This window comes from Podarcis gaigeae, assembly GCF_964106915.1.
Source record: "Podarcis gaigeae genome assembly, chromosome: 18".
Taxonomy (NCBI): Eukaryota; Metazoa; Chordata; class Lepidosauria; order Squamata; family Lacertidae; genus Podarcis; species Podarcis gaigeae.
The window spans coordinates 4,655,364-4,715,870 of NC_139696.1; the positions used below are offsets into that span (position 1 = coordinate 4,655,364).

General features: G+C 50.1%; 2 protein-coding genes across 3 annotated transcripts; both read left to right on the forward strand.

Annotated features, from left to right (window-relative positions):
• Nucleotides 1–7,489: 7,489 nt before the first annotated feature.
• Nucleotides 7,490–12,141, forward strand: SPMAP2 (sperm microtubule associated protein 2). Its single transcript, XM_083720814.1, has 4 exons — nucleotides 7,490–7,816; nucleotides 8,951–9,077; nucleotides 11,143–11,227; nucleotides 11,885–12,141. Exons 1-4 carry the CDS (start codon nucleotides 7,704–7,706, stop codon nucleotides 12,070–12,072), a joined length of 513 nt encoding a protein of 170 aa, XP_083576940.1. The 5' UTR covers nucleotides 7,490–7,703; the 3' UTR covers nucleotides 12,073–12,141.
• Nucleotides 12,142–18,653: 6,512 nt separating this feature from the next.
• On the forward strand, nucleotides 18,654–49,767 carry MIER2 (MIER family member 2). Of its 2 annotated transcripts, none has more exons than XM_083720485.1 (13): nucleotides 18,654–18,722; nucleotides 25,633–25,720; nucleotides 28,428–28,588; nucleotides 30,744–30,869; nucleotides 33,940–34,057; nucleotides 36,298–36,404; nucleotides 38,463–38,532; nucleotides 39,293–39,444; nucleotides 40,375–40,456; nucleotides 41,180–41,274; nucleotides 42,835–42,938; nucleotides 44,478–44,614; nucleotides 45,833–49,767. In XM_083720485.1, the coding sequence occupies exons 1-13, from the start codon at nucleotides 18,714–18,716 to the stop codon at nucleotides 46,291–46,293; spliced, it is 1,710 nt and encodes a 569-aa protein (XP_083576611.1). In that variant the 5' UTR covers nucleotides 18,654–18,713; the 3' UTR covers nucleotides 46,294–49,767. The 2 variants fall into 2 exon arrangements, with proteins under 2 accessions (XP_083576611.1, XP_083576610.1); XM_083720484.1 differs by having other exon boundaries at nucleotides 18,655–18,722; nucleotides 33,934–34,057; nucleotides 45,833–49,765.
• Nucleotides 49,768–60,507: the final 10,740 nt, after the last annotated feature.

Below are 60,507 nucleotides of genomic sequence, written 5' to 3' on the forward strand. Positions count from 1 at the left end.
CAGCACGTTTCCTGCCTTGCTGTGTTTGGCTTCTTGCTTCTCGACCCTCGGACCCTTGACTTTGTGACTCCTTGCTCCTCGACCCTCGGACCCTTGGCTTTGTGACTCCTTGCTTCTTGAACCTCGGACCCTTGACTTTGTGACTCCTTGCTTCTCAAACCTCGGACCCTTGGCTTTGTGACTCCTTGCTTCTTGAACCTCGGACCCTTGACTTTGTGACTCTTTGCTCCTCGACCCTTGGACCCTTGACTTAGTGACTCCTTGCTTCCTGATCCTTGGACCTCAGCTTCTTGACTCTTTGCTTCTTGAACCTCGAACCCTTGACTTCGTGACTCCTTGCTTCTTGAACCTCGGACCCTTGACTTCGTGACTCCTTGCTTCTCAACCCTCAGACCCTTGACTTCATGACTCCTTGCTTCTCAACCCTCGGACCCTTGACTTTGTGATTCCTTGCTTCTCAACCCTCGGACCCTTGACTTCGTGACTCCCTGCTTCCTGACCCTCGGACCCCTGGCTTCTGGACACTCGTTCCTGCTCCCACCCCGCCATCTTGTCCCTGGTTCCGACATCCTCAGCCGGGACTTTGATTGCCCCTAAACTGGACCATGGCAGTTAGGCTAAGAGATGGTGACTGGCCCAAAGTCACCCAGTGAGCTTTCACGGCTCACTTCTGCCCTTTTCAAACCACGCCTGGAGTACTGTATCTAAATCTGGGCACCACAATTTAAGGAGTTGACAAGCTGGCAAGTATGAAGAGGAAGGCGACCCTGGGTCTCCAGCTCTGGTTAGGTTGTGCCGGGCTGGGAGTCCCAGTCCTAAACATCATGAGGGCACCAGGTTGGGAAAGGCTGGGCCGGACAGACCGTTTTGTCTGATCCGGCAAGGCACCCTTCTAATGTTCCCGTTGCCAGCTAGGTATTTGGTCCAAAGGGGTTTCCCTGGCAACGGAAGACGCTGTCACCATCTCCATGGCAACAGATGCTAGCACTGATGCACTCTGTTGAGCCATGGATAGACTCGGGACAGGCTAGTATCTTGAAGGGGGGGGATATGTGGGGGGGGGGGAACCAAGGCTGGAAAGAAAAGGGGGGACTATATATTTAAACCACTTTAAGCTCCCACTGCTTCCCCCACAAATAATCCTGGGTAGTGCATCGTTTGTTGTGGGTGCTGAGAGACGTTCAGAGACCTCAGCCCCCACCCCCGAGCTGCAATTCCCATAGTTCCCAGATTTTTAACCACCCCCAACAACTCTCAACACCCTTAGTGGTCTCAGCTTCCCCCAGTGGCTTCTCCTATCCATCTCTACAGTTAACAACCAATCCCTCTTCGAAGGGAACTCTGGGAATTGTATTGAAGGAGGTGAGGACAGGTGCCCCACCTAGGCCCAAAGTCACCCTAGGTCTCAAAACCAAATTTCCCCTTTCTCTCTTCCCAAAATCCAAAGCAGTTTTTCTCTGCTCTTCTCTACTTTCTCACAAGATGCTGTTGCATATGCTTTGTCAATGCCAAGCATAAAGCAAGCCTGGGAACCGACTCTTATCTCACTCTAGTTGCAACACATCTTGCACACGCTGAACCGCAAGGCTCCTCTGCCCCCTTGGCTCCTCATCCCCCTTTCCTGGGAAAGGGCGCCAAGAGTCCCAAAGACAGGAGCTTTCTGTTCATGCTCAGGAAACTCATCATGGGGCAGGACTCCGGAGGAGGAGAAAGGGGAGGGTAACTGGAGGGAATATATGCTCTGTGCAAATGACTGTGAACTTGTGCTTGTTTGTGAGTCTATCACACTTGCTCCTTCTACCAGCCCGGATGGTAGAAATAAAGCTTTTTCTCTGAAAATTACCCCTTGAGTGTCTGTTTGACTCCCACTCCCTTTCCCTGGTGCAACACTCTTCCCACCCGAGGGCAAAGCCTAAAAAAGGCTACAGTATGAGGGGAACCAGGGTCTCTCAGCAACTCTCTGCCTCCTTAACAAATGTTGCCCCCCCCCAAGGCATCTCCAGGTGGGGCTGGAAATGTCCCCTTGCCTGAAGCCCTGGAGAGCTGCTGCCAGCCAGTGCAGACAGTACAGGGCTTGATAATAATACCAAATATTTACTGGAAAAAAGGCAGATTCCTATGTCCCTAAGCAGAGTGAAGAAAGTTGTGACTCTTATTTCTCAAGGCGGCTGAATCTATTTCACTTTAATCTGGGGAGTGGCACATGAAAATTCTATTTGTTTTCTCTCCAAATGTACGGAATGAAAATTTGGTTTTAAACTTTTTCTCTCTCCCCCCCTCCTCTTTCTTTCTTTCTTTCTTTAGTTAAGGACTGTGTCGGATGACTATTTCAGAAGTGTGAGATCTGGTAGATAAGAGATACCTTCTGATCGGCACATTTGCCCAGGAGGTGGGTATCAAGTCAGTTCACCTCCCGTTGCACAAATAATTCCTATCTATAGATTAGGCCTAATTCCCGCACTGTGGTCATGGCAGAACAGAGTCAGCTTTGCAAATAAAACACAGTGTGCATATTTTGGCCAGGGCTGCCCCCTAGTGGTGATGGTCAGTATCAATATTTTCAAATAATACACAGTACTGTACAGTATATAGTTTCAAATATATATGATTAATATAAGGTTTATACCTATGACAGTTTCTAGGTAGACATAAAATGACATTGGTGGGCTTGCTGGGTTTGTGATTCACCTCCTGCCTCCCCAGAATTGCTGAAGCTGTAAAACACCCTGTAAAACCTGCACAATTTGGGGGAATTTGCTCTAAAACGTTGGTGATTTTTAGGAGTTCTTTTATTATCAAATTGCAAATTGCTACAGAAATGTCGAAGTGAAGTTTGGGGAAATGAGAAACCAAAATTGACAGATGCGCTCATTCTTACTCATCAATGCCGCCACCCCTCCACTCCCGTCCCTGATAACAAATGTAACACTTGGTCGCTAGCTTAAACCATTATAAATTGTTTCCTTTGGCCTTCCACACTGCTGTCTCTGACATCACAAAGTAGTATTGGGACTAAACTCACATTCAAGATTTGCTCTGTAGGTTTGTTTGCTACTACGTAATTTTTGGTTGTCTGCAGAAATCAATCAACATACATACATACATACATACATACATACATACATACATACAATGGTACCTCGGTTTAAGTACTTAATTCATTCTGGAGGTCTGTTCTTAACCTGAAACTGTTCTTAACCTGAAGCACCACTTTAGCTAATGGGGCCTCCTGCTGCCGCTGTACTGCCAGAGCCCGATTTCTGTTCTTATCCTGAAGCAAAGTTCTAAACCTGAAGCACTATTTCTGGGTTAGCAGACTGTGTAACCTGAAGTGTATGTAACCTGAAGCATATGTAACCCGAGGTACCACTGTATCTCAAAAAAATTATCTCTTGTTTTCGTTGGCACTCTAAACCACATGCTTAGTCTGCCTGTTGGGTGATCTGGAGGTCTCCAGATTCAGGTTCCCTGTCAACTCATGCCTCCGGAATGGATTCAGAAGCAAGACCGCACCAGCATCCTTGCCCAGCCGAAAATTATCCACCAAACCGTCTTCTGCAGGTAAGAACCTGGTTGCTAGACCTTTCAACCCCAGCAGGAGCAACTGCCATTAAAGTTTTAACATAGAATTTCCAAGGTTGCATCCAGCTAAATTGCGCTGTGGCCTTTTTTGCAATGTGCATTTAGAGAATGTTAAGAGTCCTGCTGGATCGGCACATACAAAAGCACTCTCGCTTCCTGAAAGGTAAAGGGACCCCTGACCGTTAGGTCCAGTCGTGACCGACTCTGGGGTTGCGGCGCTCATCTTGCTTTATTGGCCGAGGGAGCTGGCGTACAGCTTCCGGGTCATGTGGCCAGCATGACTAAGCCACTTCTGGCAAACCAGAGCAGCACATGGAAATGCCGTTTACCTTCCCGCCGGAGCAGTACCTATTTATCTACTTGCACTTTGACGTGCTTTCGAACTGCTAGGTTGGCAGGAGCTGGGACCGAGCAACAGGAGCTCACCCTGTCATTGCAGGGATTCGAACCGCTGACCTTCTGATCGGCAAGTCCTAGGCTCTGTAGTTTAACCCACAGTGCCACCTGCATTCCCCAAAATATGGTAAAGTAAGGTTAAGGGGTCCCTGACCATTAGGTCCAGTTGTGGCCGACTCTGGGGTTGTGACGCTCATCTTGCTTTATTGGCCGAGGGAGCTGGCGTACAGCTTCCGGGTCATGTGGCCAGCAGGACTAAGCCGCTTCTGGCGAACCAGAGCAGCGCACGGAAATGCCGTTTACCTTCCTGCCAGAGTGGTACCTATTGATCTACTTGCACTTTGAGGTGCTTTTGAACTGCTAGGTGGGCAGGAGCAGGGACCGAGCAACGGGAGCTCACCCTGTCATTGCGGGGATTCGAACTGCCGACCCTCTGATCGGCAAGTCCTAGGCTCTGTGGTTTAACCCACAGCGCCACCCGCGTCCCTCTCGCCTCCTGTAGCTTCTGGCAAATGGTGTTCTGAAGCATCTGTGCCTCTGACTTGTGGAGTCAGAGCAGAGCCGTTGTGGCGAGGATACACTGACAGACTTATCCCCCTTTGATTTGGTCCAATCCTCTTTCAAAGCCATCCAAGTTGGTGGCTGCCATCCCTGCCATTTGTGGAAGTGAGGTCCATAGTTGAACTATGTGTTGCATGAAGATCTTCCACTCTGGAGAATCATGGCTCCCTTTCAGCGAATCCTGGGAGCTGTATAGTTTCTTACGAGTGCTGAAAGTTGTTGGGATATCCAAATTGTACAGCTGCCATTCCCAGTGTTCCCTGGGAAGAGAGATTGAAGGTTAGACTACTCTGAGGATCAAGGACTTTGTCATGCAAACTTCCCTTGCCAAGACAGAATCAGGGCAGGGCCGGATTTAGGTTTGATGAGGCCCTAAGCTACTGAAGGTAATGGGGCCCTTTGTATGTCCAGCTGTTCTTTGTGAACAACAAATTGTTGCTTTTTGTGTGTGTTGAATATATGGTATATGGTCATTGATGGACCTCATAGGTATCTCAAGCCATTTGCCCATGTGGCCATGCAACCAGTCCATGCAGAATGTAAAGGTAAAGGGACCCCTGACCATTAGGTCCAGTCGTGACCGACACTGGGGTTGTGGCGCTCATCTCGCTTTATTGGCCGAGGGAGCCAGCGTTTGTCCGCAGACAACTTCCGGGTCATGTGGCCAGCAGGACTAAGCCACTTCTGGCGAACCAGAGCAGCACACAGAAACACCGTTTACCTTCCCGCCGGAGCGGTACCTATTGATCTACTTGCACTTTGACGTGCTTTTGAACGGCTAGGTTGGCAGGAGCAGGGACCGAGCAACAGGAGCTCACCCCGTCGCGGGGATTCGAACCGCCAACCTTCTGATTGGCAAGTCCTAGGCTCTGTGGTTTAACCCACAGTGCCACCCGCATCCCTTATGCAGAATGTAGCCACCCTCTATATAGAAATGAGCAAACCAGTGATATTTTAGGGAGCAGGCTAGCAGGCGGGGCCCATGACTTACATCCTAGGAGCCTACACAACACAAAATGCTGTTGCTGTATGTAGGTTTTATTTTATTTGTTTTTTATCTTATATTTTGAAAATGTACATCCAGGGTTTTTTTCCCCTTTACATGGGCGGTGGGCAAGAGAGTGGGGCCCTCAACTATAGCTTGTGTAACCTATAGGTAAATCTGGCACTGATATGGGGCACACCATAAGGTTCTTGATCATTCACTGGCTGCTTAACCTCTAACTGCCCAGCACCTGACGTTGTGGATGATGGGAGGTACCCACAGTTTTGGTGAAATGGCATTGCCAGGCGAGGTCTATGGGCTGGAGGGAGGAGATCTGCCCACCCCTCCTTTACCGGCACTTTTCATCAGAGCAGTTTACAACAATTGCACATTAGACAGCAAAAACCACACAGAAATGTAAAAATCAGATGGAACGATGCGTTCTTCACTCATAGCTGTCAACTTACAGATTTGAAAATAAGGGACCAGCAGCCTCGAAAATAAGGGACCAGCAGCCAAAATAAGGGATTTTCCAAGCACAGCTATGTTCAACTTCTGAGCCCCTCCCAGCCAAAGGCAGAAAGCCCAGCCAGCAGCCAAACGAAGCCTCAAGCGGTGGTTCCCACAGCGCAGCAACCCAGCAAAGGGGATGCAGCAAGGAAAACCACTGTCACCTCTCCGCTGGGAAGCGCTGAGCAAAGGCGAGTCCCCAGGCAACACAGTTGATTTGATCAGCACAAGGCATGCAAGCTCCACCCCCCAGTCGTTCTTAGACTCCTTATTGGGAGCCAAGCAACACAGTTGGAGCCTCCCTCCTCCCTGGCCGGCCGGCAGGGAGGGAGGGAGAGGAGCTGCTTCCTTTGAAACCCGGGAAATTTAAGAGACATCATCAATAAGGGACAGCAGCGGGACACGGCGCTGGGATAAGGGACTTTCCCGCCAAATAAGGGACGGTTGACAGCTATGTCTTCACTGTCTGCACAAGCCTGGCAGAACAGGAAAGTTTCCAGCAGGCGTTTAAAAGGTTGAAAAGGAAGTTCCACAGGACTGGGTTGCTTGTTGTTGTTGAACGAGCCCTGCCAATTCAGGAAATGACCGTCGATGCTGCCGCAGGTGATTTCAGTGATCTCCCCACCGGACCCACCCTCCTCGCACAATTTGCAGGAGGAGGAGGAGGAGTTTGAATATGTGAAAAGAAAAAGAATGCTCGTTTTTCTAGGGATGGGTGGCAACCCTACCCTGAGGTGCCCCCGGGCCTAAGTTGATCAGGGCTTTGTAAATTAATATTCATTAATACTAAAAGGGTGAGGGCAGATAAACACCAGAACAGAGGCTGAGCGGAAGTGGACTGGCCTGTTCTTGACACGAAGGGAGCAGCAGGATAGGTGTCACAATTGCAGGAGAGGGAGATATTCTGCCAACTCATCTCTAACCATCTCTCCCTCCTTTCTCTTTCTGCAGGCCTTCTGTATACTGGGTAGATAAGATACCTAAGGCGCAGCCTAGAATAACAGTTCCAGGCAAGTTAAGAAAATAAAAGAATTGAACTGTTTTCTTTAACATGTGGTCTTGCGCATGCTTTATCCTAGCACATGAATTTTTCTTTTCTTTTTTTCTTTCCAAAAATTTTATTGGTTTTCACAATGTTATAAACAAACAAACACACAAGACAAACATAAAAAACATAAATCATAGCCTTATTGAAAATTACAGTTATTAACTTTGTTAAGTGACTTCCTCGCTTCCCCTTGGTTGAATTTCATTGCATGTCCTTTTAACGGTTTTCCAAATCCCAATTTTTATGAAATTTAACTTAAACATTAACATCCTTAAATCTTCACCTTATATAATTAAACGTATTAATTCATCACTTGACATAAATAAAATCCTAAGCCCATTAAGTATCTGCAAGCTATTTCCGGTTCTAGCACATGAATTTTTCTGTATGCTTTTCTTGGTTGGAGAACTGCATTGCAAAATTCGCAAAAGTGCAAATTTTGGAAGGAGGGCTGTGTTTGCGTGTTGTTTTGGAAAAGGGGTCAATTAATAAGAGAGGCTTGCCCTTAAATGAAAAAGGAATCAAAATTCTCTCCCACCCCCCTAATGTCAAGCTAGGGGAGAAGATGATGTTCTTGGCGCAGATGGGCTAATCTGATCGCATTCTGGCAAGGCTATATCAATGTTCACATCTATTTACCTTTCTTCCTCCACCTGTTCTTTTGCAGTCTTAACTCCCCGGCAGGAAGTCCTGTCTCGATACAAAAAGGTCAATTCAGACTACAGCGGGGACAGGTAGGGAGAGAATGTAACCAGACCAAAAAATCACCCGAACAAAACACATACTGGGTGGGCGGGGTTTTTATTTGGGGTGGGGAGAGAGAATAACAGCTGTAAACAGAAAATACATAGATGTGTTTTGGCTGAAACCTTTTTTTTTTTTTTTTGCCCATTGCATCTCATTTACCTCTGGGTGATTTACAGGCCTGTTAAAATTCATGCCAATGTTTTGGACAATGAAATCAATTATAAGTAATAAAAAGGATAAACGATAATACTGTACAGGTAAGTAACCCTCAAACCCAGCATAGACACAGCAGCTAAAATGCATTTGTAGAGCTTGGTGGAAGAATCAAGGAGCAACAGAAAAATATTCCCACTGTAAGAGATTATGGAGTGGACATCAGGCAAGCCTTTATGGGAAGGTTATTGCATAATCAGGGGGCCACCACGAAGAAACACCTGCAGGTCACCAAGTTTTGGTTGTGAAGACTTTGTTCTGTTCAGGGGACAAATTTAAACCTGGTTTCTACGTAACAGAATCAGAGTCGGACAGTTAGGTTTTTCGCCTTAGTTCCCTCTGTAACAACAGCCACATTGAGGGGGAAAATCCTCTTCATAAAGTTAAGGTAAAGGGACCCCTGACCATTAGGTCCAGTCGTGGGCGACTCTGGGGTTGTGGCGCTCATCTCACTTTATTGGCCGAGGGAGCTGGCGTACAGCTTCTAGGTCATGTGGCCAGCAGGACTAAAGCTGCTTCTGGCGAACCAGAGCAGCACATGAAAACACCGTTTACCTTCCCGCCGGAGCAGTACCTATTGATCTACTTGCACTTTGATGTGCTTTCGAACTGCTAGGTTGGCAGGAGCTGGGACTGAGCAATGGGAGCTCAGCCCGTCACGGGGATTCGAACCGCCGACCTTCTGATCGGCAAGTCCTAGGCTCTGTGGTTTAACCCACAGCGCCACCCGTGTCCCTCTGAATACATAGGGCAAGGTAAACTAGTTCCTAGTTGGGGATTTGCCACAAAGTGCCACAAAGACTGCTTTAACTTGCCTTATGCTTCTTGACTTTTGCAGGTGTGGACGGGCTTTTCTTCTTCTTCTTACTAGATTGCTAAACTCCTAATATATTCTCCCCCTAATCCAGACCCACTGCTGCGTGGCCGGTAAAAGCTGCAGCCCTAAAGGTGAAGGCATCGTCAAGGCTGATAGAACTGGCACAGCCCCGGCCTTACCGGTCTGCCTGGGAAATAAACCGTCCCCTATATCCGTTGGTATGTATACCCCTGGCCGGCCTGCTACCTTAACTGTGATTCTAGCATTGCAAGGGGGGGGGGGGTTGGACTAGATACTCCTTTGGGTCCCTTTCCAACTCTACAATTCTATTATTCCTGGCCATGGGGCTCCTGCTTCTGGCATACTTGCTCATGCTTTGGTTCAGTGGTACCGAAGCATTTATTTAGACGAACCACTTGAAAATTGGGGAGGCCTCCAAGGAGACAATTTAATAAAGCCCCTACCAACCTGGTCTTGGCGCTGTTGTATAATGAATTCTCCTTTCCTCCATATGGTATAAAAGTAAAGGTAAAGGGACCCCTGACCATTAGGTCCAGTCGTGACCTATTCTGGGGTTGTGGTGCTCATCTCACTTTATTGGCCGAGGGAGCCGGCATACAGCTTCCAGGTCATGTGGCCAGCAGGACTAAGCCGCTTCTGGCGAACCAGAGCAGAGCACGGAAACACCGTTTACCTTCCCACCGGAGTGGTACCTATTTATCTACTTGCACTTTGACGTGCTTTCGAACTGCTAGGTTGGCAGGAGCTGGGACCGAGCAACGGGAGCTCACCCCGTCATTGCGGGGATTCGAACCGCCAACCTTCTGATCGGCAAGCCCTAGGCTCTGTGGTTTAACCCACAGCGCCACCCGCGTCCCCCATATGGTATAACTTATACTATAAATTGTCATCTGAAGACCTTCATGTGCCCTCACCATGGAAGGTGGCATCAAGAGAGCAGTCCTTTTAAGTGGCGGCTCCCCACTTCTTTCATTTAAAAACCCCTCAAGAGTGGTTTACAAAAAGAATAAAAATTTTGGTAAATAATTCTTGGTATAGGGTGAATTCCCAAAAATTTGGGGTGGTCTCATGCGCAGTCAGGGGTTGCTATGTTCCTGTGGCTGCCATGAAGAAGCTGCCAGAATCTCCAATCCACTTATCAACCAGAGCACAGAGTTCTGCCAGACATTACAGGGTGACCACTGCTCATGCTTTAATATATTATTGGGGGTGCAGGATGTTAGAGCCCCTGGGCAATCTCAAAAAAAGAGCTCAACAACTTGGGGCAGGCATAGGCAAACTCAGCCCTCCAGATGTTTTGGGACTACAACTCCCATCATCCCTAGCTACCAGGACCAGTCGTCAGGGATGATGGGAGTTGTAGTTCCAAAACATCTGGAGGGCAGGGTTTACCTATGCCTGACTTGGGGCAATCTTGGGGGGTTGCTATATCAAAGCCGTTCTGTTTGAGGTCTAAAAGGTTGGGTTCTTTATTTTGGGTTCAAAACAAATAGGGCTGTCTTGTACATGGAGGGCGTCTTATACACAGAAAAATATGGTAAAGGTAAAGGGACCCCTGACCATTAGGTCCAGTCGTGAACGACTCTGGGGTTGCAGTGCTCATCCTGCTTTATTGGCCGAGGGAGCCGGCGTACAGCTTCCAGGTCATGTGGCCAGCAGGACTAAGCCGCTTCTGGCAAACCAGAGCAGCGCACGGAAACACCGTTTACCTTCCTGCCGGAGTGGTACCTATTTATCTACTTGCACTTTGTGCTTTCAAACTGCTAGGTGGGCAGGAGCAGGGACCAAGCAATGAGAGCTCACCCCGTCGCGGGGATTTGAACCACTGACCTTCTGATTGGCAAGCCCTAGGCTCTGTGGTTTAACCCACAGCATCACCCGCATCCCCCAAAATACGGTAAAGGTAAAGGGGCCCGACCATTAGGTCCAGTCGCGGCCGACTCTGGGGTTGCGGCGCTCATCTCGCTTTATTGGCCGAGGGAGCTGGCGTACAGCTTCTGGGTCATGTGGCCAGCATGACTAAGCCGCTTCTGGCAAACCAGAGCAGTGCACGGAAACGCTGTTTACCTTCCCGCCGGAGCGGTACCTATTTATGGTAGGTGGCTTTAAATGGGGATTTGGCAAGTTTATGGAGCTGAGTTGGCTCTGCCTCCACAGTTGGAATACCTCAGGCTGGACACAGTGATAACGGGACGCTGGAATTGATGGGTTATTGGCCTGATCCAGTCAGCTCTTCCTCTGTCCTTTGTCTCTCGTCTTCAGGTGAGCAAAGGAGCACTGGCCGCTGTTCCCACGCAAAGGATAATTGCTCTAGCCATACCACGGACTCTGCCCTCCGTCCCAAAGAGTAAGAGATACATTTCCACCTTCCTGCTAATGACGACGATAAGTTAGTCTCCAGACAAGTCTAGCTGCGGCTCCTCTGGGATACGTAAGCGGGTGGGGAGGCTGTGCCACCCTGACGCTCACTTAAACAATAAACCTTCCCATTTTTAGAAGATGAGGAACATGGGAATATTGCTGTACAAACACAGGTGCCTAAGTGCATTGGTAGCAGGGCTCCCACCGGCTTCCGAGATCCCCCTTCTGACAGCCGAGCGGTGCGGGAACGGCTACCTGCACACCCCCTGCCCTGAGAGAAAAGCCGTCGGCAGTCGGATTGCAGATGCCAACTTGGAAGACTTTTGTTTCTGCTTGGGGGGGGGGGACCTCCCACCTAACTTTTCAAACTACTTGCCTTGCATCTCATCCTCAGCTGTAAGGCACACACCTGAGTACAGTAGTACCTCGGGTTAAGTACTTAATTCGTTCCGGAGGTCCATTCTTAACCTGAAACTGTTCTTAACCTGAAGCACCACCTTAGCTAATGGGGCCTCCTGCTGCTGCTGTGCTGCCGAAGCACAATTTCTGTTCTCATCCTGAAGCAAAGTTCTTAACCTGAAGCACTATTTCTGGGTTAGCAGAATTTAGCCATTGTTGCTTCTGTTTTGGTTCACTCCTACAGAGCCACATAGAAAACTAATCCACCATCCTGCTGGTGCGGCAAAGTATGATGAGCTCTCCAAACCCAAAATCTACACCTTTGACAAACGTGATCCACTCCAGGTTTCCAAGGCGGCTCTCCAATACGTTCCTTCTCCTCGCATTCTCGAAATTAGCCGCCCGGTGAGGATAAGAGGCAAAGTGGCTTGAGTTATGTAAACGCTACTCTTCCTCGATTTCAAATTAAAGGATCCCAGACCTCTCGGACCTGGAAAAGAAGCCATGATGCATTTCGTTTATTTGGTTGTGGGACTTTTCGTTTATTTGGTTGTGGCCTGCTGCATCTCTGGCCTGCAGGGAACAGGTTTCATCAAAGGATGGGCTGCCGTGGCTCCGAGTTAATGCATCTTGTGACAGCAGCGCTGCCCCACTTGCCCTCCAATACCAGCTGTGAGATTTTATAGTAGCATATAATTTTGCCTCGTCTGCCCCAGGTACTACTCTTGTCATTTCGCACTTCTGTTGGTGTCTGGCCACGTCTCTTGGGACCAGGCAGTGGGATTCAGGACAAAGCCCTCCTCGTCTGCACATGTGTACACCTTGTGGTCAAGGTCATTGGGGAGCAAGCAGCAGTACAGCCCTTCTAGGCTCCACCACAGTTCCATCATTTAAGTACACTGAGCCTCTTGGGCTTGCTGATCAGGTCAGCGGTTTGAATCCCCGCGACGGGGTGAGCTCCCGTTGCTCTGTCCCAGCTCCTGCCAACCTAGCAGTTCGAAAGCACGCCAGCGCAAGTAGATAAATAGGTACTGCTACAGAGGGAAGCTAAATGGCATTTCCATGCACTCTGGTTTTCTTCACGGTGTCCTGTTATGCCAGAAGTGGTTTAGTCCTGCTGCCAACATGACCCAGAAAGCCGTCTGTGGACAAACACCAGCTCCCTTGGCCTGAAAGCGAAGAGTGCCGCAACCCCATATTTGCCTTTCACTGGATTTAACTGTCCAGGGTCCATTACCTTTTCCTTATATAATGACCCCGTCAGGTCAGATCCTGGCTTTGATCTGTGCATCTCCCTAGATCTGCCTCCATGTCATAAGAACATGGGCAAGTATACGTGGGCAACTAAGAAAAATCTGAAGTCTGGCCCAGAACCTGTTCAAAAGTGGCCACTGGACCTTGGAATCTAAATCCTTGCATGTTGCATTACCGATCGATTCTCGTCCTGCCCAAAGTGAATCAAGCAAACAGTTTCCACCCCATCCCCGTCCTATAATATGCATTTTTCAGAATTTGGAAATCTGATTCACCCATTTCTCCTTGAGCCTCGTTTTCTCTAGGCTAAATGTATCTGGTTCTTTAAGGAACTCCCCTTGCTATGGTTTACTTCATACAGATGTTTTACTGCTGTCCTCTTGCTTGAATCACAGCCCAATAGATTCCACTGCTAAGCACCGTGCTCAAGGTGTTGAGAAGCGATACACATCTATGTTTACTTATTATTTATTCTGTTTGCTTTGAGTTGTATCCAACTAAGTTATGCGCGGGGTAAACTCACTGAAAATAATGCAATCTTTTAGCGGGAGATAATACTAACTTGTGGGACATGGGTGGCACTGTGGGTTAAACCACAGAGCCTAAGACTTGCCGATCAGAAGGTCGGCGGTTCAAATCCCTGTGGCGGGGTGAGCTCCTGTTGCTTGGTCCCTGCTCCTGCCAACCTAGCAGTTCGAAAGCATATCAAAGTGCAAGTAGATAAATAGGTACTGCTCTGGCGGGAAGGTAAACGGCTTTTCCATGCGCTGCTCTGGTTCGCCAGAAGCAGCTTAGTCCTGCTGGCCACATGACCCGGAAGCTGTATGCCGGCTCCCTTGGCCAGTAAAGCGAGATGAGTGCCGCAACCCCAGAGTCGGCCACGACTGGACCTAATGGTCAGGGGTCCCTTTACCTCTACCTTAATACTAACTTACAGTTCAAACCTCTAACAATTTCTCTTTTAGTAGTGGCCAGGCTCATAATAACCAAAGGTAGTGGATGAATTTGGAAGGTGTTTTTCTTTGGCAAACCAGTACGAGAAAATTATGTTCACAAAATAGCACTTGTGGGGGGGAAATTGAATTAACAAAATAAAATCAGCAAAACGTTTGAAGCATAAAGACGCTTTTGCAATTGTCTGGTACAGCTTTGTTATGGGCATGGCTAAAAGTGAAGAGAGGGCTACCCACACAGTATAAAGCTTTTTGGTTAATACAAACTGCACAAACTTCTCGTTGTCTGGGATAGGAACTTTCTGTGGTTTGGGGATGTTATTCTGGATGTGTTGTCTAAACTCCTATCTTCTGGGTTAGGGTGGGATACTTTATGTGTGTAGGATGTTGATAGATGTTGTGATCTAATTTTAAAAAGAAATTAACGGACCTAGGTTAGTGATGCTTATTATTTCTAATGGGTCTACTCAGAATGGGGCCGACACATGCTATAACCTTGTGTCTCCAGCATCTGGTTTTTGATGGCTCACATTTGACGTACAAAAGTCGTCACTGGATTTTACATGCGTGTTTCTTTCCAAGGGGATGCGGGTGGCGCTGTGGGTTAAACCAAAGAGTCTAGGACTTGCCGATCAGAAGGTTGGCGGTTCGAATCCCTGCGACGGAGTGAGCTCCCTGCTCCTGCCAACCTAGCAGTTCGAAAGCACGTCAAAGTGCAAGTAGATAAATAGGTACCGCTCTGGCGGGATGGTAAACAGTGTTTCCATGTGCTGCTCTGGTTCGCCAGAAGTGGCTTAGTCCTGCTGGCCACATAACCTGGAAGCTGTACGCCGGCTCCCTCGGCCAGTAAAGCGAGATGAGCGCCGCAACCCCAGAGTCGGCCACAACTGGACCTAATGGTCAGGGGTCCATTTACCTTTTTTTCTTTCCAAGCTGTCAATATGCTTCCTGAATGATGGGGCTCAATGCCAAACACAAGGGTATCCTGCAGACAAGGCACATATATTAAGTGCTTCTGAGCATGTGTAAAGTACCATCTTCTCACTCACAAAAACAACCACATCGGTTTCCAAATGACTTGGATTAGACAGAAGAGGTCTGAACTCCCGTCTTTTGTTTTAATGAAATGAGAACTGCCTATCACTGCCTCAGACACCTCTCTTATTTCTATTTCCACATTATTTGGCTTCGCCTCTCACCTTTTACTTTCCCCTCATCTCTTAGAACTCTAGCTCTTCATCATAATGGGTTCTATTCCAAGTTATCCATCCATTTCAAAAGGTCTACTCTGCACAGGACTAGCATTTGATAAAACCCGATGTTTCAGGACATAGTCTGAAGTCACCGGAGGAAATTTTCCTGAAGCTAAACAGGACTGGAGTCTAGCAAGTCCACACAAGAGACCGATTACGTGCCCTCAGTTCCACGATGGAAGAATCTTGCCATTTTTCTCTGGTAGGAACTTTATCTTCTTTCCATCTCTGGGCCAGTAACATCCACGCAGCTGTGGTCGCATCCATAGTCATTTCTGCTCCCTTGGGATTTCGGCACCTGAGTTCTGTATCATGTAAAGAAGTATTTTTTATCTCTTGACCCCTTCGAAAAGCCACGCCTGTGGTCCAATCCAGTCTTTATTACGGTCCAGAGACCCAACAAATTGTTACAAAATTCATACAGCCTACTTCCAGGTTAAATAAGCATTTTGTTCGAAAGATAGGGATCATTGGTTCTTGCAACCACTGATAAAAACTTTGCCATTGAAAGAGCCAGCTGTGTTTAAAAGGCCGCCACGGCATCATGTGGCAGAGAGTCCCACAGGTGTATCAGTAAGAGCTGCACCTGTCGGCTTTTCTCAGTTTAATGGGTTAATCAGTAAGAGTCCAAATTGGAGGGATTAGTTGCCAGTTTGAAACCAGAAAGCTAATACTACTACTACTACTACTAATAATAATAATAATAGATTATTTATACCCTGACCACCTGGCTGGGTTTCCCCAGCCACTCTGGGCGGCTTCCAACAAACCACTAAAATACAATAACCTATTAAACATTAAAAGCTTCCCTAAACAGAGCTGCCTTCAGATGTCTTCTAAAAGTTTGGTAGTTGTTTTTTTCTTTGACATCTGGAGGGAGGGTGTTCCACAGGGAGGGCACCACCACCGAGAAGGCCCTCTGCCTGGTTCCCTGTAACCTCACTTCTCACAGGGAGGGAACCGCCAGAAGGCCCTCGGAGCTGGACCTCAGTGTGTGGGCAAAACAATGGGGGTGGAGACGCTCCTTCCGGGATACTGGGCCGTTTAGGGCTTGGAAGGTCAGCACCAACACTTTGAATTGTGCTTGGAAACGTCCTGGGAGCCAATGTAGGTCTTTCATATGGTCCCGGCGGCCACTCCCAGTCACCAGTCTAGCTGCCGCATTCTGGATTAGTTGCAGTTTCCGGGTCACCTTCAAAGGGAGCCCCACGTAGAGCGCATTGCAGTAGTCCAAGCGGGAGATAACCAGAGCATGCACCACTTTGGCCAGACAGTCTGCAGGCAGATAGGGTCTCATCCTGCGTACCAGAGGGAGCTGGCCTGGACACAGAATTGACCTGTGCCTCCATGGACAACTGAGAGTCCGGAATGACTCCCAGGCTGCACACCTGGTCCTTCAGGGGCACAGTCACCCCATTCAGGACAGGGGAGTCCACCACACCCGCCCGCCCTTCTGTCTTGTCAGGATTCAACCTCAATCTGTTAGCCGCCATCCATCCTCCAACCGCCTTCTTGTGCAGAGATTTGGCCTGGACACAGAATTGACCTGCAGCTCCATGGACAGCTGAGAGTCCGGAATGACTCCCAGGCTGCGCACCTGGGGCACAGTCACCCCATTCAGGACCAGGGAGTCCTCCCCACCTGCCCGCTTAGTCCTGCTTAGAGTCTGTTCATTTTTTAGTCTGCTTTGGAGTGAGCAAGAGGCTGTCTCTGCCCTAGACATTTAAAGCAGCAACATTTCCCCTTTTGCCCCACCTCACATTTTACCTCTGCCTCCCCACTTTTCTCACATTCTCACTTTCCCCCTCCCACCCCACGTTTTACCTCAGTTCTCCCCATATTTGCCCCTTCATTTCCCCTTCCACCCTCCCTCGCATTTTACTTCAGTCTCCCCACTTTCCCCCCTCTCCCCCCCACGTTTTACCTCAGTCCCCCCCCACACCCACCTCTCCGCTTCCCCTTTCACCCCACCTTGCATTTCACTTGTCTCCCCACTTTTCCCTCTCATCCCCCCATTTACCTTCAGTTCTCCCCATATTTACCCCTTCATTTCCCCTTTCCCCCCACCTCGCATTTTACCTTAGTCTCCCCACTTTTCCCTCACATCCCCACTTTCCCCCCACGTTTTACCTCAGTTCTCCCCACCCCCACCCCCTTCGCTTCCCCTTTCACCCTACCTCACATTTCACTTCAGTCTCCCCACTTTTCCCTCACATTCCCCCTGCTCCCCCATTTTACCTCAGTTCTCCCCATAGTTACCCCTTCATTTCCCCTTCTGCCCTCCTTCGCGTTTTACCTCAGACTCCCCACTTTTCCCTCACATCCCCACTTTCCCCCCTCCCCCCCAACGTTTTACCTCCGTTCTCCCCATATTTACCCCTTTGCTTTCCCTTTCACCCCATCTCGCATTTCAGCCTCCCCACTTTCCCCTTTCATCCCCACTCCCCCCCCCCCGACGTTTCATCTCAGTCCTCCCCACTTTTCCCTCTCATCCCCACTTTTTACCTCCGTTCTCCCCATAGTTACCCCTTCATTTCCCTTTTCACCCCACCTCGCATTTCACCCACTTGTCTCTCATCCCCACTCCCCCCCATTTTACCTCAACCCCCCCCACCCCCTTGGCTTCCCCTTTCCCCTCAGCCTCCCCACTTTCCCCTCACATTCCCATTTCCCCCCATCCCCAATTTTACCTCAGTTCTCCCCATATTTCCCCTTCCACCCCACCTCGCATTTCACCTCAGCCTCCCCACTTTCCCCTCACATTCCCATTTCCCCCCATCCCCTATTTTACCTCAGTTCTCCCCATATTTCCCCTTCCACCCCACCTCGCATTTCCCCTCAGCCTACCCACTTTCCCCTCACATTCCCATTTCCCGCCTACCCCCCCCCCATTTTACCTCAACCCCCTTGGCTTCCCCTTTCCCCTCAGCCTCCCCACTTTCCCCTCACATTCCCATTTCCCCCCATCCCCTATTTTACCTCAGTTCTCCCCATATTTCCCCTTCCACCCCACCTCGCATTTCACCTCAGCCTCCCCACTTTCCCCTCACATTCCCATTTCCCCCCATCCCCTATTTTACCTCAGTTCTCCCCATATTTCCCCTTCCACCCCACCTCGCATTTCCCCTCAGCCTACCCACTTTCCCCTCACATTCCCATTTCCCGCCTACCCCCCCCCCCATTTTACCTCAACCCCCTTGGCTTCCCCTTTCCCCTCAGCCTCCCCACTTTCCCCTCACATTCCCATTTCCCCCCATCCCCTATTTTACCTCAGTTCTCCCCATATTTAACCCTTCGCTTCCCTTTTCACCCCACCTCGCATTTCACCTCAGCCTCCCCACTTTCCCCTCACATCCCCACTTCCCCCCCCCACGTCCACCCCCTTCACCCCTTTTCACCCCCCCTCCTTCCCCCTCCTCCGCTCCTACCTGCCTCCTCCCTCACCTGCCTCGCGCCTTCCCCTCCCTCCTCCCCCCCCAGAATCTACCCCCCTCCTCCCTTCCCTCTTGCCTCCTCCCCCCTCCCCCTTCCATCTCCTGCGCGTAGGAGCCAATCAGCGGGCGGCTCCACATCCGGGGTTCTCCCCCCCCCTCGGCCGTTCGCACTCTCGGCTATGGCGGAGGTGAGTGTGTGTTTGAGTGTCAAGCGCGGGGGGGGGGCGAGGGAAAAGTCGGGTCTCTCCTCCATCCCCCTCCCCACCCCAAAAAGGGAGAGGGGGCACCGAGGTGGGGGGTGGGGTGGGCATTGCATTTGTTTGGGGGGGGGGCTGCTTGTGGGGTGTGTGTGTGTGTGTGTGTTTTGGGGGGGTCTTCCAGGTAGGCAGGTGAAGCCGTGCCTCTTATTTTTTTGGGGGGGTTGACTTTTGAGGGGGGGTCAGCACTGGGTTTAATGGGGTGCAGGGGCGAGGATGGAGCAGTTGTGACTTTTCTGGGGCTGGATTTGGCAGCTGGAGTTTTTTTTTTGGGGGGTGGGGGGTCGGGTGGGGGTCCAACCCACACTTTTAGGGGCCCCAACCCACACTTAGGGGGCCCAGGAGGGTCGACGTGACAAGTTTGGGGCTCCCAGGGGGTCTTTCTGGGGCGCTGCAACGATTTGGGGGTGCAGCCCCCAGCTATGAGAAATCAGGAATGTGGTTTTTTGGGGGGGGAGGTCTCAGTAAAAACTTTGGGGTGCAGGAATAGGGGGTAGGCTTTTCTTGGGGGCAACAAAAACTTTGGGGTTCTGCTAGTTGTGAAGTGGCTGGACTTTTTGTGGGGGTTCGGTTTTGGGGTGCTGTTGGGCCGGGGATACGTTTATGGGGGCAGCGATGGCTTAGGGGGCAGCTGACGGCTACGGAGACAATTCGGGTTTTGGGGAGAAGCCTAGCAAATATTTAGGGGTTCAGAGAAGTGTGTTTTTATGAGTGGTGCCTGCGGAACTTTGCATTGGATTTTTTTGGGGGGGTTAAGCAGTGGCTGTGTAGCAGCAGCTGGAATTTTGTGGGGTGCATGCAGCTTATACCTGTAAGGACTTGGGTTTGCAGAGGGGTCTTTTGGGGGGGCAGTCTGCTAGGCCACAGGGGAGGTTGCTGGTGGAGACGGTGCAATTTTGGGGGTTGCGTAGAGCCAGCTTTTGGGGTTGCACAGGAGAGCAACGAAAACAGCTGGAGTTCTGGAGGGAACAAATTTGGGGTCTTTCGGGGCCAGCTGAGACTTCGAGGGTCGCACTGCAGCACTTGTGGGGTCAAGTTCTTGCGACTTGAGAGGAGTTTCAAGGGGTGTGGCTGGACCGAGGTTGTGAGTTCGAATTGCCATGCTTTTTTTGGGGGGGGGATGAGGAACTAACGGGAACAACCCTGAAAAAAGCCATACAGGGGAGGGGTGCAATTAAGAGTATCTGGCAGTGGATTCTGCAAGAGGCATGATTGACTTTTTATAGAAAAGGGCAAATTTGGGAGTGTTGATGGTGGAGAATATTTTGCTGCTTTGGGGGCTAGGGGGTGGTGCAACAGAGGCTGGAATTGGGGGGCAGAAAGCGATCGGTGTGGGAAGTGGTAGAGGCATACCTGAGGCTAAGGAGGCAGCAGGCAACATCCCATGAGTGATATAAAAGGTAAAGGGACCCCTGACCATTAGGTGCAGTCGTGACCCACTCTGGGGTTGCGGCGCTCATCTCACTTTACTGGTCGAGGGAGCCGGGGTACAGCTTCCGGGTCATGTGGCCAGCAGGACTAAGCCGCTTCTGGCGAACCAGAGCAGCGCACGGAAATGCCGTTTACCTTCCCGCCGGAGTGGTACCTATTTATCTACTTGCACTTTGCTGTGCTTTCGAACTGCTAGGTTGGCAGGAGCAGGGACCGAGCAACGGGAGCTCACCCCGTCGTGGGGATTCGAACCGCCGACCTTCTGATGGGCAAGCCCTAAGCTCTGTGGTTTAACCCAGAGCGCCACCCTCAAGAGTGATTTAAGGCCCGTTAAATGTGCATATATATCACATCCCACCCCAAAACCCCCAAAACACCCCAAAGTGACTTATCGAGCAAGGTGCAATGAAACAAATGTTGTGATGGCTGGTGACACTTGGGGTCTGAACCCTAATGCAACTAGGTCTACGAAGAATTAAGGGTGGTGTTAAACTGTAGGTGCTTTCGAAGGGTCTAGCCAAATTGTTTGGGACCCCTTGCTGGAAGCTGCTGCTGGTGGGTCATGTTTTGGGGGGCCTGCCTTGATGGTTGCAGGGGTTTGTGGGGGGGGGGGTACAGTTGGAGGCCGAGATCGTATGGGAATATGACTGAGAAGCGATGATTAGAAAATGGTAGAGGAATTTCTTTTTTTGTTTGGTAAGGGTCTCACCAGAAACAGAAAATAGGTGATAATGGAGGAAGTCAGATGGGCGGCATGTAAAGATTATTAAGTCGTACAATCACGTTGGATTGTGAGCGTTTGCCGACGTTGGCTTCTGTGCCCTGTACATTCACTCTCCCCTAAGTTTTTTTGGGGTGTGCAGAACGCAGATGTAAACACAGGGGTCGCGTTGGTTCTTGAAAATGGACTCTGCCCATGCTTCGGATTTGGGTGCCAAATTGCACCATTGGTGTCATGTGCTTCCCCTGGAAAACACAGACATACACGTGTTTGGTCCTCTAAGGCAGGGGCAGCCAATACAATACCTTCCAGAAGTTGTGGGGACTACAGATCTAATCGTCCTCTGTTAGTGCGGCAGTGGACCAGGATGATGGGAGCTGTAAAAGGTAAAGGTGACCCCTGACCATTAGGTCCAGTCGCGGACGACTCTGGGGTTGCGGTGCTCATCTCGCTTTACTGGCCGAGGGAGCCGGCGTACAGCTGCCGGGTCATGTGGCCAGCATGACGAAGCTGCTTCTGGCGAACCAGAGCAGCGCACAGAAACGCCATTTACCTTCCTGCCAGAGTGGTACCTATTTATCTACTTGCACTTTGACGTGCTTTCGAACTGCTAGGTTGGCAGGAGCAGGGACCGAGCGACGGGAGCTCACCCCGTTGCGAGGATTCGAACCGATGACCTTCTGATCGGCAAGTCCTAGGCTTTGTGGTTTAACCCACAGCGCCACCCGTGTCCTGATGGGAGTTGTAGTCCGTCGCCCGTCCCCCAAATGTGGAAGGCACCACACTGACACCCCTGCTGTAAGGTCTCCCGAAATGGGACACTGATTTCCAGTGAGAGGGTGTTGCGGCTGAGGTTGGGCCAACTTTGTAGGTTTTAGAAATCATCTCTGGTGGAACCTCAATGTCCATGAGAATGCTGACATTGTGTGGCATTAAGGGCCCATCATCACCCTCTTTGTCCCGTGCTGGTTGTAGCTGTGAAAGTGCTTCAAGAGGTTTGCGGGAATAGGAATGAAACTATGGTGGAAATGAATAAACACGTTCTTTGAGCGAGAGCTGCTCCTCGCCTGCCCAAGAACAGATTGGAGCCTTAAGATCAGATTTAAAGCTCAGGGCTCGATCGCTTACTGGGATTTCGCTGGGATATAACTGGGTTCATTCTTTCCAGATGTTGCTGGACTGCAACTCCCATTATCCCTGACCGTTAGCCACCCTGACCAGGGCTGATGGGAATTGGAGTCCCACAGCATCTGGAGGTTCCCTACCACATCAGTAGCGGAAATCGCTTTCTTGTTTTCAAATGAAGACAAAAGCACAGGGGCTGCATTCAGGTGATCCAATGGCTTGGAACATGGAAGCAAGCAAATGCTAGAGTGAGGAGATGGTTTAATACTCTCCGCTTGCCTTGTGCTCTCGTAAGAACATAAGAAGAGCTTACTGGATCAAGCCAGTGGTCCATTTGCTCCAGCACCTTTTTCCTCACAAGGGCCAAGCCGATGTCTACAGGACCCAAATGCAACTCTCCTCCCTTCTGTGGTTTTGCACCTGGAGGTCCGGGTGGCGCTATGGGTTAAACCACAGAGCCTAGCGCTTGCTGATCAGAAGGTCGGCGGTTCGAATCCCCGCAATGACGGGGTGAGCTCCCGTTGCTCGGTCCCTGCTCCTGCCAACCTAGCAGTTCAAAAGCACGTCAAAGTGCAAGTAGATAAATAGGTACCACTCCGGCAGGAAGGTAAACGGCGTTTCCGTGCGCTGCTCTGGTTCTCCAGAAGCGGCTTAGTCCTGCTGGCTACATGACCCGGAAGCTGTACGCCGGCTCCCTCGGCCAGTAAAGCGAGATGAGCGCCGCAACCCCAGAGTCGGCCACGAGTGGACCTAATGTTCAGGGGTCCCTTTACCTTTAACTCAGGTTTAAGGAGCCATTTGGCGCCTAGCTTATATATGAGTTTCTAACACTGCTTTTAACCGTGAAGTTCGGCTCACTCGGGAAGGGAGCCTCAGCTCAGGGTATCTGACCCAAGATTCTTCTGAAATCTGCCACCACTGCTGACAAGCACTGAATGATCACCAAGTTAAGAGTTTGTCCCCAGAACCTTCTCATCGTTTTGGTTGTCTGAATCATGGTTCGTTATTTTTAATCACAATTTAAAATCATAAGTTCCCAGGGTGGGTTACAGCCATTTAAACACAATATTAGTTTTGAAAGCACAATATTAAGAACTGCTCCAGCAACTCAGAAGTTACAGAAATAAGATGTGCCCTAAAAAAATGTGCATGCAAAGTGTCCAAAGCCAGGGTATTATTAGTCGCTTTCCCTCCACCATAAATTTACGAAGAAGGGGAGATGGGCTGTAACTGGTAGCATTTTGGTGGGATTTCCCCCCTCGGTGGTGATTCTGCAATGGAACGCCTGGAATCTCAACTTCTGTTGAAAAAAGAAAGCAGGGATATATTAGTAACGGATCATTGGAAAATATCATACGTTAGCTTGCAGATACTTAATGGGCTTATGATTTTATTTATGTTAAGTGATGAATTACCGTATTTTTTGCTCTATAAGACTGAACCTTTTCCCTCCTAAAAAGTAAGGGGAAATGTGTGTGCGTCTTATGGAGCGAATGCAGGCTGTGCAGCTATCCCAGAAGCCAGAACAGCAAGAGGGATTGCTGCTTTCACTGCGCAGTGATCCCTCTTGCTGTTCTGGCTTCTGAGATTCAGAATTTTTTTTTTCTTGTTCTCCTCCTCCAAAAACTAGGTGCATCTTGTGGTCTGGTGCGTCTTACAGAGCAAAAAAAATACGGTAATATGTTTAATTCCATAAGGTGAAGATCTAAGGATATTAATGTTGAAGTTAAATTTCATAAAAATTGGGATTTGGAAAACCGTTAAAAGGACATGCAATGAAATTCAACCAAGGGGAAGCAAGGAAGTCACTTAACAAAGTTAATAACTGTCATTTTCAACAAGGCTATGATTTATGTTTGTCTGTTTTATGTGTTTGTTTATAATATTGTGAAAACTAATAAAAAAAAATGGGGGGGAAAGAGGAAAATATCGCACGTTGGAGGAAATATTCTGCGAGGAAGAGTTTTTACAGGATTTCCAGTATTCAGATTTGGTGCATGTCTAGTTTGGAGCCGCCACCCAGCACTTTCCAAATAAAGGGCGGGGGGGATAACGTCAATAAATAAATAAAATAGCTGCAAAGAAACCCCAGCCCCTGCTCTGAGAAGAGGACAGCCTCTCATGGAAACTCTCAGGTCGAAACTCTTGTTCCGACTCCCATTCTTGGCATCCATTGGATTCTTTCCAGAAGCAGGCAGGGTGGTCTCTGATGAGAATACACCGCCAGCCACTAATGAGACACTAGGGACTAGTGCATTGCAGCACACATTGAGTGCCTTCCTTTAAGTTGGGAGGCAGCCTCCTTTGCAAAGTTTTCCTGGTAGGCAGGGAGCTCTTATTCCCATGGTTGCCTTGTAAAATCCGGCGCTCCGTCTCTACAGAAGCTATCTCTCCTTCAGAGGGCAAGGTGCACCCTTCGACATGCTCACTGTGGGCTGGGCAGCTTTCGACATCGGTGCCCTTTTGCAGCAAGGTGACTGTTTCCTTCGTGCGCTTCTTAAAACCTCTCGGGCCCATTGACTACAGTAGTACCGCGGGTTACATACGCTTCAGGTTACAGACTCCGCTAACCCAGAAATAGTACCTCGGGTTAAGGACTTTGCTTCAGGATGAGAACAGAAATTGTGCTTTGGCGGCACAGCAGCAGCAGGAGGCCCCATTAGCTAAAGTGGAACTTCAGGTTAAGAACAGTTTCGGGTTAAGAACGGACCTCCGGAACGAATTAAGTACTTAACCCGAGGTACCACTGTATTGTGAAGGAACGGTGGAGGATTAAGACTGGGGCAGGGAAGGTGGCTGCCAACTGCTGCCAACCTAGCAGTTCGAAAGCACGCCAGAGTGCAAGTAGATAAATAGGGAGATTCTGGTGGGAAGGTAAACGGTGTTTCCGTGCGCTGCTCTGGTTCGCCAGAAGCGGCTTAGTCATGCTGGCCACATGACCCGGAAGCTGTCTGCAGACAAACGCCGGCTCCCTCGGCCTATAGAGCGAGATGAGCGCGCAACCCCAGAGTCGGTCACGACTGGACCTAATGATCAGGGGTCCCTTTACCTTTACTAGGGAAGATGGCAGAGAACCGGATGGTTGGTTGAAGGGAGGGGGGCAAAAGGAAGGAGAAAATGAGGAAGGGTTACAACCCCGACGGCTGTTTTCTTATGGCACGGCCGGACGCAGCGAGCGCCTCTCAGTGTCAGCCACTGGGAATCGAAAGTTGCCATTCCACCTTTGTGCGTTCTCCTGTTTGCCTTCCTTACCACGGAAGGCTGATATTCTTTGGGCATGTGGTGTTAAAGGGGCTTTAATTTCATCCCGTCAATTTAATTTATTTATATACAGCTTTTTCTCCCAGTATGGGACCCCGGGGCAGTTCATGGCATAAATTGAAACAGCTGAAAACACAGCAGTTGATAGGAGCACGACACACATACAAAGTTTGTGAGGAGGGAAAGCAGTTCCATGAACTTAGAATAGTTTCCTACTCCTGGTTTCATAGAAAATGCAGGGTTTTGAATTCTAGAAAGGCATAGATAAATACTAACCCTGTGTCCTGCTTTTCTTTTTTTAAGGCCTCAGTTGGGAGGCAGAGTCCACGGATTGTGTCCTACCCTGCGCGGAACTTATGTCCTGGGAGACCCAGCCTTCATACCACGGCAGGTACGGAGATCTTGAATCTACCTAGCGCCCCAGGTGCTGCAGGGCTTCTGCCTTTCCCCCCTCCTCCATCACCTGGCTTTCACCTCTGCGGGAAGGTGGGTTGCTGAGCATCCGCCCTGTATTCATCCACCTGGTCCCTAGTTTCCATTGGCTCTGAACCAGGGTGAGGACCTTGTCGGGCTACCAACTCCCTGTCTGTTCAGAAAAGGCTTTCCCCTTTCCTGAAATGGAGGAATGCAAGAGATGGAAGAATGTCTCTTATTATAATAATAATAATAATAATAATAATAATAATAATAATAATAATTTATTATTTATACCCTGCCCATCTGGCTGGGTTTCCCCAGCCACTCTGGGCAGCTTCCAACAAAACATTAAAATACAATAACCTATTAAACATTAAAAGCTTCCCTAAACAGGGCTGCCTTCAGATGTCTTCTAAAAGTTTGGTAGTTGTTTTTCTCTTTGACATCTGATGGGAGGGCGTTCCACAGGGCGGGCGCCACTACCGAGAAGGCCCTCTGCCTGGTTCCCTGTAACTTGGTTTCTCGCAGAACGATGTCCGGGCAGAACGATGGAGGTGGAGACACTCCTTCAGGTATACTGGACCGAGGCCGTTTAGGGCTTTCAAGGTCAGCACCAACATTTTGAATTGTGCTCAGAAACGTACTGGGAGCCAATGCAGGTCTTTCAGGACCGGTGTTATGTGGTCTCGGCAGCCACTCCCAGTCACCAGTCTAGCTGCCACATTCTGGATTAGTTGTAGTTTCCGGGTCACCTTCAAAGGTAGCCCGTTTACAATTCCCCCCGAGACAGGGGGAATTCCTCCTCTTAGATTAGGGACTGTGTTAGACATGCGACAGGTGCGTTCTGCGGCTGACACGGGTCCAACTGAAAACATGTGGAGATCTCTGGTTGCTGGGTTAGCAGCTGACGTCTCCGTCTGGCTGGCCCCTCCAGCGTTTTTTAGCAGATCACCAGAAGAACCTTTTTATTGCATTTATCTCCCACCCTTTTCTCCAAGGAGTAGATGGCTCACTCCCCCTTCCTCAGTTAATCCGACCCTGTGAGGTAGGTTAGGAGGCTGTGAACTGACTCCAGGGTCACCCAGTGAGCTCCATGATGGAGGGCAGATTTGAACCCTGATCTTTCAGGTACTAGTCTGACACTCTAACCACCATACTCCACAGGCTTCCTAGAGTCCTTCTGCTAGGGTGCACTTCTATAAATTACCATATTTTTCGCTCTATAGGACGCACCGGACCATAGGACACACCTTGTTTTAGAGGGGGAGAACAAGAAAAAAAAAAATCTCCCCCTCTCTGCTCAGTGTCCCTTCAGCGAAGCAGCAGGAGATACAGAGCCCCTTCCATTTCTCCTCCCGCTTGGCTGAAGGGGCGCTGCGCAGCTCTCCCTCTCCTGAAGCCGGGAGAGTCTTGCTCTCCTGGCTTCAGCGAAAGGAACCTGAAGCCTGTGGAGCGCAGCGGGAACTCGTGGCGGCTATCCCTGAAGCTTGGAGAGCGAGAGGGGTCGATGCGCATCGACCCCTCTCGCTCTCCAGGCCTCAGCGATAGCAAAGCGAAGCCTCCGGAGCACGGAGGGAGCGCTCCCTCTGCGCTTCGGAGGCTTCGTGTTGCTATCGCTGAAGCCAAGGGGCCTGCATTCGCTCCATAGGACGCACACACATTTCCCCTTCATTTTTGGAGGGGGGGGAATGCGTCCTATAGAGCGAAAAATACGGTAAGTTGGTTAACAAGTATAAGGAAAGCAAAATGTCACTTAGAGAAGGATCTGAAATATCTTCCTTGAAGATTGAATTTGTTTTATTTTGGGTTTTATTTAAAGTTGTGTTGCAAGCTGCTTTAAGGATTCCCCCCCTCTCTAAATAAAAAAGCCTTCATTTCATATAAATGAAGTGAAGAAGAAGAGATTTCATTTTCGGGGGGAGACGCCTAGACATTCCATTGTGGCAAACATAAAAGTTCAAGGTGGCATTTGACAATTAGCTTATATTATCTGAGTTTCTAACACAGCCCTTTGGTAAGAGATGGATTGGTACCCTAGTGGTGGTGTTGGTATCGGAGCTTTTTCTGTGGTGGCTCCACGCCTTGCAGAATCACCTCCCCTAAGAAAGGTGCCCAACATCAGACTGTGGTTTTGATCTATGTTTAGATTGACTCGACTAACTCCCTCCTTTTAAGATTTTTTTTCAACCTTTGCTATATTTTGCTGCATATTTCAACCATTGCTATACAGTCGTACCTTGGAAGTCGAACGGAATCCATTCCGGAAGTCCGTCCTACTACTAAAACGTTCGGAAACCAAAGCGCGGCTTGTGATTGGCTGCAGGAAGCTCCTACAGCCAATTTGAAGCCGCGCCGGACATTCGGCTTCCAAAAACCGGAACACTTACTTCCGGGTTTCGTTCGTTGGGGAGCCGATTTGTTTAGGAGCCAAGGCGTTTGAGATCCAAGGCACGACTGTATATGCACGGCTGCAAATTTGCTGCTGTATTTTGCTGCAAATTTTCCTTGCCATGGCGGCTACGCCGAAGGGCCGTTTTGCAAAAGCAACACCCGCTTTTTTAAATCAATAAAACAGCCAGGCAGGAGATTTACCTCCCAGCCCTGGTGCTATGTCGCCGCTCGTGTGAGGAGCGTTCTTCGAAATGAACCTGCTTAATTGTTCCAACCGTTGCTCCATGCAGTGGTGTCTATGGGCTCAGGTGACCACCGCTTCAACCTGGCTGAGATCCTTTCCCAGAACTACGGGGTACGGGAAGAGACTGAGGAAGATCAGCGGCAGGAACACACACAGGGGAAAGCCAGGCCTTTGGAGGAGCTAGAGAAGAGCTTCAATGCCTCCCAGGTAAGGCGCTTTGTTGTTTTTTTCCTCCTCTCTCTTTTGAATAGATTTTATTAAAGTTTGGAAAAAGAAATACAGTGGTACCTCTGGTTGCGAACGGGATCCGTTCCGGAGCCCCGTTCGCAACCTGAGCAGAACGCAACCCACGTCTGTGCGGGTCGCAATTCGGCGCTTCTGTGCATGCGCGTGACGTCATTTTGAGCATCTGCGCATGCACAAGCGGCGAAGCCCGGAAGTAACCCATTCCATTACTTCCGGCGAAGGATGTATCCTGAAAGAACATAACCTGAACCGAACGTAACAAGAGGTATGACTGTACAAAGGTTATCGTCAAATATACCGTATTTTTCGCTCTATAAGACTCACTTTTTCCCTCCTAAAAAGTAAGGGGAAATGTGTGTGCGTCTTATGGAGCGAATGTAGGCTGCGCAGCTATCCCAGAAGCCAGAACAGCAAGAGGGATTGCTGCTTTCGCTGCGCAGCGATCCCTCTTGCTGTTCTGGCTTCTGAGATTCAGAATATTTTTTTTCTCTTGTCTTCCTCCTCCAAAAACTAGGTGCGTCTTGTGGTCTGGTTGCGTCTTATAGAGCGAAAAATACGGTGTTTTTATCGAAAGGCTAATCTAAATAAAAACACAAGCCAAAAACAAAAGAGAGTGATAGAGGTGGAATCTAGACGCGTACAAAAAACATGATGAAGATGCTTTTAAAAAAAACGCTTAGAAAAATACAGTATATTGAATTTGCCATTAAGCTCGCAATTGCGTCTCCCATTTGTGTAATGCACATAAAGCATGCTTAAAACATTCTCTTTGCAGCTGAGTCCAGAGAGAGATAGAATAAAAAAAGGATGAAGGAAAAGGGGGGAAGAGAAAGAAAGAGGAAAGGTGGGGAGGGAAGCAGAAGAAAAATAACTTCCAATTCCGATCTGCTTCCGGGGCAAGACCGGTGTTATGTGGTGTTATTCCAAAAAAAGGTTATTTATGTATGCTACTACTGTGGCCCGTGTTTCGCTAGCCCAGAAACAGAAAACGAGCGAGGTCCGGACTAAAGAAGAATGGCAACTTAAGTTGATGGAATATGCACAACTTGCAGACTTAACATATAGACTAAGAGAACAAGAAGGACATACATTTAGAGAAGATTGGGGAATGTTTATTGAATACATGGGATATAGCTGTGTACAGCTGGAAATGCCTGCAGCATTAAGATAAATTGAACAGTGTAGACAGGTTTTGATGGATGCAGTAATGGAATACAGAATGGTGTAGTTTTTCTAAATATGCAGGGATTTATGACATGTAATTGTGGGACGTGGGTGGCGCTGTGGGTTAAACCACAGAGCCTAGGACTTGCCGATCAGAAGGTTGGCAGTTTGAATCCCCGCCAGGGGGTGAGCTCCCGTTGCTCGGTCCCTGCTCCTGCCAACCTAGCAGTTCGAAAGCACCTCAAAGTGCAAGTAGATAAATAGGTACCGCTCCGGCGGGAAGGTAAACGGAGTTTCCGTGCACTGCTCTGGTTCACCAGAAGCGGCTTAGTCCTGCTGGCCACATGACCCGGAAGCTGTACGCCGGCTCCCTCGGCCAATAAAGCGAGATGAGCGCCGCAACCCCAGAGTCGGCCACGAGTGGACCTAATTGTCAGGGGTCCCTTTACCATTTATGATATGTAAAATGAACCATGGAAAGAGAAGAAGGGAAGTCATTGATATCTTAAGGAAGTAAATTTAAGAAAAAAATTTACAGTGGTACCTCGGGTTACATACGCTTCATGTTACATACGCTTCAGGTTACACACTCCGCTAACCCAGAAATAGTGCTTCGGGTTAAGAACTTAGCTTCAGGATAAGTACAGAAATTGGTGGCAGCGGGAGGCCCCATTAGCTAAAGTGGTGCTTCAGGTTAAGAACAGTTTCAGGTTAAGAACAGACCTCCGGAACGAATTAAGTACTTAACCCGAGGTACCACTGTATATGACACAGCTGGTGGCTCCAGTGGCCTGACTGCTTCAAGACAGCTTCCTATCTCCCTATAGTTTACCATGACATGCAGGCTGTTTCAGCTGCCAAGTCTGCCCCCTTGATGCTCTGCCCGGCCGGCGTAGCTTGGGGGGAGGTAGGGAGCCCCTTCCCTTCCTGACGAAGTTCTCCTGCCGTTCAGAACTCTGAAATGCCTTTTGAGGAATTGCTTGCACTCTATGGCTACGAGGCCTCTGACCCCATCTCCGAGCAGGACAGCGAGAGCAACGATGCCTCGCCCAACCTTCCAGACATGACCCTGGATAAGGTAAGTCCCGTTTCCCCTGCCAGCCGCCTTTCCCTGCTCCTAGTCCTCATGAGGGTCCCCTTTAAGGGGAGAAGCACAGCGACAGAAACCGAGATATGATAATGGCACCTTAAACCTAGGTTGTGGGCGCAAAAAGAATTTGTTGTTGCTGCTGCTTAGTCGCTTAGTCGTGTCCGCCTCTTCGTGACCCCCTGGACCAGAGCACGCCAGGCACTCCTGTCTTCCACTGCCTCCCGCAGTTTGGTCAAACTCATGCTGGTAGCTTTGAGAACACTGTCCCACCATCTCGTCCTCTGTCGTTCCCTTCTCCTTGCACCCTCCATCTTTCCCAACATCAGGGTCTTTTCCGGGGAGTCTTCTCTTCTCTTATGAGGTGCCCAAAGTCTTGGAGTCTCAGCTTCAGGATCTGTCCTTCTTGCAGTCCATGGGATTCTCAAGAGTCTCCTCCAGCACCAGAATTCAAAAGCATCCATTCTTCGGTGATCAGCCTTCTTCATGGTCCAGCTCTCACTTCCATACATCACTGCTGGGAAAACCATAGCTTTAACTATACGGACCTTTGTCAACAAGGATTGTCCTAATGCATATACTTTTGTTGTTGTTTAGTCGTGTCCGCCTCTTCGTGACCCCCTGGACCAGAGCACGCCAGGCACTCCTGTCTTCCACTGCCTCCTGCAGTTTGGTCAAACTCATGCTGGTAGCTTTGAGAACACTGTCCCACCATCTCGTCCTCCATCATCCCCTTCTCCTTGTGCCCTCCATCTTTCCCAGCATCAGGGTCTTTTCCAGGGAGTCTTCTCGTCTCATACAAAGCTGAAAATGAACGAACTGCAGCTAAAATATTGTGTTCGTTTTTTTCACACTGTCTAGTCCTTCCCCTGCCCACCCCCCTAATATTCTTAAGAGGGTCTCTCCTCCAGTAGCCAGAAGTGGGGAGGCAGAAAAAGCTCCTCCTTTCCTTCCACTCTGCAGTTTTAATCTAATATTTTAGGCCCAGAGCTCGGAAACGGATCGCACTAATGAAATTCCCTGTTGCATAATGTGCCTAGAACAGTGGGAGTTTTGAACGCTGGAGAAGCACAAGGACCGATAAGCCCTTTGAGGTGCCCCCTCCCCTTTATAGAAAGGGTGTGGGGTGACTCCCCAATGAGGAAAGTGTGTGGCGTTTTGGACTTTTTTAGCTTTTGGAAAAGGCAAGTTAAGAGGTGGCACGGTATTTATTACAGTGGACCCCCAAAGGTAACATAACTTTTGGGTTGCGAATGCAGCAAGCCCGGTAGTGTATACTTCCAGGTTTCGCTGCACGCGCAGAAGCATGCTTCACACGCGTGCAGAAGTGGCGCCTCATGTTGCAGGCTTTTCGGGGTACGTAAGGGACGCGGTGGTGCTGTGGGTTAAACCACAGAGCCTAGGACTTGCCGATCAGAAGGTCGGCGGTTCGAATCCCCGCAATGACGGGGTGAGCTCCCGTTGCTCCGTCCCTGCTCCCGCCAACCTAGCAGTTCGAAAGCATGCCAAAGTGCAAGTAGATAAATAGGTACCATTCCGGCGGGAAGGTAAACGGCGTTTCCGTGCGCTGCTCTGTTTCGCCAGAAGCGGCTTAGTCCTGCTGGCCACATATCCGGAAGCTGTATGCCTGCTCCCTCGGCCAGTAAAGCGAGACGAGTGCCGCAAAGGGTCAGGGGTCCCTTTACCTTTAAGGACCCCCGGAACGAATTAAGTTCGTATCCAGAGGGTCCACTGTAGCATCATCACCATCATCATTGATCTGTACTGCCCTTCCTCCGAAGATCGCAGGACAGTTTGCAATATATATATATGTATATATAAAATACAATTTATAGAATCAAGGGGAGAACAGTTTTTCTCAGGAAGCTGTGGACGTCCAGCGCAGCTGAGTGTTGGAAGGCAGATAAAAGGAAGCCCTTTTTCACGCAGCACACTGTTAAACTATGGAACTCCCTGCCACAAGACGCAGCCATCTTGGATGGCTTTAAAAGAAGATTAGACAGATTCATGGAGGAGGAGAATCCAATGGCCGTGTTCTCTCTCTAAAAGGTCCATGCCAGCTGGGACTAGTGGGAAGTTGTTGCATAAGCCACCGAGTTGGGGAATTCTGATTTCTAAAGCCATTTAGGGGCTAGAAGGCGAATATTAAAGCAAGGCTTCCATCATATAATAATGGTGTGTTTGTGTGTGCGTTTAAAAAAAACCTGGGTTAAAGCTGACCGAAAGTCCAGAGGTAGCATTCTTATCAATTTACGACGGGGTGGAAGGTTCGCAGGCTAGGAAAGACTCGCTCACAAATTTTCTTAACAGCTGCACAAATTATGATAGCTAGGAAGAGGAAGGGGCAAGCAGGATATAAAATGGAAAAATGGTATGAAGAGGTGTGGGTTATAGCTCTTAATGATAAATTAACATGTTCCATTGGGACGCGGGTGGCGCAGTGGGTTAAACCACAGAGCCTAGGGCTTGATGATCAGAAGGTCAGCGGTTCGAATCCCCACCAAGGGGTGAGCTCCCGTTGCTCGGTCCCTGCTCCTGCCAACCTGGCAGTTCGAAAGCACGTCAAAGTGCAAGTAGATAAATAGGTAGAAGTGCAAGTAGATAAATCTGGCGGTAAGGTAAACGGCGTTTCCGTGCGCTGCTCTGGTTGGCCAGAAGTGGCTTAGTCCTGCTGGCCACATGACCCGGAAGCTGTACGCCGGCTCCCTCGGCCAATAAAGCGAGATGAGCACCGCAACCCCAGAGTCGGCCACGACTGGACCTAATGGTCAGGGGTCCCTTTACCTTAAGATGGGCCATTAAGGTAAGGCAGGGAATACGCAGGAGAAATGATTTGGAGGAGATGTGGAAGGTGTATGTAGAATTTGTACTTTTAAAACGGAAAGGGGTCAAACCATCGGAAGAGGTGTTGACATTTTGGGAGGTTGGATAGGTACAATGGAATGGCCTTGGTGGTGGGGTGCACATTTTTATTCTTATTTTTTAATGAATATTACTTTGTCAAAATAAAATAATTTAAAAACAACAACACCCTTCATTCCTTCCTTCTGGCCAGGAGCAGATAGCGAAGGACCTGCTTTCTGGGGAAGAGGAAGAGGAAACGCAGTCTTCGGCCGACGACCTGACCCCTTCCGTCACCTCCCACGACGCCTCAGACCTTTCCCCCAACCAGATGGGATGTAAGTTTTCTCTGTGTAGATGCCTCGAGAAAAAGGGAGCAAAGGCACAGTCGTATTTAACACACACGCAAAGGAAAGGCCAGCTTCCCCTGCTTTTGCGTCTCTCGGCTGGATGCTGAGATCCAGCGCCGAGGGCCTTCTGGCGGTTCCCTCATTGCGAGAAGTGAGGTTACAGGGAACCAGGCAGAGGGCCTTCTCGGTGGTGGCACCCGCCCTGTGGAACGCCCTCCCACCAGATGTCAAAGAGAACAACAACTACCAAACTTTTAGAAGACATCTGAAGGCAGCCCTGTTGAGGGAAGCTTTTAATGTTTAATAGGTTATTGTATTTTAGTGTTTTGTTGGAAGCCGCCCAGAGTGGCTGGGGAAACCCAGCCAGATGGGCGGGGTATAAATAATATATTATTATTATTATTATTATTATTATTATTATTATTATTATTTGCAGACCCAGAAACTCCAGCGGGTGCAGAATGCCGCGGCAAGGCTCCTTATGGGGTCCTTGCCGTGGGATCACACTCATCCAGTGCTTTACCAGCTGCACTGGCTCCCAGTGGAGTACAGGGTCAGGTTTAAGGTGCTGGTTTTGACCTTTAAAGCCCTATGCGGCCTAGAACCGCATGTGAGGCTATCTTTGAAGGTGACCCGGAAACTACAACTAATCCAGAACACGGCAGCTAGACTGGGGACTGGGAGCAGCCGCCGAGATCACATAACACCGGTCCTGAGACATCTGCATTGGCTCCCAGTACGTTTCTGAGCACAATTCAAAGTGTTGGTGCTCACCTTGAAAGCCTTAAACGGCCTCGGTCCTGTATACCTGAAGGAGCGTCTCCACCCCCATTGTTTTGCCCGGACACTGAGTTCCAGCGCTGAGGGCCTTCTGGCGGTTCCCTCCCTGTGAGAAGTGAGGTTACAGGGAACCAGACAGAGGGCCTTCTCGGTGGTGGCACCCACCCTGTGGAACGCCCTCCCTTCAGATGTGAAGGAAATAAACAACTATTTTACTTTTAAAAGATAACTGAAGGCGGCCCTGTTTAAGGAAGGTTTTAATGTTTGATGCTGTATTGTTTTTAATATTCAGTTGGAAGCCACCTTAGAGTCGCTTGGGAAACCCAGCCAGATGGGCAGGGTATAAATAAATTATTATTATTATTATTATTATTATTATTATTATTATTATTATTATTTATTATTTTAATTGCTGGCTCCTTCCTAACAGGTTTTGTTTCTATTTCTTTGTATTTTACAACAACGCTTTGAAACTCTGGGGAAGCCGCCTCAAATCCTAACTTGGGAGAAAGGCAGGATATAAACACGAGAAGTAATAGTAATAATAATAATAATAATAATAATAATAGGGAAAAGGCAGCATATAAACACATGAAATGACAGCAGCAGCAACAAGACTGGCAGCTAGCCATCAAGCTGAGTGGAAATGCCACATTCAGGGGCAGTCTGCACCCAAATTCCTTCCTCCGTTATAGTTACCGTATTTTTCTCTGTATAAGACGCACCAGACCACAAGACGCACCTAGTTTTTGGAGGAGGAAAACAAGAAAAAAAATATTCTGAATCTCAGAAGCCAGAACAGCAAGAGGGAGCCCTGCGCAGTGAAAGCAGCAATCCCTCTTGCTGTTCTGGCTTCTGGGATAGCTGCGCAGCCTGCATTTGCTCCATAAGACGCACACACATTCGCCCTTACTTTTTAGGAGGGGAAAAGTGAGTCTTACAGAGCAAAAAATACGGTATACCCCACCTTTTTACCTCCCAAGGAATTCAAGGGGGCAGACGTGGTTCTCCCCCCCCCCCCACTTAATCCCCACAACAGCCCTGTGAGATAGGCTTAGTCGGAGAGGCAGGGACCAGCCCATCATTGCTAACCCAGTGAGCTTCATGTGGCTAGGAGGGGATTTGAGCTCCTGTCTCTCCCAGGTACTCCTCTCTGTTTAATCTCCACGATGACTCTGCAAGGAGGACTAGGCTGAGAGCCCCCCTGGGTCCCCCAGTGAGCTTCATGTGTCCGAGTGCGGTGTATTCGAACCCTAGTCTCTCTCAGGCCCAGTTCACCTCGCCAGCTCTCTGCCTGCGGGCTTCTAGTAAACCCCTATGGCAAAGAGGACAGCGGAATTGAAGGGCCTCTGGCCTGCTCCGGACACAGGGCCCCTCTCGCGCGCTCCTTAATCTTTCCAGGCACTGAGCTTGTCTCTTCACCTTCCTCCCTTTCCGGAAAAAAAAAGCAAACTTCCTGGCTGATGGAGGCAAAGGCCGCTGCTCCTCCCCGTGTGCCTCCTTCTCGGCCGAGGACTCGGAAGAAGACGCCATCCCCGCCAACGAATGCAAGAAGGTAGGCCTTCGCGTCTGGTGGCGGGTGCTCGCCATTCCCCGCCGGGACAGGTGGGAAACAGGGAGGGGGCCCTGGTTAAGAGGAAATCTAAGAGAAGCTTCTTTCACCTATTACAGTATTTGGCCAGTATTGAAACATTCAGGAGTGCTGTTAGCCTATTGCCCATTGTTGTTGTTGTTTAGTCGCTTAGTCGTGTCCGCCTCTTCGTGACCCCCTGGACCACTGTCCAACCATCTCGTCCTCCGTCGTCCCCTTCTCCTTGTGCCCTCCATCTTTCCCAGCATCAGGGTCTTTTCCAGGAAATCTTCTCTTCTCATGAGGTGGCCAAAGTCTTGGAGCCTCAGCTTCAGGATCTGTCCTTCCAGTGAGCACTCAGGGCTGATTTCCTTCCGAATCGAGAGGTTGGATCTTTTTGCAGTCCATGGGACTCTCAAGAGTCTCCTCCAGCACCAGAATTCAAAAGCATCCATTCTTCGGCCATCAGCCTTCTTGATGGTCCAGCTCTCACTTCCATACATCACTACTGGGAAAACCAGAGCTTTGACTATACGGACCTTTCTTGGCAAGGTGATGTCTCTGCTTTTTAAGATGCTGTCTAGGTTTGTCGTTGCTTTTCTCCCAAGAAAATGCCCATTAGGCTCTGTCTGTTTTTTGGGCAGACATTTTCACAGCTAGGTTAGGTTTTGCAGATCTGCTGAATCTTAATCGATATGGGGACTGCCCCTCTTCCCATCTTCAGCCGACGTTTCCACCAGGCAGCTTGGAGGCCGAAAGGATCTGGTTGATCTCAGTAGGACTAGGTTTTTCAGGGCAGGTCTTTGGCTTACCATCGTACTTAAAACACTCACTGGAAACCTTGCCCATCTTGGTTTTCGCAAGGTTTGTGGTGGGACCTCTCTCGCGGCATTCACCGTTTTCTTCCGTTCCTTCAGTAAGGGATAAATAAGCAGTCAGGAAAATGGTTGGAGAAACGAAAGAGTTGTGTCGCCTATTGTCTTCTCCGTGGGGCTACCTTTAAAGGTGACCCAGAAACTACAACTAATCCAGAATGCTGCAGGTAGACTGGGGACTGGGAGCTGCCGCCGAGACCATATAACACCGGTCCTGAAAGACCTACACTGGCTCCCAGTACATTTCCGAACACAATTCAAAGTGTTGGTGCTGACCTTGAAAGCCCTAAACGGCTCAGTATCCCTGAAGGAGCGTCTCCACCCCCATTGTCCAGCCCAGACACTGAGGTCCAGCTCCGAGGGCCTTATGGCGGTTCCCTTGCTGCGTGAAGTGAGGTTACAGGGAACCATGCAGAGGGCCTTCTCGGCGGTTGCGCCCTCCCATCAGATGTCAAGGAAAGAAACAACTACTGTATCTGACTTTTAGAAGACATCTGAAAGGCAGCCCTGTTTAGGGGAGTTTTTAATGTTTCATATTTTATCATGTTTTTAATATTCTGTTGGGAGACACCCAGGGTGGCTGGGGAAACCCAGCCAGATGGGCAGGCTATAAATAATAAAATGTTGTTGTTGTTGTTATCTATATCTAGATAGATAGATATGGGACGCGAGTGGCGCTATGGGTTAAACCACAGAGCCTAGGACTTGCCGATTGGAAGGTCGGCAGTTTGAATCCCTGCGACAGGGTGAGCTCCCGTTGCTCGGTCCCTGCTCCTGCCAACCTAGCAGTACGAAAGCACATCAAAGTGCAAGTAGATAAATAGGTACCACTCCGGCGGGAAGGTAAACGGCATTACTGTGTGCTGCTCTGGTTCGCCAGAAGCGGCTTAGTCCTGCTGGCCACATGACCTGGAAGCTGTAAAGCGAGATGAACGCCGCAACCCCAGAGTCGGCCGTGACTGGACCTATCCGTCAGGGGTCCCTTTACCTTTAGATAGATAGATAGATAGATAGATAGATAGATAGATAGATAGATAGATAGATATGGAAGAGGTTCTCCCCTCCCAGCTTACCTCCCAGAAACAGGAGAGGCGAGGAAAGATTGGCACACAACTACTGACCAATTGAATGATCCTGCTGTTGTTATTTGTTATTATCTTGCTCACAGGAGATCATGGTTGGTCCTCAATACCAGGCGGCTGTTCCCCTCCTCCACCTGAACAGGCATGGCGAAAAAGGTAGGCAAACTTCATCCATTGGGCCCTGACATGCTCCGGACTTTATCTTCATCCCAACCAGCATTTTGTGTGTGTGTGTGTGTGTGTGCGTGCGTGTGTTCCAAGAGCACCAGGGGAGAGTAGAATTTGGCTCCTTGGGAAATGCCAGAGAAGGAACCTTTATATATATAAAAACATCCTTCGCATTTGATTCCTCGCCTGGTCGCCACAGGTGAGCAGGGATTCCGTGTGGGCGAGCGGGCTCGGGCTTGGTTTTGGGGTGGCTTTGGAGGGGAGGGTGTCCACCCCACAGTCTGTGTCACTTGGCCGCCAGCCGGTTTAGGTAAAGGTAAAGGGACCGCTGACCATTAGGTCCAGTTGTGGTCGACTCTGGGGTTGTGGCGCTCATCTTGCTTTACTGGCCGAGGGAGCCGGCGTACAGCTTCCAGGTCATGTGGCCAGCATGACTAAGCCGCTTCTGGCGAACCAGAGCAGCGCACGGAAACGCTGTTTACCTTCCCGCCAGAGCAGTACCTATTTATCTACTTGCACTTTGACGTGCTTTCGAACTGCTAGGTGGGCAGGAACAGGGACTGAGCAACGGGAACTCACCCCGTCGCGGGGGTTCGAACTGCCGACCTTCTGATCGGCAAGCCCTGGGCTCTGTGGTTTAACCCACAGCACCACCCACATCCCACGCCTGCCGGATTAGTGGAAGGTAAAAGTATTTGCTCAGGGTTGTCGATCTCAGACCCGCCCTCCGATGTTTCCTCTCTCCCAGTCTACGAAAACGACGACCAGCTTCTTTGGGACCCAAACATCCTCCCCGAGAGGGAAGTGGAAGAGTTTCTTTACCGAGCCATAAAGAGAAGGTGGGACGAAGTCTCGAACGCCAGCCTTGCAGAGGGGGACACAGTCAAGGACAATGAGCAAGTGAGTTCAGTGTTCATTCCCAAACAGCACGTGAGATGGCAGTGTGCCGTGAGATACAAATCCATCTTGAAAGCTCCTATGAGCCCCAGCCCTTGCCATCGCAGAAGAGTCTGCCTGCCGCCTCTCTGCCTGAGTCTGCTCCGTTCTTTCCTCTTCTTAGGCCCCATCTGCGCTCTATATTTTTAAAGCCGTTTCATGCCACTTTCAACAGTCACGTCTTTCCGCAAGTATCCTGTAAAGCAGTGTTTCTCGAACTTGGGCCCCCAGCTGTTGTTGGACAATTAATTAACATCAATAATGGTTTTATTATTTATAGCAATTAAAGGTAAAGGGACCCCTGACCATTAGGTCCAGTTGTGACCGACTCTGAGGTTGCGGCGCTCATCTCGCTTTACTGGCCGAGGGAGCTGGCGTACAGCTTCCGGGTCATGTGGCCAGCAGGACTAAGCCGCTTCTGGCAAACCAGAGCAGCTCACGGAAACGCCGTTTACCTTCCTGCCGGAGCGGTACCTATTTATCTACTTGCACTTTGACATGCTTTCAAACTGCTAGGTTGGCAGGAGCAGGGACTGAGCAAGGGGAGCTCACCCCGTCGCAGGGATTCGAACCGCCGACCTTCTGATCGGCAAGTCTTAGGCTCTGTGGTTTAACCCACAGCGCCACCTGTGTCCCTTTTATAGCAATTACAGCAATACAGACACAAAACCATACCATAAAACCATTAACAAGTTAGCAACAGGTTATCTATTAACTGTTTGGAAGGATGTGATCTTAATCTCCTGCATAGGCCTGGTGGAACAGAAACGTTTTCGGCAAGCATTTTAAAAATTGTCACAGAAGGTTCCTGCTGGAACTCTAGTGGCAGGGTGTTCCACAGGACTGGGCTGAAGTTCCCCGCTTCTCTTAGACATGCTTCTCTTTGGTCCATAGGCGCTGTACGAACTGGTGAAGTGCAACTTCAACGCCGAAGAGGCGCTGCGGAGACTCCGGTTCAACGTGAAGGTCATTCGAGGTGAGAGATTCCGGGGGGTAGGGAATAATACCCCTCCCCAGCCCTGTTGACTTTTCCAAGTGAGACAGTATCAACACACACTCTCCAAGGAGCTTAGTGGAGGTGGGGGCGGGGAGAACTCCATAGCTGTCAACTTACAGATTTGAAAATAAGGGACCAGCAGCCTCGAAAATAAGGGATCAGCAGCCAAAATAAGGGATTTTCCAAGCACAGGTATGTTCAACTTCTGAGCCCCTCCGAGCCAAAGGCAGAAAGCCCAGCCAGCAGCCAAACGAAGCCCCAAGCGGTGGTTCCCACAGCGCAGCAACCCGGCAAAGGGGATGCAGCAAGGAAAACCACCGTCACCTCTCCGCTGGGAAGCACTGAGCAAAGGCGATTTGATTGGCACAAGGCATGCAAGCTCCACCCCCCAGTCGTTCTCAGACTCCTTATTGGGTGAGCAACGCAGCCAAGCAACCCAGTTGGAGCCTCCCTCCTCCCTGGCCAGCAGGGAGGGAGGGAGGGAGAGGAGCTACTTCCTTTGAAACCCAGGAAATTTAAGGGACATCATCAATAAGGGACAGCAGCAGGACACGGCGCTGGGATAAGGGACTTTCCCACCAAATAAGGGACGCTTGACAGCTATGGAGAACTCTTCAGTCACACAGAGAAACATCTATTGGAGAAGTTCTGCAAACTTTCAGCAGGCATCTCTCACAATTCCCCCTGTTGCCTCCGCTACAGATGAGCTCTGTGCCTGGAGCGAAGAGGAATGCAGGAATTTTGAACACGGGTTCCGGGTCCACGGGAAGAACTTCCACCTCATCCAAGCAAACAAGGTAGCTGGCCATTGTGTGTATGTCGCCTGGGACAGCGGGTCTCCCTGCGATCACGTGTGAAGCCCGGGAAAAGAGGAATAACCCTTTTAAATGCCCATAGAGCTGGAGGAGGAGGTCTGGGAGACGGGCACAGTTTGCAACTTCTGCTTCTACCTTGATGTGCTTTTCAAGGCTCGGAGCAATTGTACTGGGTCTCGCACCCAGAGCCCTTGGAAAATAAAGTGTGCATGTATGCGTGTACAGTTGTACCTCGGTAGTCGAACGGAATCTGTTCCGGACGTCCATTCGACTTCCAAAGCGCTGTGGAAGACCCGTTGGACGTTTGGGTTCCAAAAAACGTTCGCAAACCGGAACACTCATTCTGGGTTCAGTCGTTCGGGAGCCAAAACATCCATTCGGGATCCAAGGTATTACTGTACAGTGGTACCTCGGGTTAAGTACTTAATTCGTTCCGGAGGTCCGTACTTAACCTGAAACTGTTCTTAACCTGAAGCACCACTTTAGCTAATGGGGCCTCCTGCTGATGCCGCGCCACCAGAGCACGATTTCTGTTTTCATTCTGAAGCAAAGTTCTTAACCGAGATACTATTTCTGGGTTAGTGGAGTCTATAACCTGAAGCGTATGTAACCCGAGGGACCACTGTATGAGCTTTCTCTATTTCTGTCTCTAAGAGAGGGGAGGGGATGGGTGGGGTCGGTCTCAAGACCTCCAGGGCTGACACAAAGTTTTCCTTCAGGTGGGCTGGAATGTCTTTTATTCTTTTGCATTTTATTCTTTTGCATTTTAGATCCCTTGCAGTCGCTAGATACCTGATAAATGTCTTATTTCATAAGAGGAGAAATGGATCACTGTATGACTCTGACAGCTTAGCCAAACTTAAGAACCATCAATAAGTGCCAGAACTAAGACGCATACCCCCCAAAATCTGAGGGATTTGAATTGCGGTTGACATAGAGGGAGCTTATTGTGTATAGTTTACTAAGTTGAAGTAAAATTGGTTTTATAGGGGTGTTTTAACTTGGAACTGTTTAAATTGTATTGTTTATGGATAAATTTGGATGTATTGTTTTTAGATATGGGCCAATGGCCGTAATAAACCAATCAATCAATTTTGCATTTTTGCTTAATTAAGAAGACTGAATGCAGCTTGCAAGGTTCAGCCCAGCGGGAACTTGGGTCTCAAGTTTGGGCCCCAAAATCTCATGAGCTGGGACGCTCCTGAACTGGCAACCCTATGGGTGGCTTCCGTGACACCCACCCACCCCAAAGTCAGGTGGGCCCATGGGCCTAAAAATATTGGTAACCTATTGGATTCTGGGACGTGTGCTCTGTTCACACAAGCCATATTTGCCATATTTCAAAAAGTAATCTGCGATTTCTCAGTTTATTTGCCTAAGATCCAGGACAAACCGCCACCTTCCGGGAATTGCCCCTGGACGTCACTTCCGCCTTCGAAATCCCAAACATATGGCAATCCCTACACAAATGTCACTCCTGAGAGGTGTTCCAGAAGCTGTGACTTGTCCTAACCTTTTCCCTCTCTTCCCTTTTTCCCGCAGGTCCGCACCCGGTCGGTAGGCGAATGTGTGGAGTACTATTACATGTGGAAGAAATCGGAGCGCTACGACTACTTTACCCAGCAGACGCGGTTTGGAAGGAAGAAGTATGTTCCCCTACCACCACCCTGGAGCATCGTGGGAGCTGGGTGGAGCGCTGGGGCCTGTGTCCACAGCACCGGGTGAATCTCAGGCCCGGGGGCTTGAGTTGGAGAAGAGGAGCTGGAACAAAGAAGCAAGGAGGGAGCTGAAGGCCAGGAAACAAGAGAGGGGAAGATGGGGGGAGAGGAACACTAGGAAGCAGAAAGAAGGGAGAGGAAGTAGGAGGGAGATTTGGAAGTGGGAGAGGAAAACTGGCAGGTGCCTAGATTTAATCTGGAAGCATTTAAGCTTTAGCAGGAGGAGCGACACACACACCCTGGACAACTGGGACGCAGGTGGTTCTGTGGTCTAAACCACTGAGCCTCTTGGGCTTTCCAATCAGAAGGTCGGCGGTTCGAATCCCCGTGATGGGGTGAGCTCCCATTGCTCTGTCCCAGCTCTTGCCTACCTAGCAGTTCGAAAACACACCAGTACAAGTAGATAAAGAGGTACGGCTACAGCGGGAAGGTAAACGGTGTTTCCGTGCGCTCTGGAGTTGATTCCGGTAAGGGTTTGCCAAGCATGCATTCCTCTTAGCACATTTCTCCCTTTTGTCCTGAGCTCGAGCATCTTCAAAGCCCATGACACCTTTGGTAAAGGCTGTTCTCCAGCTGGAGCACTCGCAGTCCACTGTTTCCCAGTTGTCGGTGTTTATACCACATTTTTAAAGATTTGCCTTGAGAGAGTCTTTCAACCTCTTTTGTTGACCACCAGCATTACGCTTTCCATTTTTAAGTTCGGGGTAGAGTAGTTGCTTTGGAAGGCACAACATGACCAGTCCAACGAAGTTGATGTTGAAGAATCATCGCTTCGACACGGGTGATCTTTGCTTCTTCCTGTGCTACACATGCTGCACGGTTGCGGGCTGCTCCCCACTCTGCAGGAGGGCACCCCCCACCCAATATTACCGTGACTAGGATTTGTAGAACCTGATATAGAATGCAAAACATGCAGGCACCATTCTCAGAGTGTGTTTGTTTGTTTGTTACCGCTTGTAGTTCCAAATGTGTAGGCCTGAAAATAGGGACACGGGTGGTGCTGTGGGTTAAACCACAGAGCCTAGGACTTGCCGATCAGAAGGTCGGCGGTTCGAATCCCCACGACGGGGTGAACTCCCTGCTCCTGCCAACCTAGCAGTTCGAAAGCATGTCAAAGTGCAAGTAGATAAATAGGTACCGCTCCGGCGGGAAGGTAAACGGCGTTTCCGTGCGCTGCTCTGGTTTGCCAGAAGCGGCTTACTCCTGCTGGCCACATGACCCGGAAGCTGTACGCCGGCTCCCTCGGCCAGTAAAGCGAGATGAGCGCCGCAACCCCAGAGTCGACCACAACTGGACCTAATGGTCAGCGGTCCCTTTACCTTTACCTTTAGGCCTGAAAATGTGGGGCATGGATGCCCCTTGATAAGCACTCACTCCACCCCCACCCACCCACCCGTAATCGGTTAATGCAGAGAAGGACATCATAATCTACAAATGTGTTTTGTTTTGCTTGCCTCCAACCTGTAGGGATTACGTGGATAATTTTTTGGATGGTGGCGAAGTAGAAAGTGCCAGTCGTTCGCGAGGTTCCCCACCCATCCCATCATCCACTGGATGCCTCGACTCTCGTTTCAACCCAGATCACCTGGCAATCGAAAGCACAGGTAGGCTGGTCGGAATTGCCCTTGTTCGGCTTTCAAAACTCCCGAGTCCTAGAAAAGCACGTTTTTTTGTCATTTACTACAACTTACGCTGCTGCTTAATTTCAGTAGTCTAAGCAGTGTACAGGGGTGCGGGTGGTGCTGTGAGTTAAACCACAGAGCCTAGGACTTGCCGATCAGAAGGTCGGCGGTTCGAATCCCCGCAACGGGGTGAGCTCCCGTTGCTCGGTCCCTGCTCCTGCCAACCTAGCAGTTCGAAAGCACGTCAAAGTGCAAGTAGATAAATAGGTACCGCTTCGCCGGGAAGGTAAACGGTGTTTCAGTGCGCTGCTGTGGTTTGCCAGAAGCGGCTTAGTCCTGCTGGCCACATGACCCGGAAGCTGTACGCCGGCTCCCTCGGCCAATAAAGCGAGATGAGTGCCACAACCCCAGAGTTGGCCACGACTGGACCTAATGGTCAGGGTCCCGGAACGGAACCCGGTCACAAAACAAGGTACTACTGTTTTGTGAAATTGTAACGCTGTCATCACCCTGTAGTGATGGACATGTTGGATTTTTCAGCTTTCAGATTCCAAAAATGAGGGGGGCGAAAATGTTGTAACATGACTTTGGGAATTCAAAAGATATTTTGGTTCAATTAATATAAATCGGTTTTCTCCCGAAATAGCAACCTTGCTAGATAGGAGGGCATTCCCCAGCTGGGGCACCGCCACTGAAAAGGCCCTGTCTTGGTTACTCCCAGTTTTAGAGTGTGCGGTAGTTGAAATTAAGTACCGTATTTTTTGCTCTATAAGACTCCCTTTTCCCCTCCTAAAAAGTAAGGGGAAATGTGTGTGCGTCTTATGGAGCGAATGCAGGCTGCGCAGCTATCCCAGAAGCCAGAACAGCAAGAGGGATTGCTGCTTTCACTGCGCAGCGATCCCTCTTGCTGTTCTGGCTTCTGAGATTCAGAATATTTTCCCCCCTTGTTTTCCTTCTCCAAAAACTAGGTGCGTCTTGTGGTCTGGTGCATCTTATAGAGCGAAAAATAAGAGAAAAATACGGTACTTAACCCGAGGTACCACTGTAGCAACCTTGCTGGGGGGAGGGCATTCCCCAGCTGGGGCACCGCCACCGAAAAGGCCCTGTCTTGGCGACTCCCGTTTTTAGAGTGTGCAGTAGTTGAAATCAAGTACCTGTGGTGTGTGAACCAGGCTTTTGTGTGTCTCCCCCCCTGCACAGAACCTTTGAGCATCGAGAGCGCAGCGTGCAGTTTGGGCAGCACGAGTGAGTCGGGCCACGGCTACGAGTACAGCACCCCTTCGGAAACAAACTGTTCCTTCGACCCTGCCGAGGAAGCCGCCGCCGGCAGCCGGGCGCCCGCTTTCCTGCAGCACCCGCCGAACCCCCCCGAAGCCGGCTTCTACCAGGTGGCCGCAGCCGGCAAACAGGAGCCACTGCGGTGCTCGGCGAACGCCCTTGCCGTGGACTTCACCCTCCCCGGGAACGTTGCGGAGGGGCTGCCTTTAATTTCCGGCCACGTGGGACTGGACAGGGATCCAGAGACGTTGGTGGCCCCCGCTCAAGTGTCCTTATCGGTCCCGGATTTCAGCCTCCTCGGCATTGGAGATGTAAATAGCTTCCTGGTCACTCAGCAGGCCTGCCCAGCTCCCAGGGGTCACTCGGAGTCCTTGTCTCAGTGACTGCAGCCTCTGCGTAGGGGTCCGCTGATGGACGAAAGCTGACTCTGGCAAGACTGGCTGGAATTGCCCTTTGGGGAGGGGGCACGGAGACGGGTCAGCCTATCGTCACCCTTCCCCCGCACACTCCCCCGGGGCCACAAGTGCCGGTCAAGAGCCGTCCGGTCCTGGCTTTTCCAAATTGCAGGGGGCAGAAGGGGCGCCCACTGCTCTTCCTTCCCGCTGTGCTCGACGTCCCTCTGGCGAAACCAAACGCCTCCGTCGTACTCTCTCGCACAGCTTTGCAAAAGAGAGAGAGAGAGAGAAAGCCGATGGAGGGGAACCTGTGACCCCCATGGGGCCGTGGTAGATGGGGGGCAAAGCCATGCAGGGGGCAGACAAAGTCTTCCTCCCCAACAACCCAGCCCTGGGCAAGCTGGATTTCCAGCATCACCAGCCGAGGAAACCCCCCCCCCCCGGCGCAATGCGGGAGGCTGCAGAGATAGAGAGGGTTGCCAGGAGCACTTTTAGAGAAGGAGCTGTATCGGTGGGGCGGAAAGCTTTCACGCACGGCGCGAGCGGACGTGGAACACAACTGGTTCTGAAGGTGCAGAGCAAGCTGGTTTGGGCACTTACCTTCAGTTGTGGTGGCACCTCTGTTTCGTTTTCAGTAGCGGCGGGGGACGTTCCTTTTTGCCAAACCTTGCGGCCGTGTCCTGGTTTGCCATAGAGTGGGTGGAATCGCCACCCTGCTCCCGCTTTCACCCCTACGCAAGCACACCGCCCCAGGCCTTTTTTTAAGGCACCCTCTTATCGGGACCAGCCTTCTGGGCAGAGGGAGAAGCTTCATCTCCTCCAGCGGCAGCCTGCATTGCGAAGACGGTAATCCGCACGTCGCAGCCTTCCGAAGATGCATCAGCTTCTGGGTGACGGGTTGGGGAGGACGTGGAGGGGCAGAACTGAAGAAGGCTCCCTGGCCCTGTTGCCAAAACTGCACAGCTCTCAGGCGGGGCGCGGGGCGGGGCGCTCCAGGGGTTGATGTTCGCCGTGGCCGTCAGGCTTCCCAAAGCCAGCAAGAATCTGCGCGTCTGCTTTTGCCGGAAGAGAGGCAGTCAGGTGACGGCAGGAGCACAGGGCCGCCGGTTGGAGTGCCAAACTGAGACTCCGGGGAGGGAGGTATACGTGCGTTCTGTGTGTGAGAGGGAGCATGAAAAGCAGGTGTCCTGTCCTGTTCCCCCAACCTTGCCCGGTTCGGCCAGCTGGCAAAATACTACGAGGACGATGGGGGCGGACTCCGTGCCATTCAAACCTCCTTGTCTCCCTCTTCTTCCATTTTTCTCAACCTCAGCCATGGGGAAGCTTTTTTCCTGTTGCTGGTAATACGGTATATCTCTTTCCCCTCATCATTTTCATTTTGTGGTGCAGGGCGATGGTGGTTTGTGGCAGCATTCATACCCTTAACCTAATTTTGCCCTGAGCATCGGTCATTCACCCGGCCATTCACTCTTTCTTGGTCTTTTGGTCTAGGGGCTTTTCTTCCAAACTACGGGAGCTGATAAGGTGGGGAGACAACCTCCTGAAACTCTCTCCTGTGTCCGTCTCCCTGCATAAACCTTGGTTCCCCACCCCACACACCACCCCGCATTTCCACGAAGGCAGTTTCCAGGTGTCAGCCATGAGTTGCAGGCTCTAATAATCGCTTCGTTGGCCTCGTGTGATGCTAGCGGCAGCAATCGTGGTTAGCGAACGAGCCTCCTGTTGCACGGTTCGTGCAAAAGTCAGGGGAGAGTCTTGCACAAGTGTCGTGCCGGCTCTGATCAGGGAGGCAGGCGGCAGATTAAGAGAGCTAGAGAGGGCTCATTTATTACTAAATGTGGGGCTCATGGTCGCGGACCCAGCAAACGGAACACGTTGTGTTGTTGCACCAGCTCAAGTGAGACTCAAATGTACTTTGAAAATTCACAGCACTTGGCGAAGACGCAGCTGCCGGAAAACTCCAATAAGTGAGTTGTGCAACGGGTATCTAATACCACCCTGCGCTCGCAAGTCGTCCCGGGTCGCCGCTATTCCATCGGCTGCCCCTGTGGCCGTCTTGACTACGAGGCGTCAATGATGACCAGTGACTTGAACACCAGCTGTGCTGCTCTGGTTTGCAGTTTTCCTTTGGTGTAGCATTTTGCAGCTGAAGTAAGGCCACGCATTCCGTCGGGCCTTAAGTCTTCTGCTTCCTCTTCTCTCTCTGCCCACCTACCCCCACGTTTGCTTCCTTCAGTTCACGCCAGTCCAATCTGGACCTTCCCCCAGACAAGCCCATTCACAGCTCTCAGGGGTCCAGTTTTCTTCCTAGGAGTGCTCTGGATACAAGCCAGAGGTGCTGCTGCTGTAGGGTTGCATAATTTCCTTCGCACGGGTCGGGAAGGAGCCTTCAACTCAAATCTCCCCCACTCAAATCTCTTGGCATTCCCCTATAGACCGTAGAGAAGACCTTAGGAAAACAGTCACGTCTCCATTTCCTCAGCCAGCTGCCTCTAAAAGTCCCAGAACTTACGGCTGTTCCATTGACTACACTGGTGGTCAGATGAAACGGGGAGATCTCCGGTTCCTGGAACTTTTAAGAAAATGGGTTTGCGTGTGTCCACTGCGTTGCACCCAGGGATATGTTTCCCCACCCCATTTGCCCAAGCAGCCTCTGTTCTTAATATCCCTTTTTTATTATTTATTTAAGGGATCCTTTCTTGCAACATTTAGGAGACTTTCTCTCCACCGACTCTCTGCCATCTTGTTACCTATCTCCTATTTCATTTCTCTGCCTTCTCTCTCTCCCCCCCCCCCCAATTTCATATTTTAATATGTCTAATTTATAAATGTATTCTTTCCCACCACCCCTCTCCCCGCAGAAAAATGTTTGTTTACAGGTTGTGGGGAAGCGGGATATATAGAGATATATATATATATATGCCGCAGAAACTTGTGTGTGTCTTGAGGCGACGGGGTGTTCCACGAAAGGGAGAGACAGATCAACAGCTTTTCCTCTCCTCTTTCCCTTCCTTCTGCCTCTCAGGGAGGGGAAGGGATGTCGTGAACGAAGCGTGATTCCGATGATACACCACGCCCCGGGCGCGCCATGGACACGTTCCGGTGAGAAGCGCGAAGGGTCTATCCACTGTGAAGTGAAAACTGCCTTGAATACCCTTCATTTATTTATTTAATTATAAAGCCTACGTTGGAGGAAACGACAACGGGGGGAAAAAAACAGACGAAAGAGTCGAGTTTTTATTTACTTTTTTCTCCTCCCGCAGATAATGCCAGCAGCAGTTGCTTTCTGCTGAGAGCCAGTGTGCTGTAGTGGTTAGGAGCGGTGGACTTGTAATCTGGTGAACCGGGTTCGCTTCCCCGCTCCTCCACCTGCAGCTGCTGGGTGAGCTTGGGCCAGTCACACTTCTCTGAAGTCTCTCAGCCCCACTCACCTCACAGAGTGTTTGTTGTGGAGGAGGAAGGGAAAGGAGAACGTGAGCCGTTTTGAGACTCCTTCGGGTAGTGATAAAGCGGGATATCAAATCCAAACTCCTCTTCTTCTTTCGCTCTGGAATTCTAACAGCAAAAAAGTAATAGTGCCACTGTATTCTGCTCTGGTCAGACCTCACCTGGAGTACTGTGTCCAGTTCTGGGCACCACAGTTCAAGAAGGACACTGACAAACTGGAACGGGTCCAGAGGAGGGCAACCAAAATGGTCAAAGGCCTGGAAACGATGCCTCATGAGGAACGGCTAAGGGAGCTGGGCATGTTTAGCCTGGAGAAGAGGAGGTTAAGGGGTGATATGATAGCCATGTTCAAATATATAAAAGGATGTCACATAGAGGAGGGAGAAAGGTTGTTTTCTGCTGCTCCAGAGAAGCAGACACGGAGCAATGGATCCAAACTACAAGAAAGAAGATTCCACCTAAACATTAGGAAGAACTTCCTGACAGTAAGAGCTGTTTGACAGTGGAATTTGCTGCCAAGGAGTGTGGTGGAGTCTCCTTCTTTGGAGGTCTTTAAGCAGAGGCTTGACAACCATATGTCAGGAGTGCTCTGATGGTGTTTCCTGCTTGGCAGGGGGTTGGACTCAATGGCCCTTGTGGTCTCTTCCAACTCTATGATTCTATGAAAACCTCTGCGGTTTTGAGAGGTTCGGTCAGCCCCCTCGATTCAACAACAGCGTCCAAAACGCAGGCGAGCTCCTGCTCCTCAATCCCAGGAACTGTCATGCAAAGTTTGGCCAGGAGATCGGAAGGGGCCATGGGGCAAAATTTGGTTAGGTTTGGTGCAGTCTTGAAACGCTCCCATCTGCTATCTTGATTCAAAATGGTATCTGGCCGTATCCAAACGTAGGGGGGAGCCTTTTGATCCTTCGGTATACCACCGTGGAACCTTGGGTTACGGTGTCTTAGTGGCTGAATGTGGCCCTCCAAAACTCATCTGGCCCTCCTGATGCCACTCCCCTTTTGCCAGGACACACCCCTTTTCCATGGGCCACGCCCCTCGCCTGCCCTGCCCCCTCCTCAAGTGTTTTTTGTCTCTCGCTGGAAATGTGACTCCAAAAACTGATCATTCTTCCTCCTCACCTGGGTGAAGGATGCAGAGGATGGTTTATTTGTAGAAGGTGGCCTTCTGTGCAAAGGTAAAATTTGCATCGCTCTGCTCTCCATTGGCGTTTGGCCCTCGGGAAGCTCCCCAGAATGTGAATCCGGCCCCCAACCCAGAAAAACTTAGCACGCACTAAATAAGATGCTGCTCTCTCCGTAAACTTATTCATTACTCCAAAGAGTAAGGGGCAATGGTCACATCCCAACCTTGCCAATACAGTGGTACCTCGTGTTACATACGCTTCAGGTTACATACGCTTCAGGTTACAGACTCCGCTAACCCAGAAATAGTACCTCGGGTTAAGAACTTTGCTTCAGGATGAGAACAGAAATCGTGCTGTGGCGGCGTGGCAACAGCGGGAGGCACCATTAGCTAAAGTGGTGCTTCAGGTTAAGAACCGTTTCAGGTTAAGAACGGACCTCCGGAACGAATTAAGTACTTGATCCGAGGTACCACTGTATCATAATTGTAGGGATGTGAAAAGATGCTAGGAAAGGAACTATTTATTAGGTATGGTCCTTCCAAACGTTTGTGAGTTCAGCAGAGTGCCATCCCTTTGCAGCTTAAAAAGGGAAGCTTGGATAAGCCTTTTGGTTTAAATAATCCAGGATGCTTTAAGGCAGACTGAATTCGCCTGGTATTTCCCCCCTTTTCTCCCTCATTAAACAACAACAACTTCTTATTTATACCCTGCCCATCTGGCTGGGTTTCCCCAGCCCCTCTGGGTGGCTCCCAACAGAACACTAAAAACACAATAAAAGATCAAACATTAAACACTTCCCTAAACAGGGCTGTTTTCAGATGTCTTCTAAAAGTCAGATAGTTGTTTATTTCCTTGATATCTTGAAGGGAGGGCATTCCACAGGGCGGGCGCCACCACCGAGAAGGCCCTCTGCCTGGTTCCCTGTAACCTCACTTCTCGCAGGGAGGGAATGGCCAGAAGGCCCTCAGAGCTCGACCTCAGTATCCAGGCTGGACAATGGGGGTGGAGACACTCCTTCAGGTATACTGGGCTGAAGCTGTTTAGGGTTCTCAAGATCAGCACCAGCACTTTGAATTGAGCTCAGAAACGTACTGGGAGCCAAGGTCTTTCAGGACCGTTGTTATGTGGTCTCAGTGGCTGCTTCCAGTCCCCAGTCTGGCTGCTGCATTCTGGATTAGTTGTAGTTTCTGGGTCACCTTCAAAGGCAGCCCCACGTAGAGCGCATTGCAATAGCCCAAGCTGAACATAACCAGAGCATGGACCATGTCACCACACAAACTGTATCATGAAAGGTGAAAATAACAAGTTACACTCGGAGTACTTGTTGGAAGAGTAACACACAACAGGCAACTTTGTTCAGGCAGGCTTAAAATGGTAATTTGGTTACAAAGTTGTGCTTAAAGGTAAAGGGACCCCTGACCATTAGGTCCAGTTGTGGCCGACTCTGGGGTTGCGGCGCTCATCTCGCTTTACTGGCCAAGGGAGCTGGCGTACAGCTTCCGGGTCATGTGGCCAGCAGGACTAAGCCGCTTCTGGCGAACCAGAACAGCGCACGGAAACACTTTACCTTCCCGCCAGAGCGCTACCTATTTATCTACTTGCACTTTGAGGTGCTTTCGAACTGCTAAGTGGGCAGGAGCAGGGACCGAGCAACGGGAACTCACCCCGTCATTGCGGGGATTCAAACTGCCAACCTTCTGATCGGCAAGTCCTAGGCTCTGTGGTTTAACCCACAGCGCCACCCGCGTCCCTTCCTGGCGGTCGTAGAGTTATGCAAATGCAAATAAGTTCTCATTTGGAGCGAATTATGCTTTGCTGCTTCTCCAACCTCTCGAGGGGGACCTCGCAGGCATCCTTTTGGCACCCAATCTGAGCAGGCCTCTTTCTGGAGCCATAAGGGGTTTCTCTGGAAGGGAAAATGGGGGGAGGGAAGCAGGGCATCATCATTTTCCGTGCGTATTTTGACACCGGCAAACCCCTCCAAGCTGTTCCTCTCTTGCATTATTTGAAGGCTGTCGTCACCGGGAACAGGGAGATCTCTGAGTCTGTCACACGTACGAGTCTTCCCCTCTCTCTCTCTCCCCCCACCCCTCAATTACTTTCTACCCTAATCCCGCTAGTTTCTGGGGGCCTCCAATGCCCTCGGAAGCTCCTGAAGGAGAGCAGAAGACCCCAAGACCACCTGAAAATAAATAAGCCAAACCATGTGTCTTCCAGTAACGAAACAGGAGAAATTTTCCACTGGTACGTATTTAATAATAATAATAATAATTTATTTATACCCTGCCCATCTGGCTGGGCTTCCCCAGCCACTTGGGGCAGCTTCCCCCAAAAAATATTAAAATACTTGAATACATCAAACATTAAAAGCTTCCCTAAACAGGGCTGCCTTCAGATGTCTTCTAAAAGTCTGGTAGTTGTTGTTCTCTTTGACATCTTTGTTCCACAGGGAGGGTGCCACCACCGAGAAGGCCCTCTGCCTGGTTCCCTGCAACTTGGCTTCTCTCAGTGAGGGAATTGCCAGAAGGCCCTTGGTGCTGGACCTCAGTGTCCGGGTAGAACGATGGGGGTGGAGATGCTCCTTCAGATATACTGGACCGAGGCCATTTAGGGCTTTCAAGGTCAGCACCAACACTTTGAATTGTGCTCGGAAACATACTGGGAGCCAATGCAGATCTCTCAGTGGCTGCTCCCTGTTATGTGATCTCGGTGGCTGCTCCCAGTCCCCAGTCTAGCTGTCGCGTTCTGGATTAGTTGTAGTTTCCGGGTCACCTTCAAAGGTAGACCCACGTAGAGTGCATTGCAGAAGGCCTCAAGTCCACCTGAAAATAAATAAGCCAAACCAGGCATCTCCCAGTAACGAAACAGGAGAAATTTCCCACTGGTACGTATTTATTACAATTATATCCTGCCTTCCCTCTGAGGAGCTCAAAATGTGGTTCCCTCTTGTACAAACCCCTCTCACACATTTTCTGCTTCACCCAGAGACGTTGCCTTCTTCCCAACCACCCCAGCCTAGACCATTTATGAAGCAGCAGAAAATCCACCTTTGAAATTCTGGAAAAAAATTCTACCAAACTGGCCAGCAGAGCGGTTCATAAATGACTCCGGTCAAAAAGGCCAACACGGAATGTTCACAAATATTCACAGGTGAGGGACGCTGAAGTTGAGCGAGATGTTCATGGGGGGCGGGGTTCAGAAACCCTCGCTGATTTGCTTCACCCAGAGATGTTGGCTTCTTCCCACACACCTGTCACAGGTCAGTAATTACACGGTCAAAGACGGAATTGGCAAAAACATGATCGCCACAGACTAGCTTGCTTGCTTACTCCAAGGCCACCTCAGCTCCTGGCGCCCAGCACCCCCTGGCCAGCCCCAGAGGTGCCATTCGCACAGGGAGCTTGCAGCCGGGGCTGCTGCAACAAACAGCTGTGCAAGCCTTTGGGAGACAGAGACGCCAGAGGGCATCAGAGGAAGGAAAGAGGGACAGAGGCCAGTGCATAGCTGTAAATTGTCCCTTATTTGGCAGGCAAGTCCCTTATCCCAGCACCGTGTCCCGCTGCTGTCCCTTATTGATGACGTCCCTTAAATTTCCCGGGTTTCAAAGGAAGCAGCTCCTCCCCTCACTCCCTGCCGGCCAGGGAGAGGGAGGCTCCAACTGTGTTGCTTGGCTGCGTTGCTCACCCAATAAGGAGTCTAAGGACGACTGGGGGGGTGGAGCTTGCATGCCTTGTGCCAATCAAATTGCCTTTGCTCAGTGCTTCCCAGTGGAGAGGTGACGGTGGTTTTCCTTGCTGCGTCCCCTTTGCCGGGTTGCTGCGCTGTGGGAACCACCGCTTGAGGCTTCGCTTGGCTGCTGGCTGGGCTTTCTGCCTTTGGCTCGGAGGGGCTCAGAAGTTTAACATACCTGTGCCCGGAAAATCCCTTATTTTGGCTGCTGATCCCTTATTTTCAAGGCTGCTGGTCCCTTATTTTCAAATCTGTAAGTTGACAGCTATGGGCCAGTGTTGCCTGCAGCAGCCCTGACCATCCTTCAAGGCACCCTAGGTTGCCATGGCACACTGGTCAAAAACCACGGTCCGAAGGAAAAGTGGGACATTCCAGGGTCAAATCAGAAAGTGGAAGATAGGAACACTTGGAGGGTCTGTAAAGTTGGCACGAGTTTTACAAGTTGGCACCTGGACCATCCTCTTGAATCTCCTACCCTAAGATGTGCAAGTGCTTGCTTAAAGGCTTTTTAAAGGTAAAGGGACCCCTGACCATTAGGTCCAGTCGTGACCGACTCTGGGGTTGCGGCACTCATCTCGCTTTATTGGCCGAGGGATCCGGCGTACAGCTTCTGGGTCATGTGGCCAGCAGGACTAAGCCGCTTCTGGCAAACCAGAGCAGCGCACGGAAACGCCGTTTACCTTCCCGCCGGAGTGGTACCTATTTATCTACTTGCACTTTGACGTGCTTTCGAACTGCTACGTTGGCAGGAGCAGGGACCGAGCAACGGGAGCTCACCTCGTCGCAGGGATTCGAACCACCAACCTTCTGATTGGCAAGTCCTAGGCTCTGTGGTTTAACCCACAGCGCCGCCCGCATCCCTAAACACTTTTTAAAACCACTCAAATCTAAGCTGTCTTCGTGCCTCTCAATGGAAGGTGCGTAGGGGGAATCTCTGCCGGCGCGGTGTCGGAGGGAGATGCTAAGGTTAAGTGCAGCGTAGGATTCCATATTGAGTCACTATAAGTCCATCCAGGTCTGCATTGTCATTGAATCATTTGCAGATATAATTAAGGCAACACGAACAAAAAAACATCTGCACAGAAAGGGAAGAAAAACACCCCTCTCTCAGGTAAAGTTCTGGCTACTGTAAGTCAGCACTAAGTGGAAAATACAGTGGTACCTCAGGTTACAGGCGCTTCAGGTTACAGGCGCTTCAGGTTACAGACTCCTCTAACCCAGAAATAGTACCTCAGGTTAAGAACTTTGCTTCAGGATGAGAACAGAAATTGCACAGTGGCAGCAGGAGGCCCCATTAGCTAAAGTGGTACCTCAGGTTAAGAACAGTTTCAGGTTAAGAACAGACCTCTGGAACAAATTAAGTTCTTAACCCGAGGTACCACTGTATATCCTGCTTTCTTCGGTACCCTGAACAGATTCCTGAAAGGTACCGTCTGAGCTGTACATTTCAAGCCATATCAAGCCACTTTAAGGTAAAAAGTTAAAAAGGTAAAGGACCCCTGGACGGTTAAGTCCAGTCAAAGGCGACTATGGGGTTGCGGCGCTCATCTCGCTTTCAGGCCGAGGGAGCCGGCGTATGTCCGCAGACAGCTTTCCGGGTCATGTAGCCAGCAGGATTAAACTGCTTCTGGTGCAACAGGACACCGTGACGGAAACCAGAGCGCACGGAAATGACGTTTACCTTCCCGCCAGAGCGGTATCTATTTATCTACTTGCACTTTGACGTGCTTCCGAACTGCTAGGTTGGCAGGAGTTGGGACAGAGCAACAGGAGCTCACCCCGTCGCGGGGTTTTGAACCGCTGACCTTCTGATCAGCAAGTCCTAGGCTCTGTGGTTTAACCCACTGTGCTACCCACGTCCCTTTATAGCATTAAAACACACTATTAAAAACAATTTAAAAGAACTTGCACCAGCTTACAGACTTAACTTATAGAATAAGAGAACAATAAGAACATAACGTTAAGAGAACATTGGGAAACGTTTACTGAATACATGGGGGGAAATTGTGTACACTTGAAAACGTTGGCAGCGTTCAACAATGTGGATGAGTTTTGATGGATGTAATAATGGAATACTGGATGGGTTAGTTTTTGTAAAATATGCAGGGATTTATGATATGTAAAATGAACCCTGGAAAGAGAAGAAGGGAAGTCAAGGATATTTTAAGGATGATGGGTAATGGAATGCAATTTATATCACAAGCAAAGGTTGCATCTCCCCCGAATTAAATCAGCGGTGTCTATTTGTATAGAGGGGTGGGAAGATGGAGAGACAGGCACGGTCTGCTTTGTGACAACCACTCACCAAATAACTTTGCATGCAAATGGTGCTGTGGGTTAAACCACAGAGCCTAGGACTTGCCAATCAGGAGGTCGGCGGTTCGAATCCCCGCGACGGGGTGAGTTCCCGTTGCTCGGTCCCTGCTCCTGCCAACCTAGCAGTTCGAAAGCACGTCAAAGTGCAAGTAGATAAATAGGTACCGCTCCGGTGAGAAGGAAAATGGCATTTCCGTGCGCTGCTCTGGTTCGCCAGAAGCGGTTTAGTCCTGCTGGCCACAGGACCCGGAAGCTGTACGCCGGCTCCCTCGGCCAGTAAAGCGAAATGAGCGCCGCAACCCCAGAGTCAGTCACAACTGGACCTAATGGTCAGAGGTCCCTTTACCTTTACTTATGATTCTATGCAGAGACATCGCCTTGCCAACAAAAGTCTGTATAGTTCAAGCCATGGTTTTCCCAGTAGTGATGTATGGAAGTGAGAGCTGGACCATCAAGAAGGCTGATCGCCGAAGAATGGATGCTTTTGAATTCTGGTGCTGGAGGAGACTCTGGAGAGTCCCATGGACTGCAAGAAGATCAAACCTCTCCATTCTGAAGGAAATCAGCCCTGAGTGCTCACTGGAAGGACAGATCCTGAAGCTGAGGCTCCAAGACTTTGGCCACCTCATGAGAAGAGAAGACTCCCTGGAAAAGACCCTGATGTTGGGAAAGATGGAGGGCACAAGGAGAAGGGGACGATGGAGGACGAGATGGTGGGACAGTGTTCTCGAAGCTACCAGCATGAGTTTGACCAAACTGCAGGAGGCAGTGGAAGACAGGAGGGCCTGGCGTGCTCTGGTCCAGGGGGTCACGAAGAGTCAGACACGACTAAACAACTAAACAACAAAAAATGATTCTATGATTTTACATAGTAAGGAAGAGAGGAACTTTGTGGGGGGGGGCTCCTCCCCCTCCTCCCCTCTGATTGGCCCGGAGCCGCAGACCACGCCCCTTCAGCATGCATCTTACAAAAGCACCTTTCTGAATGCGATCCATTCACCTGTCGCCTTCATCCCGGGATGTGATGCTGCGGGAGGGGGGCGAAAAGAAAACCACCGGCAAACCCTAAATGGGAGCAAAACCTTATTTTTCTTGCTCAGTCTGAGAGCGGGCTGGGTTTCGTTTAACCCGGGACCAGTTTTAGATGCTCAGAAAAGGTGTAACAGGTGCAGAATTTATTCCCACCGCCACGGGGCCGCTGAATTTTTTGCAGAGAGACTCTCTTGCCGTGGCAAAGAGGGTTTTTAGCGTCCTCCTTTGACCCGGGAACGAAGCGCGACCTGTTCTTTCGTTTCGTGGGGAAAGGCGATCTCTCCTGCGGCAGGGCTCGCGGCTCACAGGTAACAGCTCCCCCCCGAAAAGTCTCGCGATTTGGAAGAAAAAGAGAAGCCAACAGCCCAACGCAAAAGGCTGGAAGTTGAATTGTGTTGAAAGCGGCGCAAGAGCGCACTGGCGGCGGTGCCAGAGAGGATACGAAACGGTGAGCTGTTCTGTGCGTAAAATTGGTTTCTTAGCGATGCTTATCCGTCATTTTGCAAGGTGTGGCGATTATCTGGGGCTGGCGGCGGTTCTGAACCTGACTTCCAGCGCGGTTGTTTAGAGGAAGTCCTCCACGCGGCGTGTGGTTGGCCTGCGGAACTCCCTGCCACAGGGCCATAACTTGTGGATGGCATTAAAAGAGGATGGGGGCGATTTGTGGTGGATCAAATCTATGCTTCCAGGTGCCATAAGAAAGCTGCAGCCCGGAAATGATCTCTTTCAGCTTCTGCCTTCTGGAAGAAGGTACAGGGTTATAAAGACTAGGACTAGCCGCCTGAGAAACATCATTTTGGTAGCCCAATTCTGCACACCTTCCAGTTTGTCAATATCCTTCTTAAATTGGGGTGCCCAGAACTGGACACAGTATTCCAGGCGTGGATGCAGCCTAGAATAGCTTTAGCCTTTTTTGCTACTGCATCACACTGTTGACTCGCGCCAAGCTTGCGGTCTTTTAAGAGCCCTCGATCCTTTTCAGTGGTGGGAGCCGGGATGGATCGAACCACCCAAAAGGAGGCCATGGCTGATTGGCTCCAATAATAAACCTTTCATAAATAAAGGTTGTTTGTGTATTCCACCACCGCGTTTGGTGGCGCTGTGGGTTAAACCACAGAGCCTAGGACTTGCCGATCAGAAGGTTGGCAGTTCAAATCCCCACAACGGCGTGAGGTCCCTGCTCCTGCCAACCTAGCAGTTCGAAAGCACATCAAAGTGCAAGTAGATAAATAGGTACTGCTCCGGTGGGAAGGTAAACGGCGTTTCCGTGCGCTGCTCTGGTTCGCCAGAAGCGGCTTAGTCCTGCTGGCCACACGACCCGGAAGCTGTACGCCGGCTCCCTTGGCCAATAAAGCGAGATGAGTGCCATAACCCCAGAGTTGGCCACGACTGGACCTAATGGTCAGGGGTCCCTTTACCTTTACCTACTGCATTTGGTTAGCCCCAAAATGGGAAACGAGCGATGTCCCAACCAAAGAAGAGTAGCAACTTAAGTTGACGGAATATGTGCAGCTTGCAGACTTAACATATGGAATAAGAGAACAAGAAGAAAATGTGTTTAGAGAAGATTGGAAAATGTTTAATGAATATATGGGAAATGACTGTGTACAGCTGAAAACGCTGTTAAGATAAATTCAATACAGTGGTACCTCCAGTTAAGTACTTAATTCATTCTGGAGATCCGTTCTTAACCTGAAACTGTTCTTAACCTGAAGCACCACTTTAGCTAATGGGGCCGCCCGCTGCCGCCGCGCCGCCAGAGCACGATTTCTGTTCTCATCCTGAAGCAAAGTTCTTAGCCCGAGGTACTCTTTCTAGGTTAGCGGAGTCTGTAACCTGAAGCGTATGTAACCCGAGGTACCACTGTAGTGTAAATGAGCTTTGATGGATGTAATAATGGAATATGGAATGGTATAGTTTCTGTAAAATACGCAGGGATTTGTGATATGGAAAAAGAACAATGGAAAACAAAGAAGGGAAGTCATTGGTATCTAAAGGATGTAAAAACGAGTACAGTGAACACTCAGGTTGTGAACGTGATCTGTGTGGGATGCACATTCGCAACCCACAGCTGTGCATCTGCGCACCTGCAGGTTGTGATTTGACGCTTCAGCACATGTGCGACCACCAAAACCCAGAAGTAACCCGTTCCGGTACTTCTGGGTTTAGGTGGTCCAGGTGGCGCTGTGGGTTAAACCACAGAGCCTAGGACTTGCTGGTCAGAAGATCGGCGGTTTGAATCCCTGCGACGGGGTGAGCTCCCGTTGCTCTATCCCTGCCCCTGCCCACCTAGCAGTTCGAAAGCATGCCAGTGCAAGTAGATAAATAGGTACCGCTCTGGCGGGAAGGTAAACGGCGTTTCCGTGCGCTGCTCTGGTCTGCCAGAAGCGGCTTAGTCCTGCTGGCCACATGACCCGGAAGCTGTACGCCGGCTCCCTCGGCCATAAAGCGAGATGAGCACCACAACCCCAGAGTCATCCATGACTGGACCTAATGGTCAGGGGTCCCTTTACCTGAAGTGTCTGTACTTTAAATTGTGAAACAGAAAACT

Coding starts and splice junctions, on each gene's coding strand:
- SPMAP2 (XM_083720814.1), top strand. CDS start 7,704: ATGTTCACATCTATTTACCTTTCTTCCTCCACCTGTTCTTTTGCAGTC. Junction 9,078..11,142: donor ACCGTCCCCTATATCCGTTG/GTATGTATACCC, acceptor TCTCGTCTTCAG/GTGAGCAAAGGAGCACTGGC. Junction 11,228..11,884: donor TCTGCCCTCCGTCCCAAAGA/GTAAGAGATACA, acceptor TCACTCCTACAG/AGCCACATAGAAAACTAATC.
- MIER2 (XM_083720484.1), top strand. Junction 28,589..30,743: donor AGAGCTTCAATGCCTCCCAG/GTAAGGCGCTTT, acceptor CCTGCCGTTCAG/AACTCTGAAATGCCTTTTGA. Junction 38,533..39,292: donor GAACAGGCATGGCGAAAAAG/GTAGGCAAACTT, acceptor CCTCTCTCCCAG/TCTACGAAAACGACGACCAG.